Genomic DNA, 72,089 nt, shown 5'->3' on the forward strand with positions numbered 1-72,089 from the left:
CACGACTGTCTTGGTGTGTTTGGACCATGATAGTTTGTTGTTGATGTGGACACCAAGGAACTTGAAACTATCGACMCACTCCACTACAGCCCCATTGATGTTAATGGGGACCTGTTYGRCCCGCCTTTTCCTGTAGTCCACGATCAGCTCTTTTGTCTTGCTCACGTTGAGGGAGAGATTGTTGTCCTGGTACCACACTGCCAGTTCTCTGACCTCATCCCTATAGGCTGTCTCATCGTTGTCGGTGATCAGGCCTACCACTGTTGTGTCGTCAGCAAACATAATGATGGTGTTGGAGTCGTGTTTGGCCATGCAGTCGTGTGTGAACAGGGAGTACAGGAGGGGATCAAGTACACACCCCTGAGGGGCCCCAGTGTTGAGGATCAGCGTGGCAGACGTGTTGTTGCCTACCCTTACCACCTTGGGGTGGCCCGTCAGGAAGCCCAGCATCCAGTTGCAGAGGGAGGTGTTTAGTCCCAGGGTCCTTAGCTTAGTGATGAGCTTTGTGGGCACTATGGTGTTGAATGCTGAGCTGTAGTCAATAAACAGCATTCTCACATAAGTGTTCCTTTTGTCCAGGTGGGAAATGGCAGTGTGGAGTGCGATTGAGATTGTGTCATCTGTGGATCTGTTGGGGCAGTATGCAAATTGGAGTGGGTCTAGGGTGTCCGGGAGGATGCTGTTGATGTGAGCAATGACCAGCCTTTCAAAGCACTTCATGGCTACCGATGTGAGTGCTACCGGGCGGTAATAATTTAGGCAGGTACCTTCGCTTCCTTGGGCATGGTGGTCTKCTTGAAACATGTAGGTATTACAGACTCAATCAGGGAGAGGTTGAAAATATCAGTGAAGACACGTGCCAGTTAGTCCACGCATGCTTTGAGTACACGTCCTGGTAATCCGTCTGGCCCTGTGGCTTTGTGAATGTTGACCTGTTTAAAGGTCTTGCTCACATCGGCTACCGAGAGCGTTATCACACAGTCATCCAGAACAGCTGGTGCTCTCGTGCATGCTTCTGTGTTGCTTGCCTAGAAGCAAGCATAAAAGGCATTTCGCTCGTCTGGTAGGCTCGCGTCACTGGGCAGCTCGTGTCTGGGTTTCCCCTTTGTAGTCCGTAATAGTTTTCAAGCCCTGCCACATCCGACAAGCGTCAGAGCCGGTGTAGAAGGACTTAATCATAATCCTATATTGACACTTTGCTTGTTTGATGGTTTGTCTGAGGGCATAGCAGGATTTCTTATAAGCGTCCGGATCAGTGTCCCACCCTTTGAAAGCRGCAGCTCTAGCCTTTAGCTCAATGCAGATGAAATCCATGGCTTCTGGTTGGGATATGTACGTACGGTCGCTGTTGAGACAACGTCGTCGGTGCACTTATTGATGAAGCCGATGACTGAGGTGGTGTACTCCTCAATGCCATTGGATGAATCCCGGAACATATTCCAGTCTGTGCTAGCAAAACAGTCCTGTAGTGTAGCCTCCGCGTCATCTGACCACTTCCGTATTGAGTAAGTCACTGGTACTTCCTCCTTTAGTTTTTGCTTGTAAACAGGAATCAGGAGGATAGAATTATGGTCAGATTTGCCAAATGGAGGGCGGGGGAGAGCTTGTATGCATCTCTGTGTGTGGAGTAAAGGTGGTCTATAATTGTTTTTCCTCTGGTTGTACATGTAACATGCTGGTAAAAATTTGGTAAAACTAATTTAAGTTTGCCTGCATTAAAGTCCCCGGCAACTAGGAGCGCCACTTCTGGATGAGCATTTTCTTGTTTGCTTATGGCCTTATAGAGTTGGTTGAGTGCGGTCTTAGTGCCAGCATCGGTCTGTGGTGATAAATAGACGGCTACGAATATTATATATGAGAACTCTCTTGGTAGATAGCGTGGTCTATAGCTTATCATAAGGGACTCTACCTCAGGAGAGCAATACCTCGAGACTTGTTGAATATTAGACATCGCGCACAAGCTGTTACTGACAAAAAGACCCCCCCCCCCTGTCTTACCAGACGTAGCATCTCTGTTCTGCCGGTGCATGGAAAATCCCGACAGCTCTATATTATCCATGTCGTCGTTCAGCCACAACTCAGTGAAATAAGATATTACAGTTGTAAATGTCCCGTTGGTAGGATAATTGTATTTTCCGTCCTCTTTTCCTCCGTCTTTTCTTCACGCAAATGACGGGGATTTGGGCCTGTTAGAGTAGTATATCCTTCTCGCCGGACTCGTTAAAGGGAAAAGCTTCTTCCAGTTCATGGTGAGTAATCGCTGTTCGGATGTCCAGAAGCTATTTTTATGTCATAAGAGACGGTAGGTACTCTTTTCTATTTTTACTAATGATCTGCCACTGGCATTTTAAGCAAAGCCTGTTTGTCCATGTATGCTAATTATTAAACCCTATATGTGTCAGCAACCACAGCTAATGAAGTCATTGAAATCCTTAACAAAGAGTTGAGGTCAGTTTTGGAATGGGTGGCCAGTAATAAACTGGTCCTGGACATCTCTAAAACAAAAAGCATTGWATTTGGTGCAAAGTATTCCCTAAATTCTAGAACTCAGCTGAATCTGGTAATTAATGGCGTGGCTGTTGAACAAGTTGAGGCGACCAAATGACTTGTTGTTACCTTAGATTGTAAAATGTCATGGTCAAAACACATAGGTTGTGACGATGGGGAGAGATCTACACGTGATAAAGAGATGCTCTGCTTTCTTGGCACAACACTCCATTATCTTTATTATTGTCCAGTCATATGGTCAAGTGCTGCAAAGAAGGACCTGCAGCTGGCAGAGAACAGAGCGGCACAGCTCTTCATTGTAATCAGTGGGCTAATATCAATACTCTGCATTGGGTAAGAGTTGAGGCAAGACTGAGTGCATCACTTCTTGTTTTTATAAGCAACATTAATGTGTTAGAACACAGCTCTGACACACACACTTACCCCACCAGACATGCCACAAGGGTTCTTTACACAGTCCCCAGGTCTCGAACAAATTCAATGAAACGTACAGTATTATACAGAGCCATGACTGCCCTTCCATCTCATATAGCACAAGTGAACAGCAAACCTGGTTTCAAAAAACAATTAAAAGCAACACCTCACAGCAAAACGCCTCTCCCCCTTGCGACCTATTTGTTGTGTGTATGTACTGACATGTATGTGCAAACTGGTAAATCCACACACGCACACTAAATGTTCATGTTTTTAAATGTATTTAAATTGTAACGTCTTTTGTCTTTCATGTCTTTTTTGTTATGTATCGGATCCCAGTAAGACTAGCGGTTGCCATTGGCGTCGGCTAATCAAATCAAATCACATTGGTCACATACAGGTATTTAGCAGATGTTGTTGCAGGTGTAGGGAAATGCTTGTGTTCCTACCTCCAACAGTGCAGTAATATCGAACATTTCACAACAATACACATTGACAGTAGAATAGAATAAAGTATATACATATGAAATGAGAGAAGCAGTTTGTAAACATTATTAAAGTGACCAGTGATTCCATGTCTATGTATGTCCTCCCTCCTGGGGAGAACGGGCTCATGGTAATGGTTAGAGCGAAATAAGTGAAGTGGTATCAAATACATTAAAAACGTGGTTTCCGTGTGTTCGATGCTATTCCATTTGCTCCGTTCAAGCAATTATTATGAGCCGTCCTCCCCTCAGCAGCCTCCACTGGTCAAATAGTGTGTCTAGTGGTCAGAATGGGAGTCCAAATAGTCCTGCATTATAGGAGTAATATAATCTTGGTTTCTGCAAAGCGTGGCAGGAAGTGGGTCCCTCAGTCCATTTTAAATCAACTTACTTAAATGTCCATGAGTCAATCCATCGTATTGCTTCTGAAGGAAATCCAGCTTGAAGCTGTTCTCTTGTCCAGCCCTCCTCCATGGATTTCATATCCAGCAGATCTAGAAGGAAAAGCTTGTGTTGGTTTGATAGTGATTTCTATGTGCAGGTTTTCAACTGTGTAATCCACCCTGTAATGATTGCATTTTCTTAGGCCTCTCTTTATGTAGTGGTTGTGTGTCTCTCTGTCGTGATGTGTGTTTTCCTATTATTTTTTCATTATTATTATTATGATATATATTTTTTACCAAGTGCGGAACATCAAAGATGATGGTTCTGTGGTCTTCACTGGTGTGCAGTCGGGTCTTCAACTGTGATGCAGTGTGGCTCTCAGCATTTAGACTTGCTCAGGAGTTTCATGGACTTCATATACAGGGTGACTGGTCACGCACAAATTGATGACTCATCACATTTAAAGTAATACTGTAAATTCCAAAATATATAGTAGTGATGAAACTGGACTATTGTACAGTGGCAGAAAAAGTATGTAAACCTTTGGAATTAAATCAAATCAAGTGTATTTGTCACGTGCGCCGAATACAACGGGCTTTAACCAATAGTGCAAAAAAGGTATTAGGTGAACAATGGGTAAATAAAGAATAAAAACAACAGTAAAAGACAGGAAAAATAACAGTAGCGAGGCTATATACAGTAGCGAGGGCTATAAGTAGCGAGGCTACTACAGACACGGTTAGTCGGGCTGATTGAGGTTGTATGTACATGTTGATATGGTTAAAGTGACTATGCATATATGATGAACAGAGAGTGGCAGTAGCGTAAAAGAGGGGTTGGCGGGTGGCGGGACACAATGCAGATAGCCTGGTTAGCCAATGTGTGGGAGCACTGGTTGGTCGGGCCAATTGAGGTAGTATGTACATGAATGTACCTGGAATTACCTGGATTTCTGCATAAATTGGCCATACATTTTGATCTGATTTTCATCTAAGTCACAACAATAGACATAGACAGTGTTCTTAAACACACAAATTACTGTATTTTTCTTGTCTATACTGAATACATAATTTAAACATTCACAGTGTAGGTTGGAAAAAGTATGTGAACTCCTAAGCTTATGACTTCTCCAAAAGCTAATTGGACTCAGGAGTCAGCTAACCTGGAGTCCAATCAATGAGATGAGATTGGAGATGTTGGTTAGAGCTGCCCTATAGAAAACTATAACTATAATGCTATTGACAAGAGGCATTGCCTGATGTGAACCATGCCTCAAACAAAAGAGATCTCAGAAGACCTAAGATTAAGAATTGTTGACTTGCATAAAGCTACAAAGGATTACAAAAGTATCTCTAAAAGCCTTGATGTTCATCAGTCCACGGTAAGATGAATTGTATATAAATGGAGAAAGTTCAGCACTGTTGTTACTCTCCCTAGGATTGGCCGTTCTGCAAAGATGACTGCAAGAGCACAGCGCAGAATGCTCAGTGAGGTTAAGAAGAGTTCTAGAGTGTCAGCTTAAGACATACGGAAATACCTGGTACATGCTAACATCTCTGTTGACGAGTCTGCAATACGTAAAACACTAAACAAGAATGGTGTTCATGGAAGGACACCACGGAAGAAGCCACTGCTGTCCATATAAAAACATAGCTGCATGTCTGAAGTTCGCAAAAGAGCACCTGGATGTTCCACAGCACTACTGGCAAAATATTTTGTGGATAGATTAAACTAAAGTTGAGTTGTTTGGAAGGAATGCACCACACTATGTGTGGAGGGAAAAAAGGCACAGCACACCAACATCAAAACCTCATCCCAACTATAAAGTATGGTAGAGGGAGCATCATGGTTTGGCGCTGCTTTGCTGCCTCAGGGCCTGGACAGCTTGCTATCATCGACGGAAAAATTAATTCCCAAATTTATCAAGACATTTTGCAGGAGAATCAAGCTCAACAGGACAACGACCCAAAACACAGAAGTAAATCAACGCCTTCTGGAGTGGCCCAGTCTTATGGAGAGTCCTGACCTCAACCCAATTGAGATGCTGTAGCATGACCTCAAGAAAGCAGTTCACACCAGACATCCCAAGAATATTTCTGAACTGAAGTTGTTTTGTAAAGCGAAATGGTCCAAAATGCCTCCTAACCGTTGTGCAGGTCTGATCCGCAACTACAGAAAACATTTGGTTTAGGTTATTGCTGCCAAAGGAGGGTCAACCAGTTATTAAATCCAATGATTCACATACTTTTCCCACCCTGCACTGTGAATGTTTACACAGTGTGCTCAATAAAGACAAACATATACTTGTTTGTGTGCTATTAGTTTAAGCAGACTGTTTGTCTATTGTGACTTGGATGAAGATCAGATCAAATTTGATGACCAATTTGTGCAGAAATCCAGGTAATTCCAAAGGGTTCACATACTTTTTCTTGCCACTTGTATAGACATTGTTACTTACAGTCAGTTCTATGCTTTTTAGTCTTTCTTGCCTCAGCCACAATATCAGCAGTCTCTTGGGCTGGCGTTGCAGATTTAGCCAGGGAATAGCCAAGTGCCTGCGTGGGAGATGTAAACAAGGCAGGGTTAAGTAAATTTAAGTGTCTTATTAGGGAGTGGACTTTTAGGAAAGTTAAACAGTAGTCATGTAGATGTCTGAGCTCAGTCACATAATTACCTGTTTCCATTTCGATGTGACACACCTCACCATAACAACCATTGCCTGATTGGCAACAACGCCCTTGACGGTGGCGTCCCTTACGCGATTGAAATATATATATTTTTTTTTTTCATTGCCATTTCGTCAAACATTAGGGACATATTTCTTTCTGTTATAATTCTGACCAGGAGTTCCATCTTCGCGATGATAGTCGAGGAATCCGGGCTTCAAAATAAAAKAATAATACCATCTTTTAGATMATTTMWAAAAAAAATGCAGTCCAACAAATGAATCATTTTGTAAGAGAAAAATGCTATATTTATTCTTACAGAAAATAAACCAATGGTGCAGGCAAGGTACAATTATTTAGCAGAAATCTGTAAGTGGAAGGAYTGTGGTGGTACAGCTGTATTCCAAGTTGTTTTTGTCTCGACAGAGAATCTCCACCCTCTATTTATTTATCTGCACTGTAGTTTGAAGAAGTCCATTAGAGGTGGAGGTAGAGACTCCATGGCCTCCAACATTGGATCTTGTTTTGTTCTACAAATTACAAAATGGATATATGCATGATGATGAAATCCCCATATAATTGTATAATCAATCCTAATGTTGTCTATTAGAAGTCAACATATGTGTTATTCCAATCTATAAGATGACTACGTACTTGGTTTTGATGTGTTTTAGTCTTGCGGCATGCCTGCTTTGTATTTGTCAGTTTTTTTGTGTGATTTTCGCTTCTTTTCCAGGCACTGTATTCCCTTAAAGTAACATCTTTATGAGATTAGCTTTGTGATATTTTTCTTTAATTGTATGTGCAATTAATCCCTGTAGGCTTATTATTGTTTTACTATAGACCACCTTCAAATTGGATGATGGCCTCCTACTGCATGACATCTCTGCTACATGCTGCTTCCTTTGACACCTGAGCTTCCTGTATACTCGTGAGGGAGCTTCCTGTATGCTTGTGAGAAAGCCTCCTTCCGCTACCTCTGTCAACTGAGCCTCCTCCTGTATGCTTGTGAGGAAGCCTACTGCCACCTCTGTCACCTGACAAACCACCTCCTGCAGGCCACCTGAACTAAAGTCAGCATCTGCTGCTTCCTCTGCACCGAGCTGTGTCTACGCTCTCCTTCACTCTCGTTCTCTCTGTCTTTCTCATCTAAAACCCCTACATCTGCTTCCCTGTCCTCTCCTTCAAAAATAGACAATTCAAGACTTTAAACCTGTTGTATTGATTTAAAACAATGATGCATCTATAATTGCTACACACTTTGTAGTTGGCTTACTTCTCTTTCTACTATGCTGTACATCTGTTGCAGATTGAGGGGGTGGATTCATGCAATTTATTCTGGTAGGTACTGCCTCGGAGGAGAGTGTCTTCCGTGAACCCTGTTGAAAAATGCATTTTGACSAGAAAAGTATTAYATGACTGAAWTKTWTTTTTATTGACAAAGATTAKCTGTACCTTATTCAGAATAAAACACTCTTCAAAGTCCTCCTCGCACAYATCATAACCCCCTTTATTCAGGTCCTTAAAGGACTTCTGCAGACATGTCCCTACACTGGCTGTYTCTCAGCCATATCTTCCTCCTGAGTAATTGCAACAGTGCGTAAGGTCTGATCTCACATTTGATTGAATTCACAAAAAAATTTAAAAAACTCAGACTTTGTTTTCCATTTTATGGAAATATGACTGACTCTCTTCTCTCTCGAGCCCTGCGAGGGCAGCTTCTACCCTTCCCAGGAGCGGAAGAGACCTCAGGTTTCTGGGAATCTACAACACCAGTTATTTTTTTTTTTTTACTTCTTCTCTGGGACCCCCAGCCATTGTGTGTGTGTGTATAAAGTTTATGATTGTGTTCTCAATCCTTGTTCTCTTATACCTCKACACACTACACTGAAGTTTTAAATAGTCCTTTAGATGTTCCTGAGTCTGAGGACACCTGTCACCTGAACCCCCTGCAGACCACCTGAACTGCATTAGGCATCTGCTGGAGTTTGGTCTATGCTCATRGTCTCCTGTTCTCTTTCTCACCTCTGCTGGATGTTGGCCTAYGCTTAAGGTCTTCAGTTTTATAGTTAATTTAGTAGTGTCGTGGTTGTTATAACATCTGTGGTAGTATAGTTTGTAGATAAACAAACTATTATGTCCTCTATCCCTGTTATTCACCCTGATTGTTTTTAATAGTGCTCTACAGTTAATTTAAACAGCAGCCATGTCGTTTCTCTCTCTATGTGTAAGAGGAGTATGACGTAGACTTCAGAAGTCATAAGAAAGGCAGCCTTTCTTGCTACTCCTGTGACCAGTACCCAAAGGAGGACCTTACATTCTTACCGATTTGTGTCCTGCTATAGTTATTAGTGTATATGGACTCCATCCCTGTAGTCAGCAGACTTTTACCCCTTTTTCTCACCAATTTAGCAGTATCCAATTGGTAGTTACAGTCTTGTGTCATCGCTGCAACTACCGTACGGACTCGGGAGAGGCGAAGGTTGATCGCGTGCATCCTCCGAAACACAACCCAACCAAGCCGCACTGCTTCGTGACACAATGCCCACTTAACCAGGAAGCCAGCCGCACCAATGTGTCAGAGGGAACACTGTGCACCTGGCTCACCACAGGAGCCGCTGGTGCGCAATGGGACAAGGACATCCCTAACGGCCAAACCTTCCCCTAACCTGGACGACGCTGGGCCAATTGTGCGCCACCCCATGGGTCTCCTGGTCACGGCCGGCTGCAACAGAGCCTGGACTCGATCYCAGAATCTCTAGTGGCACAGCTAGCACTGCGATGCAGTGCCTTAGACCACTGCGCCACTCGGGGGACCCCCAGTCTGCAGACCTCTGGAGTCTGTCACACTCCTTCACTTCAATCAAAACGGACACATTCCTCTCCTAGACACCACCATAACAACCATTGCTTGATTAGCAATACCTCCAATAACAGAGAACATAGTATAGAATAAAGACCCACACTTTATCCTGTCCTATTAAACGTTAGAATAAAGACCTACACTTTATCCTATGAAACATTTTCAGTTGCTGCTCTCTTTAAACCTGATTGATCTAGTGAAGCGATGCTCTAATTCTACACATGGTGTCTTTCTTTTTTGTACCATTTTCTTACTGAGGGGATGCATGCACAATGTGTTCTTCCAGGTTGTGATCAAATGCTCTACTTTCATGGTTTCGATGTGTTCTATATTTTTCACAATGTTAACAGGCATTTAATAAATCAACCTTTTGAGTTTTGTCCATTTTCTGAAGATGCATATAATTATAGTAGACTWTATTTGATGGTATTCAGACTTAATCGGATCATAGAGCAACAGAACATAAGTAGTTACCTATACGATATTTTACAGACATCTATCATAACTTGAGGTACTTAATGGTGTTCTACTTATAGGGATAATGCCTGAGAAGCCGGCGTTTTGAAGGACATATTGGCACAGTGTTAGGCCATAGAGACGACGTAAAGTGCCCGCAAACCGTGTCAATATCTCCTCCAAACATTGTCTGCGAGGGCATTATCACTTTTATACAACGGGTTACCAACATATTCAAATAATGATTGACATATTTTCATAAAAACGTTATTTTGATTAATTTATTAATACTATTTCATCCTTCCACAAAATATAGYCCCGACACAAATCTAGGGTTGCTACCCAAGYCGGCTGGTCGTCCATTCTATCGGTTTGGTAGCCAGAGACGCGACCCAGTCGTTCAGTCWTTTTGTTCTGTATCCAGTCGTTCATTCTAAATGTTCCATTGCCATACTRGCAGGCAACGATCTTATCCCTTGCTTGCTAGTTAGCCAACTATGGCTAACTTAGTCATGTCAAAAAGTGAAACCAGAATAACAGTAAAGTAACATCATTTGCATTTGTTTAAGATCATTTCTAGTGACATTTATTTGGATACATCATAACAATGAGCTAATAAGGCGCGATTTAGCCTGGCATAGAAAATGTGCTCACTCGTCAGGACACTGTTGTTCAGAGGAGCCAGCCAACAACACAGCAACAAACTGAAGCTGGAAAGACTGCAAACTAGCTGCACTTTGTTTTGTTATACCTTTTTTCTATATATCCATAAAAATGATACCAGCTGATTCATGATTTCGTCTGGCTATCTTGTCTCGACACGTTCATTACTATGGGACAGCAGGAGCTTGAATTTGAATATTGAAACAATGTTGCAAATGTCAGAGACAGATAGCAAGGTTTATACAAATCTCCGCTGTTGAAAACCAAATGTTAGTCTAAAAGAAATGTGAGATAATGTCCTGATGCTTTTTATAGTGGAGATCAAGTTTATGAATTGCCTGGCTGGGCTGGTGAGGCAGTGGATTGCACATTGATGGAACAGAGTAAATACGCATTTTAACGTCATAGATTTAGCTGGTGTTAACTTGTGGAATAGACACTGGCTAAATGCAGCTTTAACCAATCAGCATTCAGGATTAGACCCACCCGTTGTATAACGCTTGATAAATTACTTTGTGTTACGCACGCCTCTAAGAAGAGAGAACGCAACACCYTGCTACAACTCAATGTGAAGTGAAAGAGGTATGGGACTGTAGGTGCGATTAWGGATGACAAAAGCAGAGAATTTACCAGTTACTAGGAATTTATTCCTTCACACAATAATATGTGGAAAAGGTGCTGGACGGAACCAAAGCAAAGAAAGTAAATATCAAAGCCCCCTCTCMTACCTTACCTGCCTACCCACTACTTACCACCACCTGGTGCGCTAACCAAAACACAGGGGGTGGTCCGCCCAGGTCTTACCTAGTGTGCYTAGACAGTGAATATACWACGGGTATATGTATGCCCGCAGGCCTCTTGCCTAAGCACTCCCTAGGTRCCTTCTTCCCCCCTGGGAACAAATGAAACAGAATATTAAACAATTTCACAAACAAACTGAGAAACACAGGACATSAAATAAGCTCTATCTGACTGAGCAACAAACTAACACMGCAMATACCAAAGCTGCTCCCAGCAACGACTAACACAGTAAATATCCCACAGCCATCAGCCTCCTCTCTCAGCAATCATCTCAGGAGAGACAATCAATCTCTCTCTGCCCAACAGAACACTGGCTTATATAGCTTCAGAAGGAATCTAATTGAAGACAGCTGCGTCCTGACGAGGGGGCGGGGTCAGCTCTGCAATCATCAATTCGGGGTCGACCAATCAGCTGCTTGGGGAGAATTTCAGGAAGCCATCTCCTGAAACACACACACTCAAATACAAACTACAACACAGAAACTGGGGAACGTAACACTTTGCAATGACCCAGTGTCACAAATAATGGCTTCTATTGATTGTGGAGCATACCCTGGGATAGCCTTTGATGTAATATAGCTGGACACATTGGTAAAGTACCGTTAGCTAGCCATGCTGCTTCATGCTAGTTGTGTTAAAACTAGCTATAGTTTTGTTTCATTACTGGTAGCTAGCATGTTTTTTCTGTCAGTGATCATTGCTTTGGTGATTGATTCGATGGGTAGTCATAGATACAGCACACTACTGATTACACAGCCAATGACGTGTGCCTCACCATGCAATAATTACTCCAAATGCATCTTCTCATTATTTATTGCATACCTTTCAACATCTGTTGGAAACTGGGGAAATGATTTTCCTCCCTTCCTCTGGACAGTATTGCAGCCGATTGCTGCACATAGCCTCAACTTTGCATTGTCATAATAATTGAATTAGTTATCAGTATTTTTGACAACAATCACATGAGATTCCAGCTCAACAACTTCATAATCAAGTGGGAAATAAGCTTTGCATAATGATTCCTTTTTTGCTTCCCCTCCCYCTAAACAAAATCACAGACAACATTTTACAATAAAAAAAWKTATTTATTGATGACATATGTTTCTGATCATGAAAAAAAGTTATTTCACAGGAGGAGAACTAGTAGTCGCAAAACTTGTAAAGACATCGATTTCTAGCAATTTAAGCCAAGTATGTTTTTTTMTTTTTTTGTGAGTTGTGAATTAGCTAGCCAGCTAGATATCTACTTGGGACAGGCTAGCTATCTAGCTACCGCCAACAAGAGGATGAAGACCATTTGTGCCTTACTTAAGATGCATGACGTTCATTAGAAAAAAATGCCCACTATCTAGTGCACTCATCCTAAACAAAGTAATCTCTATAAACAATTAAGTAAGTCAATTCTACCAAATTTTGTGCACTCTGATACAGATTCTAGTTTTGGAAACAGAAAAGTTTATGGAGATTAAATGTTTCATTRATGAGAAAATGAGCAGAATGTCGATCAAAATCTTCTCCCACTGCCGGCCACTGGGCTGCTTCACATTTACACATCCAGGGAAATATCTGTCTCATTGTCCTGTGGCGTCATCGCTGATTTTGTCCAACTGGTGGCCGCCAACCAGCTCCATGGGGCCATATTGGTGTCACATGTCCAGGTGTCACATGTCCATAACTAATTGGTACATAAAACCTAATGTTGGCTTAAAAATGCTTGAAGGGGTCTAGAGAAAAAGAAAAAAAACATCCAAAACATGGCACTTAAATATCCTTATATTTTTGGGGATGGAAAAGCACCCCAAAATAGTTGTTTTCATGCCAAGTTTGAATATTTTACATGTAAACAGTCTAAATAGGTTATTTAAGTGTTCCCTGAAGTCAGCTGATTACAATGATATAGAATAGGATATTACATACGGTGTTMATTTTAAGAAATGTGACCAGAAATCTGCTCTGTATCACGGCTCAGGCTAAGACCCAGATGCAGACMYAGGAGGCGGATAGTACGAGTCTCACAGTTTATTATAGTACAAGGGGCAGGCAAAAGTTAAGTCAATGCAGGCAAAGAGTCATAATCCGAATCAGAGTCAGGCAGGTACAGGATGGCAGGAAATCAAACAGGACGGCAGGATCAGGACGGTCAGAAATGGGAAGACTAGGGAAACCAAAAACTAGCACACGGGAACACGCTGGTAGGACTTGACGGGACAAGACAAACTGGCAATAGACAAACAGAAAACGCAGGTATAAATACACAGGACACAATGGGGACAAATGAGAGACTCCTSGTGGAGACAAGCACAAGACAGGTGAAACAGATCAGGATGTGACGCCCTGTACACATCACTCTAGGTAAAACCCAATAGGAATGCATTATGTCCAGCTGTGAGATGTGTAACCCATTTGAACCAAATGCCTTTGTGATGAGACCATTCGACCTTTACAAAAAAGCAAGTAAAAGGTCGAAATAAAGATGTCTAGCTAAAGTGCCATTGCAGATTTAACTTATTCAATMATTTAGGGCACCACTTTTCAAAAATGGGCGGCAACCAGCTCCATGCTTGAGGCAGTGTGGAAAACACAATAAAATGGCTCAACTATTCCAGATATACGTATGCTTTAAAATGTATGCAGAATAGTGGTCTAAAGGTACCCTCAAATTACTATTTTGTCATTTCCAATTGAACATAACTTCATTAATAAGTGTTATATTAAGCCTAATGATGGCATACAATGTTTGGGGGGGGGGGGGGGGGGGGGGGGGTTAATACAATCATGTATGTTATTCTTTTGGAAAATATGAACACAAAATGTCTTGTCGAAGAAGCATTGAATTTAATATTTTGATCCCTCGATTCAGGAGATAACATTTCAGCACACTCCTAATGATCTCAAAATATTGTGTCATCTGTGGATTAGAATGATATTTGGTGCCTTCAGAAAAGTATTCACACCACTTGACTATCTTCCACATTTTGGTGGTGTTTACAGCCTGAATTTAAAATGGACTACATTTAGATATGTCACGGCCCACACAAAATACCCGCATAATCTCAAGTGGAATTACAGTTGAAGTCTGAAGTTAACATACACTTAGGTTGGAGTCATTAAAAACTAGTTTTTCAACAGTTTTTCAACCACTTCCACAAATTTCTTGTTAACAAATTATAGTTTTGGCAAGTCGGTAAGGACATCTAACTTTGTGCATGAACACAAGTAATCTTTTCCAAACAATTGATAACAGACAGATTATTTCACTTATAACTCAACTGCATCACAATTCCAGTTGGTCAGAAGTTTACATACACATCAAATTGACTGTGCCTTTAAACAGCTTGGAAAATTTAGCAAAATTATGTCATGTCTTTAGAAGTTTCTGATAGGTCTAAATTTGACATCATTTGAGTCAATTGGAGGTGTACCTGTGGATGTATTTCAAGGACTACCTTCAAACTCAGTGCCTCTTTGCTTGACATCATGGGAAATCAAAAAGAAATCAGTCAAGACCTCAGAAAAAAAATTGTAGACCTCCACAAAGTCTGCTTCATCCTTGGGAGCAATTTCCAAACGCCTGATGGTACGACGTTCCTATGCTGTAAAACAGTAGTGCAACAAAGTATAAAACACCATGGGACCATGCAGTCATCATACCGCTCAGGAAGGGAGATGCGTTCTGTCTCCTAGAGATTAACGTACTTTGGTGTCGAAAAGTGCAAATCAATCCCAGAACAACACGACAAAGGACCTTGTTGGAAGATGCTGGAGAAAACAGGCAAAAAGTAATCTATATCCAGCAGTAAAACGGGTCCTATTATCGACATGCCCTGAAAGGCTGCTTCAGCAAGGAAGAAACTGGCTCCAAAACTGCCATAAAAAGGCCAGACTAACGGTTTTGCGAACTGCACATGGGGAACAAAGATCATAAACTTTTTGTCGGAGAAATATCCTCTGGTCTGACTTAACAAAAATAGGAACTGTTTGGCCATTTGTTATGTTTGGGAGGAAAAAGGGGGGACGCTTATGCAAGCCGAAGAACACCACGCCCACCACCGTGAAGCACAGGGGTGGCAGCATCAAAGTTGTGGGGGTGCCTTTGCTGCATGGAGGGACTGGTGCACTTCACAAAATAGATGGATCAATGAGGGAGGAAAATTATGTGGATATATTGAAGCAACATCTCAAGACATCAGTCAGGGAGTTGAAACTTAACTCGTAAATGGGTCTTCTAAATGGACAATGACCCCAAGTATACTTCAAAGTTGTGGCAAAATGGCTTAAGGACAACAAAGTCAAGGTATTAGAGTGGCCATCACAAAAGCCCTGACCTTAATCCTATAGAAAATTTGTGGGCCAGAACTGAAAAAAGCATGTGCGAGCAAGGAGCCTACAAACCTGACTTAGTTACACCAAGCTCTGTCATGGAAGGAATGGGCCAAAATTCACCCAACTTATTGTGGGAAGCTTGTGGAAGGCTACCTGAAACATTTGACCTAAATTAATCTATTTAAAGGCAATGCTACTAAATACTAATTGAGTGTATGTAAACTTCTGACCCACTGGGAATGTGATGAAAGAAATAAAAGCTGAAATAAATCATTCTCTCTACTATTATTCTGACATTTCACATTCTTAAAATAAAGTGGTGATCCTAACTGACCTAAGACAGGGAATTTTACCAGGATTAAATGTCAGGAATTGTGAAAAACATTTTTTAATGTTTACTTTTTTAAAAATTTTTATGAAAAGCTGAAATACCTTGAGTCAATAAGTGTTCAGCCCCTCTGTTATGGCAAGCCTAAATACTGTACGTTCAGGAGTAAAAATGTGTAAACAAGTCACACAATAAGTTGCATGGACCCACTCTGTGTGCAATACTAGTGTTTAACATGATTTTTTTATTGACTGCCTCATCTCTGTACCCCACACATTCAATTATCTGTAAGATCTGTCAATCGAGCAGTGAATTTCAAACACAGATTCAACCACAAAGACATGGGAGGTTTTCCAATGCCTCGCAAAGAAGGGTACCTGTTGGTAGATGGGTAAAAATAAAGAAGCAGACATTGAATATGCCTTTGAGCATGGTGAAGTTATTAATTACACTTTGGATGGTGTATCAATACACCAGTCACTACAAAGACACAGGTGTCCTTCCTAACTCAGCTGCCAGAGAGGAAGGAAACTGCTCAGGGATTTCACCACGAGGCCAATGGTGACAGTCACAAGGTTTAATGGCTGTGATTGGAGAAAACTGAGGATGAAACAATAACATTGTAGGTACTCCACAATAGTAACCTAATTGACCGAGTGAAAAGGAAGCCTGTACAAAATAAAAATATTCCAAAACATGCATCCTATTTGCAACAAAGCACTAAAGTAATACAGCAAAAACATTTAGTAAAGCAATTCACTTTTTGTCCTGAATACAAATTGTTATGTCTGGGGCAAATCCAATACAACACACAAGCATAGTGGTGGCTGCATCATGTCATGGGTATCCTTGTAATCATTAAGGACTGGGGAGTTTTCTTTAGGAAAGCAAAGAAACGTAATAGAGCTAAGCACAGACAAAATCCGAGGGGAAAACCTGGTTCAGTCTGCTTTCCACCAGATCCTGGGAGATGAATTCACCTTTCAGTAGGACAATAACCTAAAATACAAGGCTTACCACGAAGACAGCGAATGTTACAGAATGTTACAGTTTTGACTTCAATCTGCTTGAAAATCTATTGCAAGACCTGAAAATGGCTGTCTAGCCATGAAGAATTTTTAGCAAATGTTGCACAATCCAGGTATGCAAAGCTCTTAGAGACTTACCAAGAAAAACTGTAATAGCTGCCAAAGGTGCTTCTACAAAGTAATCAGGGGAGTGAATACTTATGTAAATTTGATATTTCTGTATTTCATGTTCAATAAATTAGCAAACGTTCCTAAAAACATGTTTTCACATTGTCGTTATGGGTCATTATGGGGTATAAATCTATTTATTCAATTTTGAATTCAGGGTGTAAGACAACAAAATGTGGAATAAGCCTAGGGGTATGAATACTTTCTGAAGGCACTGTATAAAATGTCCCAAAACGGTGTTTGCAATTTTAAGTAATGGTAGCCTACGTATCTGACCGATACATCCCATTCAAAAATGTAGAGTTCTATTGGAACGGCTTCATGTCCATGGTTCCATGATCAACATTTTAAGTAAGTACAGGAAAGGTTTCCAGTCACATTTCTGGAAATATCATTGCAATCAGTAGACTTTATGGAACCCCCATATGACAGTTTATAGTGTTGAAATGTAAAATGTTGAAAATGAGGATGAAAATATATTCAGGAATCAGTAATCATTTTCACCGCATTTCTGCATCCATTTTAAAGGATACATCCAGTGCATTCGTAAAGTATTCAGACACCTTGACTTTTTACACATTTTGTTATGTTACAGCCTTATTCTAAAATTGATTGAATCATTTATTTTCCTTGTCAATCAAAACACAATACCCCATATGGACGAGGCAAAAAATGATTTTTGGATTTTTTTGCAAATAGAAAACTGAAATATTATACATTTACATAAGTATTCAGACCCGTTACTTAGTACTTTGTTGAAGCACCTTTGGCAGGGATTACAGCTTCAAGTCTTCTTGGGTATGACGCTACAAGCTTGGCACACCTGTATTTGGGGAGTTTCTCCCATTCCTCTCTGCAGATTCACTCAAGCTCTGTCAAGTTGGATGGGGAACGTCGCTGCATAGCAATTTTTTTAGGTCTCGCTAGAGATGTTAGATCGGGTTCAAGTCCGGGCCACTGAAGGACATTCAGAGACTTGTCCTGAAGCCACTCCTGTGTTGTCTTGGCTGTGTGCTTAGCTGTGTAGTTGTTGTTCTGTTGGAAGGTGAACCTTCGCCTCAGTCTGAGGTCCTGAGTGCTCTGGAGGTTTTCATTAAGGATTTCTCTGTACTTTGCTCCGTTCGTCTTTCCCTCGATCCTGACTAGTCTCCCAGTCGCTGCCGCTGAAAAACATCCCCCCCACCATGCTTCACCATAGGGATGGTGCCAGGTTTCCTCACGACATGACGCCTGTCTTACAGGCCAAAGAGTGCAATCTTCGTTTCATCAGACCAGAGAATCTTGTTTCTAATGGTCTGAGAGTCCTTTAGGTTTCTTTTGGCAAACTCCAAGCGGGCTGTCATGTGCCTTTTACTGAGGAGTGGCTTCCGTCTGGCCACTCTACCATAAATGTTTGATTGGTGGAGTGCTGGAGAGATGGTTGTCCTTCCGGAATGTTCTACCATCTTCACAGAGGAACTCTGGAGCTCTGTCAGAGTGACCATCAGGTACTTGGTCACCTCAATGACCAAGGCCCTTCTCCCCTGATTGCTCAGTTTGGCTGGGCGGCCAGCTCTAGGAAGTCTTGGTGGTTCCAAACTTCTTCCATTTAAGAATGATGGAGGCCAATGTGTTCTTGGCGACCTTCAATGACGAATTTCTTTTTGGGGCATCCTTCCCCTGTGCCTCTCCACAACCTGTCTCAGAGCTATATGGACAATTATTTTCGACCTCATGGCTTGGTGTCTGCTCTGACATGCACTGTTAACTGTGGGACCTTATATAGACAGGTGTTTGCCTTTCCAAATCATGTCCAATCAATTGACTTTACCACAGTTGGACTCCAATAAAGTTTTAGAAACATATCAAGTATGATCAATGGAAACAGGATTAACCTGAGCTAAATTTCAAGTCTCATAGCAAAGGGTCTGAATACTTATATAAATAGGGTATTTCTGTTTTTTTCTAACATTTCTAAAAAACTTTTTTTTTCTTTTCGCTTTGTCATTATGGGGTATTGTGTGTAGATTGATGAGGGGAAAAAATAATTTAATCTATTGTAGAATAAGGCTGTAACGTAACAAAATGAAAGTCAGGGAGTTTGAATACTTTCCGTATGCACTGTATAGCTGGCATACTTTGGTCCTTTATTGTGTTCTCCACAAAACCTCAAACATTTTAAGCCATCATAGGGCTTCATGGATGATTCTTGGATGATTCATCCAAGATGGCGTAGCAGTCAGATGTCTTTGTCTTTGTCCTGTCGTGTCCCTTTTATTTATCTTTTTCTTCGCATATCTTTAAAAAATATTTTCTTAAACCTCAACTTCTAAATACTCTCCTGCAACCTGCCTCACCCAATGTGGCGTGGATCTGGATTTTTTCTAAAGTATTTCTATTTACTTCGGATCTGGAATCCCTCAACTGAAGCTAGCCAGCTAACTACCTACCAGCTATCAGTCAGCAAACCACTGCTAGCGGTCATCAGCTAACCTTTAGCTYGGAAAGCTCTCGCTAGTTTGTACAACGTGACTCAAACCAGAGCATAACGGACCTAATTATTTTTCTCTCCATATCTCTGGATTCCTACCGCAAACTCTGAACATTTTCATCTGKATCTTCGAAACTAGCTAACCCTCAATCCCGGGTGACTACTCCTGCCTAGCGTTTCCATCCCGGAGCAAGCACCAATTAGCCTGAAGCTAGCCCGGCTAGGGCTCCTGGGCTACCACCGAAGCCCACTCCTGGGCTACAATATCCGGACCCCTTCTACTGCCGGTATTTGGCACGGAACCCCGCCGATCCTCTACGACTGGAATACCGACATAATCTGCCCGAGGATTCCAACAGGCCCCTCAGGCGCAACATCCGCTGAAGGCCCATTCTGCTAACCGTGGCCTGCTAGCTATCTAGAGCTACTTGGAACCCTACTAATCCACGACTGGTCTATCAACGTCACCACACGAAGAGGCAAGAACAGACTTACCTCCATCACGAAGTCCCCCAAATGTCCTTCTGCAAACTTGCTAGCCCCGGTCTACTAACTGCTAGCTTGCTTGTCCCGGTCTTCTAACTGCTAGCTTGTTAGCCCCGGTCTGCAAACTGCTAGCTTGTTAGCCCCGGCCTACTAACTGCTAGCTTGTTAGCCCCGGTCTGCTAACTGTCTGAATCGCCATGCCCCCAGCCAGCCCAACCACTCACTGGACCCATATGATCACTTGGCTACGCATGCTTCTCTCTAATATCAATATGCCTTGTCCATTACTGTCCTGGTTAGTGATTACTGTCTTATTTCACTGTAGAGACTATAGCCCTGCTCAATATGCCTTAACCAACCATGTTGTTCCACCTCCTACATATGCGATGACATCACCTGGTTTAAACGTCTCTGGAGACTATATCTCTCTCATCATTACTCAATGCCTAGGTTTACCTCCAATGTACTCACATCCTACCTTACCTTTGTCTGTACACTATGCCTTGAATCTATGCTATCGGTCCCAGTAACCTGCACCTTTTACTCTCTGTTTCGAACGTGCTAGACGGCCAGTTCGTATAGCCTTTAGCCGTACCCTTATCCTACTTCTCCTCTGTTCCTCTGGTGATGTAAAGGTCCGGCAGGTCCGGCAGTGCCTAGCTCCACTCCCACTCCCCAGGTGCTCTCATTTGTTGACTTCTGTAACCGTAAAAGCCTTGGTTTCATGCATGTTAACATTAGAACCCTGCTCCCTAAGTTTGTTTTACTCACTGCTTTAGCACACTCTGCCAACCCGGATGTCTTAGCCGTGTCTGAATCCTGGCTTAGGAAAACCACCAAAAACCCTGAAATCTCCATCCCTAACTATAACATTTTCCTCTAAGATAGAACTGCCAAAGTGGGCGGTGTTGCAATCTACTGCAAAGATGGCCTGCAGAGTTCTTGTCTTACTATCCAGGTCTGTACCCCCAAAAWTTGAGCTTCTACTTCTAAAAATGTACCTTTCCAGAAACAAGTCTCTCACTGTTGCTGCTTGCTATAGACCACTCTCTGCCCCCAGCTGTGCTCTCGACACCATATGTGAATTAATTGCCCCCCATCTATCTTCTGAGCTCGTGCTACTAGGTGACCTAAACTGGGACATGCTTAACACCCCGGCCATCCTACAATCTAAGCTTGATGCCCTCAATCTCACACAAATTATCAATGAACCTACCAGGTACAACCCCAAATCTGTAAACACRGGCACTCTCATAGATATCATCCTAACTAACTCGCCCTCCAAATACACCTCTGCTGTTTTCAATCAAGATCTCAGCGATCACTGCCTCATTGCCTGCATCCGTAATGGGTCTGCAACCAAACGACCACCCCTCATCACTGTCAAACGCTCCCTAAAACACCTCTGCGAGCAGGCCTTTCTAATCGACCTGGTCGGGGTATCCTGGAATGACATTGACCTCATCYCGTCAGTAGAGGATGCCTGGTTATTCTTTAAAAGTGCCTTCCTCACCATCTTAAATAAGCATGCTCCATTCAAAAAATTTAGAACTAGGAATAGATATAGTCCTTGGTTCACTCCAGACCTGTCTGCCCTTGACCAGCACAAAAACATCCTGTGGAATCTGGTTTCAGAGCTTGTCATGGGTGCACCACAGCCACGCTCAAGGTCCTAAACGAAATCATAACCGCCATCGATAAGAGACATTACTGTGCAGCCGTATTCATCGACCTGGCCAAGGCTTTCGACTCTGTCAATCACCACATTCTTATTGGCAGACTCGACAGCCTTGGTTTCTCAAATGATTGCCTCGCCTGGTTTAACAACTACTTCTCTGATAGAGTTCAGTGTGTCAAATCGGAGGGCCTGTTGTCCGGACCTCTGGCAGTCTCTATGGGGGTGCCACAGGGTTCAATTCTCAGGGCCGACTCTCTTCTCTGTATACATCAATGAGGTCGCTCTTGCTGCTGGTGATTCTCTGATCCACCTCTACGCGGACGACACCATTCTGTATACTTCTGGCCCCTCTTTGGACACTGTGTTAACTAACCTTCAGACGAGCTTCAATGCCATACAACTCTCCTTTCGTAGCCTCCAACTACTCTTAAATGGAACTAAAATGCATGCTATTCAGCCGATCGCTGCCCGCACCTGCCCGCCCGTCCAGCATCACTACTCTGGACGGCTCTAACTTAGAATATGTGGACTACTACAAATACCTAGGCGTCTGGATAGACTGTAAATCTCCTTCCAGACTCACATTAAGCATCTCCAATCCAAAATGAAATCTAGAATTGGCTTCCTATATCGCAACAAAGCATCCTTCACTCATGCTGCCAAACATACCCTCGTAAAACTGACCATCCTACCGATCCTCGACTTCGGCGATGYCATTTATAAAWTAGGCTCCAACACTCTACTCAACAAATTGGATGCAGTCTATCACAGTGCCATCCGTTTTGCCACCAAAGGCCCATACACTACCCACCACTGCGACCTGTTCGCTCTCGTTGGTTGGCCCTCGCTTCATACTCGTCGCCAAACCCACTGGCTACAGGTTATCTACAAGTCTCTTCTAGGTAAAGCCCCGTCTTATCTCAGCTCACTGGTCACCATAGCAGCACCCACTCGTAGCACGCGCTCCAGCAGGTATATTTCACTGGTCATCCCCAAAGCCAACACATCTTGGGCCGCCTTTCCTTCCAGTTCTCTACTGCCAATGACTGGAACGAATTGCAAAAATCACTGAAGTTGGAGACTTATATCTCCCTCACTAACTTCAAGCATCGGCTGTCACAGCAGCTGACCGATCGCTGTACACAGCCCATCTGTAAATAGCCCATCCAACCAACTTCCTTCCTCCTCCCCATATTATTTTTTTTTCTGCTCTTTTGCACACCAGTATTCATACTTGCATATCCTCATCTGCACATCTATCACTCCAGTGTTAATTGCTAAATTGTAATTACTTTGCCACTATGGCCTATTTATTGCYTTACCTCTATACTTAATTTGTACTCACTGTATATAGACTTTTTGTTTTTCTTTTTTTCTACTGTATTATTGACTGTATGTTTTGTTTATTCCATGTGTAACTCTGCGTTGTTGTATGTGTCGAATTGCTATGCTTTATCTTGGCCAGGTCGCAGTTGCAAATGAGAACTTGYTCTCAACTAGCCTACCTGGTTAAATAAAGGTTAAATAAATTTTTAAAAAGTAAAAAATGTACCAATTATTTATGTAGATATGGCCATGTGAATCCTGTCCTATTGGAACCGACGGAGCTGATTGGCGGCCATTTTGGAAAACTAGTCCTTTATAATAGAGTACCACAGCATGAGACATAATATACATAAAACCTAGCAGTCAAGCAAGTAAATGGTTCCAATTGTTTTTTCACCATTCATTTTCCCCGTAAGGGATATTAAAATAAGGGCTTTGTTTTGTTTAGGCTTACCCTAGCGTGATGTTTTGATAACCATGTCAATCTTTCCAGAGCAAGTTGAATTGCAAGAAAAGAATGCAGTTACACAGGTCAAACAAAGACACAAGGTAAGCATTAAAGAATGGAATTCTTTGCAAGTGTAGACTGATAGTGACTATGTAGTTGGCAGTACGCTCTGATGGACGCATCACATTTTAACACCGTAGGCATGCTATGGCATTGGAATAAAAMAAATGAGCTACTTTCCACCTGAACTGGGTGGAAATGTGAAGTATTAAAAAGTGAGAGCAAAACCCTAAGGTGACAAGTTAAAAGAAGTTTAGAAGCTCAGTGCCTCTATAGTTGGTTCTTCTATCCCATTCCCTTGACAATGAACATCACTCTCGCTGTTTTCTGTATGAACACACTAAGTCCTTTTGATAGACACTATAGGATTTTGTAATGTCTGCTAAATCTGTGCCTCAACTGTTTGTATTTTTTTTATCCTGTAATGATATCACCCACACCTACACCGTAATCATTCACTTCCTTGTCTTCCTTCCAGCAATGTATTTTTTGACAGATGAACAAAAAAAAAGCTGATTTGATGGAAAAAATAAGCCAAACAGGGTTGGGGTTCATTCCATTTAAATTACAATCAATTCAGAGAGTATACTGAAATTCAAATTCATGTTTTTCCCCTATAATTTCAATTAGGAGAAAATTTGAATTTGGTTTACTTATGAAGTGCCTAGAATTTAAATGGAATTGACCCTAACCCAGAAGCCAAAACATATATATTGTGTCCACTGACCATAATATCTTCCTGTATAGCTCTTCTACCATRCTATTACACAAGCTTGTATCTTTATCTGACAGGCAACTGATTTTAAAGGATTTAGAACCTCCATCTCATGCAATCACATGAAATACTGGTAGCATTTAATCAGGGAGAATAACTAACTTGCCTCTCGCTCAATCTGTTGTTTTACTGTCAGATTTTCATGCTTTTGATGTGATCCTTATTATTGCAGATATCATTATCCACAATCTAACTTTAATTGTTTTCTGGAAGGGTGTGGATTGGCTCTGCTGTAATTTAAAACCACCTAATCACAGGCTAAATGTACTGGAGAAGRTCACTCTTTTCTCAAACTTTAACCAACTCTGAAAAAGTACCTCACCCCAAACAGATCCATAAGTAACCTTGTTAATCAGTGAAATTCTGAGTAAAGTCTGAGAAAGTCGAGAGGGAGGAGAGAAGCCCTAATATTATGACTTTTCTATCCGCATCTAACAGAAGAATCCCTGGAAGATCAGGCTAAGAGTGGGCCTAGAGATGAGCAAATGTAAAAGTAAATATTGTACCACAGTCAGTCTTGGAGATATTTGGGCGTTTGTATCGTGCTCTACTAGCATGCATGCTGCTGTAGGACGATATGACAGAGAACCCAGAGATTCTCCTCCACACACACACAGAGAGCGAGAGGTGTGGTGCAGTAGGCTCAATACTCCCACACAGGCATCGTTGTACCTTACCAAAATGCCAGCGGTAAAACAAAATGATKCATCACATACTACCCTTGAGATTTGGAATGATAAATTAACCAGACATTCAGATTTTGCTGAGCATGTATCAGACTTTATGTAAAAGGTGTCTGGGCATATGGGCTTGGGAATTGACAGACCTTGTAATTAACAACATCATCAGGTTACAATTAAAAATGCAGAATATAAAAATTTGTTCAGAATTAATGTTTTTGGCTTGATGGATATTGCACAGCGCTGTCAGTTCTACCATCTGCGGTTCTCTGCTGCTCCCCACTGGGGCCCGAAAATATTGCAATTATCGTGAGAATAGGACTTTACAGTTGCTATTGCACTGATTTGGTATACAGTAACCTAGCTACATTTATTTAGCATTACTTTGAGTTTGTCGCAAGTTTTATGCAAAGGGGATTGAAATGTACTACAGATTAAATTATGTATTAGGCTTTACGATTTTTGAAAACTTAATTTGAAGACTCAGAACCTGTAAACTGTTACACTGTATCGGATGTCCACGAGTTGAATGAAATCATTTAATTCATTTGATCCATGTTCACAACCCATTTTGATGGGAACAACAACCGTTTTGTATGTACCACTACCAGCGTAAACTGTTCGGAAGCAATTACGACGTTGTTATCACAGACCACAAATCTAACGGACGCCATGATTCTTGTTTTCGTTCAGTGGGTAACAGCTGACACGAAGTGAATTAGAAACAAAGGAAACGCGCACTCGCCATAGCTGACTGGTATGCTCATACAGGTAAACCATCAAAATCTAATTTAAAGATACACATTTGTTTAAGCGTACGAAAACAACGTCGTGTGTTTTGTGAGATGTATTAGCTAGCATAGACACCCCACCAGTCAGTTAAATTAACCGAGTTAGCTAGCTAACCAAGCTAGCTAGCKAACAATGGGTACCTAGCGCGCTAGCTGTCAAACTAGCTATCTAAGCTCAACTAGCGTTTTAGTTAAAGCAAATTAGCAAAACGTGCAAACTCACGAGGTCACYTTTCCTCGTTGTTAATTATTGATATATGTTGCGCTAACTAGACTTTGAAGTCAACTAACGTTAGCTAGCTAGAAGTCGCTGTACTTACGGGGATTGACGCTTTAGCTAAATACATTGTCATCTAGCTATCAATTTATCGTCTGCCTGTGTTCTGTGTGGTTTAGTAAATTAAACGTCGAATATCTTAAAATAAACTAATTTAGCTAACGTTAGATCATAGTTAACGTTTCCGGACGTTAGTTAGATAATTAAACGAGATCAGACTATAATTTGAACGTTACTGTCTGTACCCAGTATGAAAATCAAGTAGAATGGAATAGCCAAAGAGAGCTAGTTAGCTATCATATTTGCTAACGTTTAGTTATTACACAATTTTCGTTTGGATGTTATGTGGTTAATGTTAGGTATACAATGCACATACTTAGTTAGCTTACCACTAAGTTACCAACTAACGTTAGTGCAGTTAGCTAGCTAACGTTACAGATATCAAAACTCAAAATGTTCAAAACAATAACCACTGCTGAAAAGGGATTTATGCTAACGTTAGCTAGCTACAGCTTGTTTGTAGCTAGCTAGCAAGATCAGCTAGTTTGACTTCAATGATTTATTGAAACAAATGTTTGAACGTGCTAACCACAGTATCAACACGAGGACAAGTTGTTTGAGAAAGGTACAGCGATTTTCAGGAACATCCTATTTTTGTCATTACTCGATAGCGCTACTTATCAAGTCTGCTTTTGTTGTGCTTTTGTGGTCGCTCCTAATTTAGCACATGTAGAGCTTGCTGTGTTAGTACAGCCTTCATGTCCCTGCCTGTGTCAATCTGTTCATGTCCCAGTGTTAATCTGAATGTGGCAAATGTGCAAAACAAAAAGTAATGAGTGGCGAATTGTAATAACTTTAGGCTAAACACAGATTTTTTTTTTTTACTGGTTTGTACATATTTGGTTAGGAAATAGGAAAACGTATTAGGAAATGTGTTAGACAAGTGGTTCCCAAAATGTTTATAGTCCTGTATCCCTTCAAACATTCAACCTCCAGCTGTGTACCCCTTCAAACATTCAACCTCCAGCTGTGTAGCCATGGTCAGCGCACTCTGAAATGTTGTTTTTTGGCATCATTGTAAGCCTGCCTCACACACACTATACAATACATTTATTAAACATAAGAATGTGTGAGTTTTGTCACAACCTGGCTCATGGGAAGTGACAAGGAGCTCTTATATATGACGAGGTCACAAATAATAATCATTTTGCTCTTTATTTAGTCATCTTACATATAAAACCTTATTTGTTCATTGAACATGGCGAATAACTCACCACAGGTTAATGAGAAGGGTGAGCTTGGAAGGATGCACAACTCTGCAATGTTGTATTGGAGAGAGTCTCAGTTTTAAATTATTTCCCACACATAGTCTGTGCCTGTATTTAGTTTTCATGCTGGTGAGGGCCGAGAATCCACTCTCACATAGGTACATGTTTGCAAAGGGCATCAATGTCATAACAGTGTTATTTGCCAAGGCAGGATACTCTGAGCGCAGCCCTATCCAGAAATCTGGCAGTGGCTTCTGATTTAAGTTAAAGTTTTACAGAATGCAGACAGAGAAGAGCTCCAACTTCTTAATCATAGCCTCAGTTTTTCCCGCACATTGAATATAGTTGCGGAGAGTCCCTGTATTCCTAGAATCAGATCATTCAGGGAAGAAATAACATCACCCAGATAGGCCAGTCGTGTGAGAAACTCGTCATCATGCAAGCGGTCAGACAAGTGAAAATTATGGTCAGTAAAAGAGAACTTTAAGCTTGTCTGCTCAGATCATTGCATAGTGCAGAAAATACACGAGAGTTCAGGGGCCTTGCTTTAACAAAGTTAACCATTTTCAGTGTAGTGTCCAAAACGTCCTTCAAGCTGTCAGGCATTCCCTTGGCAGCAAGAGCCTCACGGTGGATGCTGCAGTGTTCCCAGTGGTGTCGGGAGCAACTGCTTCCACGCGCGTTACCACTCCACTATGTCTCCCTGTCATGGCTTTTGTGCCATCAGTACACATACCAACACATCTTGACCATCAAAGTCTATTTGATGTCACAAAGCTGTCCAGTACTTAAAAAATACCCTATCCTCTTGTCCTGGTTTCCAGTGGTTTGCAGAAGAGGATGTCCTCCTTAATTGACCCCCCCCATAAACGTAACGGACATATACCAGGAGCTTTGCCAGGGCCGCCGCGTCTGACTCATCCAGCTGTAACGCATAGCTTGTATGCGCACTTGCTTGTACGCGAAGCAGTAATTGTTTCAAAACATCTCCTGCCATGTCACTGATGTGTCATGAAACAGTGTTTGATGAAGGAATTGTCTGTGTAGTTTTTTTTTGGCCTTTCCCCCAGCATTGTCCCAGCCATATCCACAGCAGCAGGAATAATTAAGTCCTCCACAATAGTATGGGGCTTGCCTCCTAGCCACTCGSTAGCTCACCATATAAGACGCTTCTAGCCCCTTCTTATTAATGTTATCTGTTGCTTTTATATATGTCTTACTACTCAAATCCTCTTAATTCTCGCTCAAACTCCTGTGGCTTATTTTTCAAGTTGGCATGTTTTATTTCTAAATGTCTGCGCAAGAGTGAAGGGTTTCATCGAGTTGTGAGATAGCCACAGTGTGTTATGTGCAAAAKTACTGAGGAAAGGCACTACTCCCAATATAAGTGAACCCCAAACCAATGTAGTTCTCATCATATTTGCGCCTCTTCGATGGTCCAATGTCCCTGTCTGTTGTCCTGTGCTTTCCCGGGCAAGGGGGCAGTAGCTCTTCGGCTGCATCAAATTCACAACTGTCCGTGTCCATGCTAGCTGGCCTTACAACAAATGTAGAATTACTGATGCTATCATTGGATATGCTCGTGGAAGCAGAACAACTTGCGTCGTCGACAGGTGCAGGTTTAGTATTGCTGGTAGTAGCAGTACTACCAGTAGAGCTGGTATGGGTCTCTATGGACGCGGCCTTACTTTTTTTTAAAGCATTTATCCATTTTTCGAGCAAACGGAATGAGCAGCAGCTACGGTTGGCTTTATAACGGACCGTTAGTGGAATTCCTGCGAGAGAGTAACAGTTAATGTGATTGGATGTTAATTGACTAAGCTACCTGTGTTTGATATTGTGTTGTTATTTCGCTGAACACTAGATGGTTCGGGGCTACTCAGGTGAGGGGGGGGGAAAACTCACCCAAATGTATAGCCCCGTTGGAAAATATAAATGGACTGTTTTTGAAAATGTGAAGGTAAATATATATTTTATTTGGCGTACCCCTGACGGCATTGCGCGTTCCCCAGTTTGGGAAACAATTAGTCTTACACAGGTTATGTCAGTCAATCTCTAGGATGTATCTAAGAGGGTATGGTTTCAAATCGACCATGCAATGTTTCTGGTTCAACATTTTGTTTCAAATTGATCATGCAATCTGTTTTTGTGTTTTTCAGTATTAYAGGGATGCCCAAGGAAAAATATGATCCGCCAGACCCAAGGCGGATGTACACAATAATGTCCACTGAGGAGGCAGCCAATGGGAAGAAGTCATACTGGGCTGAGCTCGAAATTAGTGGTGAGTGCTGGTGGGGGGGGGGGGTGGCTTCCACATGTTGGCCTAATAAGTGTATTCTTTATTTCCATTTAAATTGAGTAAGGCTATTTCTGTACTCCTGTTTTCACTGAGTCACTCTCTTGTCCCCTGGTTTCCCCACTTGTTTCGGCAGGTAAAGTGAGGAGTCTGAGCACCTCATTATGGACGTTGACTCACCTCACTGCTCTTCACATCGGCGATAACTCCCTCTCTCGTATCCCGCCCGATATTGCCAAACTTCAAAACCTGGTGTACCTGGACCTCTCATCCAACAAGATCAGGAGCCTGCCCGCCGAGCTTGGCAACATGGTGTCTCTCAGGTCAGTCATAGTGCAAGTTGAATTGTGTCCATTGTAGGCTAAGTGTTGTTTACTCTGCTAGTTTGGAGAACCGACATTGCTGTGTCTTCCACRTGAGAAATTATTTGCACTAAAAGCTGATGATTGGGCCTGTTAAAGACAGGAGTTTGCTGTTCTTCAATAGCGTAGTAATTTAACCAGGTTTCTATTTAATTTAAACCCTTTCACAGTTCATGCTTCAAACCTTTTTGTTTTGAGCTATTTACGCTATAATTGGAAGTGTTAAGTGTGTTGTTCATCTAATCAACAATGCCATTTCAGCATCCCTAGGGGATTTGGGCTGAGAGCACATTCTATAAAGTAGACGGATGAAGAGCCATTTCAGCCTCCCATGCGTGGTATTAGACCTCTGTTCCCCACTGTGATTGAAATTGGTAATAGCTAGTTACTCTGTTTCAAGGAAATGTATGTTTTTGTTTGTATCGTTCTTGTGTATGCCCTCTCCTGCACCTGTCCCTCAATGACAAATTGCTCATTAACTGGCTGAGTAGACATGGAAATGGCCTGAACAGATACTTATTGATTGACATGCTGACTAGACCGGGTGCGTGCACCATCGCGCCCATGTTGATTTTGTCCATCCACACCAGACGCAATCAGGACACGCAGGTTAAAATATCAATACGAACTCTGAACCAACTATATTAATTTGGGGACAGGTTGAAACGCATTAAACATTCATGGACATTTAGCTAGCTAGCTTGCTGTTGGTAACTAATTTGTCCTGTGATGTCAACATTGGATTGTTATTTTACCTGAAATGCACAAGGTCAATTTTTTTCCTGTATCATTGTAGAATTTTGAGTCACACAAAATCCTGTGTTCTCTACTCCGACAATTMATCCACAGATAAAAGGGGGAACCTAGTTAGTTTCTAGTAATCTCTCCTCCTTCAGTCTTCTGTGGACTTTATATGGCGGTTGGCAACCAACTTTAAGGTGTGTTTCCGCTACCGACTGGTGTGTGSACCTCAGTTCATCTTTCAATCACCCACGTGGGTATATGTTCCTAAAAACCAAGTTCTATTTTAGCGCCTTGCTACGCAGAYGCTTGTTGATGCGCGCAGCAGTTTGGGTGAAATGGAGGAAGCGGTCACTTGTGTGAATACTTGAATGTTGTCTTCTGAATCTTGACCTATTGYGCTCTACTGTCTCTAGCCTTCTAAAACATGTCTGTCTTACCTCTTCCACAGGGAACTTCTTTTAAACAATAACCAGTTGCGGGTTCTACCTTTTGAGCTTGGAAAGCTGTTTAAGTTACAAACACTGGGGTTAAAAGGTAAGCTTTCCCTGATAGTCATTACGTTTTGGCATCGAAGTTGATTATTTGAAGCTGGTCTTTCTGTTCATGGAGTCTTAAACTTGCATGCAGATTCCATTGACCCTGCGTTTTCAGTTTTTATAATAATCTGTTTATGCTGATTTGGTTGCACATCCAATTGWTTTCTAGAGTAGAAGTCATAGAATGATAGATGTCATTGTTTTCATTCTGTATCATTGAATCTGTGTAATATCTAATTTCTTTACACTGTGTCCTCCTCCTGCAGGAAATCCACTTGCACAAGAAATATTGAACCTCTACCAGGAGCATGATGGCACGAGGAAACTGCTCAACTACCTTCTGGACAATCTGGCAGGGACCAAACGAGGTAAGTTCAAATACAGGAAAAGCATATTGTTGTTTTGAATTGAGTGAGGTAGATAAGTTATTATTTTCTTTGAAATTTGGTGAATGGAATGACTTGGGTCTGTCAGTTGATCTTGATGATCATATTCAAGTGGTCACTATGAAGTTGTATTTACTCTCCTTTGAATCACTCATAATGGTATTTTGGGGAGCAGTGTAACGATTACTCATTTTCCCCCTCTCTGTCGCAGTCAACTCCGAGCAACCCCCACCCAGATCATGGATTGTCTTGGCCGAGCCTGACCGGGCACGAACAGCAGGTAACTAACTCATCCACTGTTACAAATCACTTGCAACACCTATTCAAAGTCGCACACATCAACACAAAGAACATTGTGTGTGTGTTATTGATCATGTTCGGAGCCCTAATGAGAGACTGTAGCATAATCTCATGTCTGCGTCCCTCTGTCCTTTTCTAGCCTTGTTTTCTGTGATGTGCTACAACGTGCTGTGTGATAAGTATGCCACGCGCCAGCTCTACGGCTACTGCCCCTCCTGGGCCCTTAACTGGGAGTACAGGAAGAAGTCCATCATGCAGGAGATCATGAATTGCAACGCTGACATCATTAGCCTACAGGTGGGCAGACAGATGCTGATGCGATTTGATACTGAAAGTTACAATGAATTATAGGACACATGCGTGGGACAATCGGTCTAGTATTTAAGGCGTTGTCTTACGTCAGAGAGCACGTGTTGCGGTTGCGATGTCGTCTCCATAGTTACAGGTCATACACTTTGAATAATGCACCTTCAAGATTAAGATGAACCTGAATCGTCCTGGTTTTTGCTGAACAGGAAGTGGAAACAGAGCAGTACTACAACTACTTCCTACCGGAGCTGAAGGACCAGGGTTACGAGGGCTTTTTCAGCCCCAAGTCCCGCGCCAGGACCATGTCCGAGTGTGACCGCAAGCATGTGGACGGCTGCGCCATATTTTACAGAACCGAAAAGTGAGTTCACGCCACACTGCCACCTGTCAGTCTTGATTAGATCATGAGTTCAAGTATGTTTAAGACATTTGCTCTGAATATAGTGTTTCAGAGGTGTAATGATTCTAAATTCAGCCATTACAGAAAAGCCTTTTAAGCTGTCCCAGAGGCAGCACAGTGCACTCACCTKTCTCTTCTGCCTCTCCTCTCTGCTGTCTAGGTTCAGCCTGGTGCAGAAACACACGGTGGAGTTCAACCAGCTGGCTATGGCGAACTCTGAGGGCTCAGAGGCCATGCTCAACAGAGTCATGACCAAGGACAACATTGGTGTGGCCGCTCTTCTAGAGGTGCGCAAGGAGATGATGGAGCAGTCTGGTGAGTCTTTCTCAGACTACACATACGCCAGCGAAAAAGTATTAATTCCATATGGCTTAAATGTTTCCATGTCAAAACGCTGGTGTTGTCCAATGTGTGTTTGTCTAGTGGGGAAGTCTCTGCACGGCATGGAGAAACAGCTCCTCCTGGTGGCCAACGCCCACATGCACTGGGACCCGGCGTACTCCGACGTCAAGGTGGTCCAGACCGTCATGTTCCTGTCTGAGGTGAAAAACATAGTGGAGAAGGCCACGCGCAGCCTCAAGCTCTCCTCAGTCTCCGGGGAGACAAATGCCGTCCCACTCGTCCTGTGTGCTGACCTCAACTCACTGCCCGACTCTGGTGTGTACTGGGTCAGCTGAAAATCGAGTGCGTGTACTCTACTGTAGTGCCTTTTCTGTAATTCCTGGTGATCTGTGTGTGTCTGCGTGCAGGTGTGGTGGAGTACCTGAGCTCGGGCGGAGTGGACAGCACCCACAAGGACTTCAAGGAGCTTCGCTACATCGACAGCCTGACCAACTTCAACTGCAACGGCAAGAATGGCACGTCCAACGGCAGGATCACCCACAGCTTCAAGCTGAAGAGTGCCTACGAAAACGGCCTGATGCCTTACACCAACTACACCTTCGACTTCAAGGTGAGACTGTCACATTCATGTCTTCCCTCTTCTGTATATYGCTCTTTTTGCGTCGGTGTAAAATTTGTGCTCCTCAGTTGTTTTGAGCTGTTCTAAAAGACTTGGGTTATTATGAAAGCTTGGGTCACACCGGTGAATAATTTTCTCCCAGCCAGGGATGTGAATGTATCGCCATCTAACGTGCTTTTCCTCTCTGTGCAGGGCATCATTGACTACATCTTCTACTCTCAGCCTACGCTCAATGTGTTGGGGGTTCTGGGTCCTCTGGATCCTCACTGGCTCCATGAGAACAATATCAGCGGCTGTCCCCACCCCCACATCCCCTCCGATCACTTCTCCCTGTTTGCACAACTGGAGCTGCTCCTCTCCTACCCGTCATCAGTCAATGGAATCCACCTGCCAGGGCGCAGGTAGTTCTCCGAGCCACAAGAGGGAGCTGTTGCTCCAACCTCGTTCTATTTTTCCTGCAAAGTCGACAAACACATTCTGTATCAATCAAAATACAATAATAGGAGTGGGATATGGCCAGCATTTTTCCCCCATGGATTTTAACTGAAGCAAAAGTTCACGACGATCTCAACAATACGTCTTTATAACATTTTCTGGGCACAATTTAATGTTGTATATTTCTTTCACACCGTATCCCACGTAGCAGTCCTGGGTGTTTCGTTTTTACGTAACCTGCAGATAAATTGTGTGGCAATACCATCAGGCCCACAGGGAGTGCATGCATCTGTAGAGTATTTTCCCACCTCTTATCACCAGTGAGAGATTTTGTTACGGGGGGATTCTTCATGTCAAAAGCAAGAGCTGGTGACTAACGGCGAGTAAACTGTAGGCTATAAAAAATAGTTGCACACTATATTAAGGGTAATTGATTGTGTAAACCAACGTTTCGGTGTTAGTACCACAGTGCCGAAATGTTGGTGGTTTACCCAATAAATTACTGGGAGTGTGTGTGCGTATGTGTATATACACACACACACATATGTATGTGTGGCTCTCTTTATATCCTATAGGGATTGTTCATGTCACCACAGTCCAGTCAGAGCAAGCGGCAAAATCTCAAGACGCCACCAATCAACTAGATAAACCCACAAGGCCGATATACCAGCTTTAACCAGAATCAGTCTCAGCCGCTCCAAATCCATTCCCTAGCATTGCCGTATCTTGCCATAAAGAGTGTAGTAGGTTTGGAGGTGCTGGAGAGAGCAGGCCAAACGGTGCACTTTTGCACTCGCTGCTTCTGAGACCACCTCTCCGGGTGCTAAAAGCCTGTCCTCTAGCTCAGCGGCTCCATTTTATACTGAGTGGCGCAATCGCTCTGTGCAGCTAAAGCACAAAGGCATTTTCAAACCTCCTCTTTGAAAGACTACTGTAAAATGTCTATTTCAGTGTATGATGCTAGGGTGATAATACGTGTAACTTATCTAGACTCATAGCATTAACACCTCGGACTGGTTCTGTTTTTTATGGCCTAATCACAAATCTGAACATCATCGCAAAATTAAGCGACTGCCTTTTTAATATTGCAATGCAATTTTACCTTAGTCACGTGCCATAGAGCCATTTTGAATCTAGCATCAGATATAAAAATGTTACAAAAACCAYCAGTCATTCACTGGGAATGACCTTTAGTGATCCTTAGCAATGGGGCTTAGGGATTTGGAAAGGGAAAATGGTCACAGTCAGTCTGACTTGGCAGCTTCCAAACAGGTTGTCTTATGCCAGAGACCCCATCTCTGACCCCATAGCTGTGTAGCCAAATGGAATTGAGCAGGGGCCAACTTGCTTTAAATAACCCCCCCCCCCCCACAAAAAAAAATAATGCTCCAACAGACAGATCTGTGGTGCTGTCTTTTAGGCCAGTAGCAAACCTTCCATTACAAAGACATCCACTCTTCAATCCAGGGTTATTCCTCTCCATTACTAATAGCTATTTGTTTGATACAGGAACTTGGGCTAAAATTGATTGTATATGAACTGCAGAAGTCCTAATACACTGCATTATTTTGTACCTGTAAGTATGGTCAGATTTGGAGAAAAATGATTGTATTGTAAATTAAGGCTAAATTTGTATCCATTTTAATTGTTTAAAGTTAAGAAAATGTAAAAGACCAGCTTGTACAAAAAACGAAACAATAGAGGTTTTTTCAGGTTTCCGCCGTTGCAAGTTGCACTTGACCAGGTTACATTTTCCCGGTTTAACCACTTTTTTTAAATTGAATGCATTTCAGAGGCAGGTTTCTGGCTATTTTCTCACATCTGTCTTTGGAATTTGCAGTAAAACATAAAACGTGCCTCCCTGATTCTGTTCTCTAATGCACTGCCAGTGCTATCAGTGAACACCTGAACAGCTTCCTATTTTTCTCAAATTGAAAACACCGTTAGAATATATATTTTTTTTGTATTAGCTATCAAACATATTTTCTCCTTGTCTCACTTAGTTGATATTTTAGAGTAATCGGGTAAAGTGGCTGTTTTTGCTGGGCTTTAAAAAAATGTTCAGCTTAAACTATAAGCCGCTCTTGTCTCTTAACGTGTTTTTAGATCGGTTTTTATCATGTCCTTTGTTTTGTCTTTTCGAGGAACCCGATCATGCAGAGGTCCATACTTGGAAGCCTCCCCCTCTTCCTCAGTCTAGTGTAAAATAGTTGTATCTAGGGCCACTGACTCCAACTCAGGCAATTCTCTTAAAATGTTGTTTCATTTTTGAGGTGTTTTCGTATGTCTACTGCTAGACCACAGTGATATATTCTATTGTCTCTAGTGCCATTTGATGCATTCTACTTCAAGGCCAATTGTTAAGTCCACTTATATACTGTACAGGAAAATATCAAGGTAAAAAATGAACTAAAGGGGGCATAAAATGTTATTCATAAATATTGCTCTGAGCTTGTTGTGAGCCAGCGCTATGGCGTGGCCCAGCTTGTTTCCTAACCACAGTAAGATCAGCTACATGAAAAAATATGATCAGTTTTAAATTATTGATATTTTCTCTTAAGGCCAATTTGTGTGTTTTGTTGTGCTCTCCTGAATTCAGTTTTTTTTTTATTCAATGGATTGACAAGCACTTATTGTAGATCACTAGTGCAGCTACTCATGTGGCTTTTTTTTAAATGATACTTTTGCTGTTTTGTAAACTCGAATTTTTTTATGAATTTTACCAAGCAGGAGAAAACGGAAAGGGTTCCGTCTTGGTCCTTTTTGTTGTCCCTTTCAATTTTCCACCATCCTCTTTTGTTTTACATCAAAATCAATGTATCTGGTTAATTATATTAGATTGCTGATGGTGTTGTAGCTAAAAATAGATTTTTTTTTTGTAAATTGTGAATAAATTGTATCATGTTTCCTTTCATGAATTGTTTGTATCATGACAAATGTATGATTGGTTTGTCTCTTTTCGCATAGTTTTTCTTTTGTAATTCTCAAACCAAATTTATTTTTGTGATAATGTTGGCACACTGAATTATAGATTTATATGGTTGCTAACTTTTGATTTAAGAGAACATGATTTGAACAGTATTTTAAACAATTGACAAACATCCTAGAGAAAACAGTCACAGATAAAAGATTTGTCATTGTCACCAAATGATATTCTCCAACTTTTAGCTTTATAGAACCTTGTTATCGGATGTGGGTTTTGGTTAGGTAGAGTATGTCGGGTAGTAGCCAATGTTGACGAGATGGCTGGTGTAAAAGACTCTTTGCTTGTAGATGTGCAGCATTTTGAGGTTCCACTGATTTTAGCCAACATTTATGACCATTTGACCCAYACATTATTCCCCTGCTGTTTGATCTGTTGGCAGACCCTAGACTAGAGGGTGGGAATGGAGATGTTTGGCAGGCACTAGTCACGGCCTAGTTTACTAACATCATTTAGGCCCAACTAATCCCTGGCAATGTAGGTATCTTGCCTTCACCTCTGTTACGTTTGATAACTGGTGCATCTATGTCCACCACAGTCCTAGTTCATAGGCAAAATATGAATTTGATGTGACTTTCAGATAATTGGCACTCAGTCTTTATGTATAGTTTACCCAAACTTGGCAATAATTAAAACATTCAACTTTTTTGACTTTCTTGTTTTGTAATGCTTTGGCAGAATTTACAATTACCTGTCTTTTCCATTTGAATCTGTCTCCTTTTCATGGACCTTTCTCAATCTGTTTACCGTTCTCTCTTAAGTAGAAGTAGTAATGCAATGGTTAGGTTTGTGGCCAGCTGAAAGTTAAGTGTATAGAGGTAATGTGTCACTATGTAATGCACTGGACCAACTCTTGTTTACCAGTTATGGAATACCAGCAACACACTTGCACAATGTTTTAAAGAGTTATGTATTTGAAAAAAAATATAGATATATAAAACATGGCAGCTGTTTTTAATGTAATATTAGGACATGTACAGCAACCTAATGGTAAACCATGGTCTTCATTATTTCACTGTTATCCTCTAGTCTTGGTTYTCTTGAGTAGTTGTGTTTATACCAGGGTCAGCTTGTTTCCTTTACACCTCTGTATTTTTTTTCCTACTTCTGGTTGACTATAAAATTCTATATCTGTTTGTCTTTGTGTACTGTATTTATTGTGTGCGTGTCCTACACCCGAGTGAGTGAATCAATGACTGTGTGGTAATCTCTCATGGACAGATAAAACTGTTGCCACAAAGTCATAAACCCAACCCCTTTTCTTCAATTTGTCTTCTTAAAATTTGATTTTAAACCTAACCTTAACCACGTCACACTGCTAACCTTATGCCTAAACCTAACCTTAAATCAAGAACAAAAAGCACATTTTTGTTTTCATGAATTTTAAAAATCTAGCCATTTTTTGAGTTTGGCTGTTGTAACTAGTGACAACTAGATGAAATGTCGATTCTGTCAAGGTTTAGAATTTTGTGATTACGAGCAGCAGTAGTTCCTGGTTTTGGGTATTCGTTGATTATTTGGATGAATCAGGATTGGGCATTGGCGGTGCTTAAGCATCAAGGATGTTAAGCAGTTTCCACTAGATTCCACAGCCACAAAGTCAGAATTGTCTATCATGAAAACAAACAAAAATTTGCTTCACGGCCATGATAAACATGGGTGAAATTAGCGGAAGGGAGTTTTGCCAAGATATTCTGTTTGCGAAGGATTAGATTTCGCTTCCTTCCTTCGTACAAAGGTAATCGCAATTGTTATCGGCATAGAGCACCCACAGTGGAGGTGTCATAATACCCATAAAACCTAGTGSTTAATCAGGGAAGTGATTCAAATAGTTTTTCCACCATTCATTTTTCCCATAGAGGATTTTAGAAATACTTCAAATATGGTCTGTCTTATGTAGGCTTACCCTGGCGTGATGTTTTGATAACCATGTAAATCTCTCTTGGACAAGGTGATTTATCAATATACTCGGCTCTATTTACTCTCAGATTAGAAAATGCTAATTAGCATCAAAGTAGACATCATGCAAGACTAGAAATCCCTGAAAGCTCCTGCATGTAATTTCTAGCTGACACCTTTGCTAACAGGTATTATGTCAATTTAAAACTTGCAGAAGACAGTTCACAGAATTGTCCATTTAAAGACATGTAGCCCATTCATTCATTACTACAATTAGCTAACATTGGATAAATKAATCCAGAGATTCTTACTTCTGCCTCGATTCATCAATCTCGTCCAGTTCATCATGGCATTTGTAGTTATTTATGATAGACATCTTAGCAGCTAATAATAATTTAGTTTTTGGAGGTACATACAGGTGGATATATTGTTAAAGGTCACCTTGTCCTAGAGAGATTAACATGGTTATCAAAACGTCACGCCAGGGTAAGCCTACACAGAACACAGCTCTTATGTTAAGTGTTTCTAATAAAAACTATGGGGAAAATGAATGGTGGGAAAATTATTGGAACCATTTCCTTTTTTGACCTCTAGGTTTTATGGGTATTATGACTCATACTGTAGTACTCTATTTCCAGAAGTAAAACAGGACATGACAAACTTTCGCAATAGAATTTTACTTCTGGGTAACTGAGATTATCTCTGTGGTAATGGGATTTGTCTTGTTCTAGTTGCAGACGCCTATACGGACAGGAGTGACATTGGGAGACAGATTCCATTTCAAGGTAAATCTCAATTTAGTTTATTCCTRGTTTTACAAAATTGCCTTTTGGAACATACAGTACAATAGGTTGGATAAATATGCAACATTTCTTCCATCAGAAAGTCTGTAACTAACTGACGGGCAGCCAGCAGATGGTGTCCATTTGCAATTAGTTAGAAATCTACAATTAATTTGAGGTTCCCTTACAAAAAAATATAGCATTTTTGAAACTGCAGTAAAAGTGCAGTAACTGCAGTCAACTTGTATTTTGGATACAGTAATTGCAGAATAACTGTAATTGCAGTTACACTGTTAAATCCTGCAGTAATTCTTTTTTATTTTGGACACAGTATTAGCAGCATACTGCAGTTATATGGCAATCTTTTTTTGTAAGGGTTATTATGAATGGTATGATTTCCAATAACTCTTGTCTTTGGCCACAGTTGAATACATAGATAGAGGTTCTGTCTTGTGGATGCAATATTAAACTGGATCCCAGACTAAACTCTATACTGACTGTGTTGTCTCTTCTCACAGATAGCCACTGTATCTCCCTGAGTCTGGCGARAGAGACTACTGACTGTGTAGCTGCTCCACCAGTATTGTCTTGTCTGAGCAGCACCTGTTGCCATGGGTGAGGAGGCAAGCTGGGAGGGGCCAGGAAATGTAGAGACATTTCCATTTCCTGGGAGGGGCATGTATGAACTTGCTGTCACAATAGAGTTAAATAATAATCAGCTCTAGAGCCAGACCCTTCTCTATGCTAGGAAGAGAGGGAGTTATTTMATGTATGGTGGGGAACATTCACAGATCATTCTGAGGAGATGTTACTGATGGCTTTGCTGTAAACAGCATGATATCCATCCATTAGCAGGTCTTCACAATAAGCACGCTCACTCCTTCTCTCTGGCATGTCATACTGTCACCGGGACAGGTATTGTTGATGTACTCAAGCTGGGAAACTGACTCTCTGATCTACTTGCCACATTGGTATGAGGAGAGGCTCGACGAGAGGCAGAGAGAGAGTTTCGAACTTCAGTACAGAGCAACAGTTTGATTCCAGCTCTGTGTAGTTAATCAACGCTCCCATTAGTCTTGAGAAGGCCAGATACAGCTCAGAAAACCCAGGAACGTTCTCACTGGAGCATGGCATTGGCCCGCAGAAACACAGATTGCCTCTGGCTGAGCTGCACATGGCTGGTGAAGAAACACTTCGCTAAGGTTTCTTTTTTTGCTAATATTCCCAGAAGATACAATGTTGTTATTAGAAAACCTTTAGAAAAACCTTTGTAAATCTATGAAGTAGAAAATAAAGTTTGCATTTCAAGGACAATAGTAGCATGACATGGTTTGATACGAATGTTGATGTTGCTCAGTGCTCTGCGAGAGCTGTCAGTGGAAGCACTGAGACCCATCTGTTAGTTTCTCCCTCAGCCTCCCTGGCCTGTACTTTACTGGAGGTTCAGAGTCATTCAGCTGGAAAYATCAACACCTTGAGCGAAGGTTGATTAAAAGAGGATTAGCTAGGAACACAGTGGATTGCACATTCATATTTTTCCCAGAAAGCACTCTCCCCGGCCTCCGGAGTGGCACAGTTCTAAGGCACTGCATCGCAGTGTTTCGCCATCACTACAGCCTGGGGTTCGATCCCAGGCTGTGTCACAACCGGCCGTGACCGGGAGTCCCATAGGGTGGCGCACAAGGGGGGGTTTGGCCGGGGGGGCTTTACTTGGCTCATTGCACTCTAGTGACTCCTTGTGGCGGGCCGGGTGCCTGCAGGCTGACTTCGGTTGTCAGTTGAACCGTGTTTCCTCTGACACGTTTGTGCAGCTGGCTTCCGGGTTAAGCCAGGGGGTGTTAAGAAGCGTGGCTTGGCGAGTCATGTTTCGTAGGACGCATGACTCGACCTCCGCCTCTCCCAAGCCCGTTGGGGAGTTGCAGCGATGAGGCAAGATCGTAATCATGAAATTGTGGAGAAAAAGGATGTGAAAAAATGTAAATAAAGCACTCTCCCTACAGCAGTAATGCCACAGTTGTTCAGCTTCCCTTCAAATGACATGGCTTCATTTAGTATATTGGGAGATTATGGTTCACAGTTAGTTTGGCTTAGAGGCCAACACATACTGCAAACATTTGAGACCTCTTATATTTATAAAGGACTCTTCAGACTCCTTATCTCTCTTATACCATCAGTGGACAGAAGCTTTGCACCTGGGATTTGAATTTGCACTAGCCCTGGCAGATAATACAAAGCAGGAGGTAGTCGTACAACGAGGTAGGCTTCCAGACAGCCACTACATTACTGCACAGTGCATTGGGAATTTCTAACCAATTCTGTCAGCAAGCTATCTCTGAACTTATACATATTTTGCCATAGATCATGTTTGGTATTTGGTTAGAACTACCCGCCAATTGGCAGGTATCACCTACCCCTCCCCATAGTCCTGTTTGCCATGTATCACTCTCCTTAGGCAGGGACAAACAGTAGCTTGGAGAGACACAGGGCCTGCGTTGCCAGGCAACGGCACAAAGCCTTGATGAAGAGTAAGGACTTCAGAGTGCTTTGTGGAGGTGCGATCAAGTCTGATATTAGTGCCTGAGGACGACGCAATCTCAGACCCTGACAGACAGACCCCTTTCTCTCCTCCTCGGGGCTGTGCCCCCCCCCAGCATAGGCGGTGGATTGACATGTTTTCCATCTCCGCTAAGGAGAGGCCATGTCAGCCTGATGAATGGCTACGGATTGTTGGTTTTCCTTTGAGCTAATGAGTGCGAGCTGTAAATTACTCCGTTAAAGGCTAACTGTTGTCACGATGCTTCCCTGATAGTAAATCATTTGTCCTGTTTTCCGTTTAGTCCATCAGTATCAGGTGTGTCCTCGCTTGTCTAGGCTTGATACAGTTGCTCTGTTTGGCCCAGTAACTCTCACTCTGCCTGGGCAGATACCATAGATACCAGAGAAGGGCAGCTTAGTTTAAATGCCATGGTAACGTTTGTGTTGCTGTATATATTTGGGTAGCTACGATTGATAGTGCAAGTGCATACTTCAAATCTGTGTTTCGTCTTATAAAAGAAATAGAGCCYGCACAMTAATAAGMTCCACCACCTACCTTTATTTACAAACAAACAATGTTTCAAATCTGCAAGGATCTTCGTCCGATTATTTCGCTGGAAGTCTGCCACATGCATATTTATAGACATAGGACAACCACCAATTTGGGCAGTCTGTTGAAGTTGAAAAGGGTGACACACAAAATATATAGGGGAGAGTGGGGTAAGCTGAGCCAWAAAGTTAGTTGAGCCACCCCTTGGTGTATCATCGTGTATCAAATTAATTTAATGCAGAAATGTGGGCTCGTAAATTTTCCAACTTGAGACTTGACTTGGCAAAAAAGAAAAAAMACTTGCCACTTGACTTCTACTTGAGCATCTATGACTYGTGACTTMACTTGGCCTTGAGCTGTGTGACTTGACTTGTCATCTCGCGCACTATGTAAGCCTATCTGTGCTTTCTATTGGAGTGCTGCAGCTTCTGTGCGTTCTGCTCTGTCTTGACCAATAAGATTCACAGAAATCACAGGTTGCGCAGGCAGGGCACAAATCACATCATCTAGAAAAGCACAACGTGCCCACAGGACCACTGTCCTTTATTTAGCAAATGTGATAACGCATCAGTCCCGACATACACAAGCAAGAACACTTCACTGAAATGTTGCRGCAGCCTACACCTAAACTGTATGGGAAGCTAACAAGACGATTTCTCAGTCTGATCAACTAGGCTACTGTTAACAACCACAGCCAGCAGCTATGTAGGCTATAGCCAATGTGCCCTGTCCCCTCTGGCCGGGGTAAAGGAAGTGGTAATGTTATGTAGTGTAATTATAGCCCATTTATTTGTGKTAGGAGAAAATGTGAATGTGATAACATTTGTTTCAGCTATATTCAAACATGGGCTGGCTGGCTAGGCCAGCCTTKACCTTTTCAATCCAAAATGATKAACTTAAAYTAATCAWACAACACAATACTGATKAAATAAATWGACCSTGTGTTACTTTTTATTTGCAGTTGCATAGGCCTATATGRCGCAAACYTGCATAAAGCATCTCGGCCCTTTGAGTTCTATTGTCCAATTGCAGTGGTTGTGTCAGTGTAAAGGGAAGTCTARTTTTAAAATATATTTCATATTAACAAGTACAAGATTGCTACAGTTTGACAAGGTTGTCATCCTCCCTAGGTCCAGGGGTTTTTCCAGAATTTCATTAAAAGCGTGTGACCTGTTAACAAAATATCTGTATACCTAGGTGGTAGGTATAGCCTAGCAGTTAAGAGTGTTGGGCCAGTGACCAAAATATCAACGATTCAAATCCCTGAGCTGACGAGGTGAAACATCTATTGATGTCCCCTTGAGCACGGGGATCAGCTTTAATATTGCATGTAGATTATGGCTTCTAACAATGTAATTGTCTGCATCATTTCCAATCCCTCTATATATAATATTTTTTTATGAATATATTATTTTAATATATAAAACTCAGCAAAAGAAGAAACGTCCTCTCCACTGTCAACTGCTTATTTTCAGCAAACTTACATGTGAATATTTGTATGAACACAAACAAGATTCAACAACTGAGACATAAACTGAACAAGTTCCACAGAAATGTGACTACACGAAATGGAATAATGTGTCCTGAACAAAGGGGGGGTCAAAATCCAAAGTAACACTCAGTATCTGGTGGGCCACCAGCTGCTTAAGAACTGCCAGTGCATCCCTCCTCGTGACTGCACCAGAATTGCCAGTTCTTGCTGTGAGATGTTCCCCACTCTTCCACCAAGGCACCTGCAAGTTCCCAGACATTTCTGGGGGAATGGCCCTAGCCCCTCACCCTCCGAACCAACAGTTCCAGACGTGCTCAATGGGCTCTTGCGTGGTCATGGCAGAACACTGACATTCCTGTCTTGCAGGAAATCACGCACAGACCGAGCAGTATGGCTAGTGGCATTGTGAAGCTAGAGGCATGTAAGGATGAGCCTGCAGGAAGGGTACCACATGAGGGAGGAGGATGTCTTCCCTGTATCGCACAGCGTTGAAATTGCCTGCAATAACAACAAGTTCAGTCCGATGATGCTGTGACACACCGCCCCAGACCCATGACGAACCCTCCACCTTCAAATTATCCCGCTCCAGAGTACAGGCCTCAGTGTAACGCTCATTCCTTCGATTATAACCGCGAATCCGACCATCACCCTGGTGAGACAACCGCGACTCGTCATGGAGAGCACTTTTTGCCAGTCCTGTCTGGTCAAGCGATGGTGGTTTGTCCCATAGGCGGACGTAGTTGCCCGTGATGTCGGTGAGGACCTGCCTTACAAACCGGCTACAAGCCTTCAGTCCAGCCTCTCCTCAGCCTATTGCGGACAGTCTGAGCACTGATGAGGGATGAGTGTTCCGTGGTTAATTCTGGCAGTTGTTGTTGCCATCCTGTTACCTGTTCCGCAGTGTGATGTCGGATGGACCGATCCTGTGAGGTGTTACACGTGTCTGCCACCTGCGAGGATGATCAGTGTCCGTCCTGTCTCCCTGTAGCGCTGTCTTAGGCGTCTCACAGTACGGACATTGCAATTTATTGCCCTGGCCACATCTGCAGTCTCATGCCTCCTTGACAGCATGCCTGAGGCATGTTCACGCAGATAAGCAGGGACCCTGGGCATCTGTCTTTTGGTGTTTTTCAGAGTCAGTAGAATGGCCTCTTTAGTGTCCTAAGTTTTCATAACTGTGACCTTAATTGCCTACCATCTGTAAGCTGTTAGTGTCTTAACGACCGTTCCACAGGTGCATGTTCATTAATTGTTTATGGTTCATTGAACAAGCATGGGAAACAGTGTTTAAACCCTTTACAATGAAGATCTGTGTAACGCGTATTTGGATTTTTACGAATTATCTTTGAAAGAGGGTCCTGAAAAAGGGCCGTTTACATAGTTTACACATTTTACAAACACAGTATATTTTACATTCGTTATCTTTTATTTTGTTTTTAGTCTCATCCTTCAACTACTCTCAACCCCTCCCATCTATCTCTCAACACCATCCAGTTTTGATTTCTATTTGCAATATATTTTTCAACTGTGCTGTGATGTTTCACAAAAGTTCTGAACCTTTCTATTCTCATAGTGTCTATAGATTGTAAATTAAAGATACATATTTTTGCTAAGACYATTATTAAACTATTGATCAATTGACTATGACTTTTCAATCACCCAGCAGTGCTATTTGCAGAGTTAACTCTAGGTAAATGTTGCAATTTTTCAGCCATTCCTGAACCTGCGACCAAAAACAAGCTACATATGGACAGTACCAAAACTAAATGATCTAATGATTCTGTCTCTTTGTAGCAAAATCTTAAGAGCTGGGATGRTTGTACCCCTCATATATATAACATTATATTGGTTGCATTAATTTTGCATAATGTTTTGAATCCTGTGTCATTTTGTGTATCAATGCATAAACCGTGTGCCATGGAWTCGGTACATCGAAAATCTCTTCCCAACTATTTTGCAATCTGTATGGCACAGCTGTCAATTTTTTGGTCCTTATATGAAACTGATATTCAATTTTCTTTAACCAATTATGGTCTTTAATGCAGGGCCGACAGACAAGTTCCTTACTTTCTCCCCCTTCCATTTGACTCTTCCATTTTTGCGCAAAACATTTCCATATATTGTTGTTAGCTGTATGTGTGACATAACTCCACCAGTCCTATTTATGATATCATTCACAAAGATTATACAATTTTTTAAATATTTATTTTTAAATATAAATGAGTATCTTTGAGTTTAACCATGTTTGTTGTAATATTTGTTCGGTCTTTTCTGGTGGATTAAACTGAAATTTCAACCAAATTTATATGGCTTGTTTTTAAAAAAATTGTCTGGCATGCCATTAACCAATCCAAATAAAATGTAATMTTTTTTGCTGATATAATTTAAAGAGAAAAGTTCTTTGGTGTAGGCAGGGCCATAAGCAAATAGGTAAATTGGGATATGACTAAAGAGTTAATCAGGGTGATTATTCCACAAATAGACAGGTATTTTCCTTTCCATGGTAGCAAGATCTAATCTATTTTTGCTAACTTTCTATAAAAATGTATTGTTGTGAGAATTTATTTATTTCGGGATTTGAATGCGGWGTAAACTACACAGTAATGTAAAAGTTAGATTTTTTTGTGATCYAATACGTAATACAGTACACATAAAGAAAGGTTAGAACATTTTTCCAGATCCTCTATGAGGCTATGGAGGGATGCAAATTGTGTATTTAAAAGAAAACATAAATCATCAGCATACAATGACACTTTTGTTTTTAAGACCTGGATTTCTAGCCCTTTGGTGTTATTGTTGGATCTGATTTTAATAGCTAAAATTTCGATGGCAGTAAGAAATAGATATGCCGATAGTGGACAACCTTGTTTTACTCCTCTTGACAGTTTAATACTTTCTGAGAAGTTTACATTATTTTCTATTTCACACCTAGGGTTACTATGCATAACTTTAACCCAAGAGATTCTCCAACATTGAAATAATCCATGCATACATAATTCCATTTGTGCTTTATCAAAAACCTTTTCAAAGTCAGTTGTGAATACCAGGCCTGGTTTCCCAAATTTTTCATAGTGTTCTATTGTTTCCAGTACTTGTCTTATATTATCTCCAATGCATCGTCCATGTAAAAAACCTGTCTGATTATGATGAATAATATCTGACAATACCGTTTTAATTCTATGCGCAATGTATTTTGCTAGAATTATTGCATCACAACACTGAAGTTTAAGGGGCCTGGTCACGCCCTGACCATAGATTGGTTCTCTATGGTGTAGTAGGTCAGGGCGTGACTAGGGGATGTTCTAGCTCAATATTTCTATGTTGGTGTTTTGTATGGTTAATTGGGGATCATACTTCAATCACGTTGTGCCTTGGTCCACTCATTACGACGATCGTGACAGAATATCCCACCAAGCAAGGACCAAGCAGCACCTCCGTCACGGAGGTAAAGGAGTTTTGGACCTGGGAAGAAATTATGGGAGGTTGTGAGACCCTTCCTTGGAAGGAGACACCAAGGAAGGTGGGAGGACAGCGACGACGCCAGGGACCGCGGCCACAGAAACCCCAAGATTTATTTTGGGGGGGGCACGAGGGGTGGTCGGCGGAGCAGCGGAGAGTGGAAGAGCGGGTCATCAGTCCGGTGCCATCTGTGCCAGCTCCCCGTACTCACCCTGAAGACAACTTCTCCATCACCAGGGAGGTGATGGAGAAGTTGGGAGAGAGAAAGATGAGAGAAATGTTATGTAGGTGTGTTCTGAACGGCATCCGACCTGAAGAGCCTATCAGCAGTCTGGTGAGTCCTGTGCCAGCTCTCCGCACCCTTCCTGAAGTGTGTGTCACCAGTCCACGCACCTGGCCTGCAGTGCGCCTCCCCAGTCCGGTACGTCCTGTGCCAACTCCCCGCACTAGCCCTGATGTGCGTGTCACCAGTCCGGTGCCACCTGTGCCGGCTCCACGCACCAGGCCTCCAGTGCGCCTCCCCAGTCCGATACGTCCTGTGCCAGCTCCCCGTACTCGCCCTGAAGTGCGTGTCACCAGTCCGGTGCCACCTGTGCCGGCTCCACGCACCAGGCCTCCAGTGTGCCTCCCCAGTCCGGTACGTCCTGTGCCAGCTCCCCGCACTCTCCCTGAAGTGCGTGTCACCAGTTCGGTGCCACCTGTGCCGGCTCCACGCATCAGGCCTCCAGTGCGTYTCCCCAGCCCGGTACTTCCGGTGCCAGCTCCAAGTCCGGAGTCTTCCTCTGCGCCGGTGCCCAGTCCATGCGCGGCGTCCAACCCAGCTCCTAGGCCGGAGCCTTCCTCTGCGCCGATGCCCAGTCCAGGCACGGTGTCCAACCCAGCTCCAAGGCCGGAGCCTTCCTCTGCGCCGATGCCCAGTCCAGGCACGGCGTCCAACCCAGCTCCAGGGCCGGAGCCCTCCTCTGCGCCGGTGTGCAGTCCAGGCACGGCGTTCAGCCCGGAGCCATGGTCGGATTCGGGGTCTGGGGGGGGACTACAACCCGCACCGGAGCCGCCACCGACACTAGTCGGAGAGCGCTTGGTTCTCTATGGTGTAGTAGGTCAGGGCGTGACTAGGGGATGTTCTAGCTCAATATTTCTATGTTGGTGTTTTGTATGGTTCCCAATTAGAGGCAGCTGGTAATCGTTGCCTCTAATTGGGGATCATATTTAGGTAGCCATTTTTCCCACCTGTGTTTGTGGGATAGGTAAACATTTATTGTTTTTGTTTAGAGTTTCACCGTAATAAACATGTGGAACTTCAATCACACTGCGCTTTGGTCCGCTCATTACGACGATCGTGACAGGCCTAGGAGCTGGGTGGACTGGATCTTTAATGGACTGGATCTTTATATTTACCACCTGGGTCCTGTTTCAGTAATAGTGAAATAAGACCTTCTTGTTGAGTATCTGATAATAGATTTGTTTAATAGGAGTGGTTAAAACATGCTAATAAAGGTACGATGAGTACATCAAAAAACGTTTGATATACCTCAACTGGTATGCCATCCAGCCCTGGAGTTTTCCCAGACTTAAAGGCTTTAATTGAATCAATAAGTAATGTGGCCCTCACATGAGTCTTTCTGTACAGCTGTGAATTTTACATTATTAATATAACTTTTTTTTTTACAATTAACTTCGGTTAGTGGAGATGGAGGAAACTGAAATGAAAACTTATGCTTAAATTTTTTTATGAATTTTGTCTTGCTGCTTTTTGTTCTATGTTGCTCTGTCTGTATGCTACATCTTGCTTGTCCTATGTTGCGCTGTCTGTATGCTATTTCTTGCTTGTCCTATGTTTCTCTGCGTGTGCTCACTGCTCAATGATTTTCTATATTGTAATTGTTTTTAATAACCTGCCCAGGGACTGCGGTTGAAAATTAGCCGGCTGGCTAAAACCGACACTTTTACTGAAACGTTGATTAATGTGCACTGTCCCTGTAAAAATTAAATAAACTCAAACAAACTCAAACTCAAAGTACTTTGCTTCCTCTTTCAAAATATAATTTGATCTTCAGTTTCTTAGCAATTTCTCGCACGGAATAGCCTTAATTTCTCAGAACAAGAATAGACTGGCGAGTTTCAGGAGAAAGTTCTTTGTTTCTGGCCATTTTGTGCCTGTAATCGAACCCACAAATGCTGATGCTCCAGATACTCAACTAGTCTAAAGAAGGACAGTTTTATACAGCACAACAATTTTCAGCTGTGCTAACATAATTGCAAAAAGGTTTTCTAATGATCAATTAGTATTTTAAAATGATAAACTTGGATTAGCTAATACAACGTGCCATTGGAACACAGGAGTGATGGTTGCTGATAATGGGCCTCTGTACGCCTATGTAGAGATTCCATAAAACATCACCCATTTCCAATTTCCAGCTACAATAGTCATTTACAACATTAACAATGTCTACACTGTGCTTCTGATCAATTTGATGTTATTTAAATGGACCMAAAAAATTGCTTATCTTTAAAAAAAAGAAGGACATTTCTAAGTGACCCGAAACTTTTGAACGGTAGTGTATATATACAGTACCAGTCAAAAGTTAGGACACACCTACTCATTCCAGGGTTTTTCTATATTTTTACTATTTTCTACATTATTGAATAATAGTTAAGACATCAAAACTATGAAATAATACATATGGAATCRTGTTGTAACCAAAAAGCGTTAAACAAAYCAAAATATATTTTATATTTGAGATTCTTCAAAGTAGCCACCCTTTGGTTGATGACAGCTTTGCACACTCTTGGCATTCTCTCAACCAGCTTCATGAGGTAGTCACCTGGAATGAATTTCAATTAACAGGTGTGCCTTCTTAAAAGTTAATTTGTGGAATTTCTTTCCTTCTTAATGCATTTGAGCCAATCAGTTGTGTTGTGACAGGGTAGGGGTGGTATACATAAGATAGCCCTATTTGGAAAAGACCAAGTCCATATTATGGCAAGAACAGCTCAAATGAGCAAAGAGAAACAACAGTCCATCATTACTTTAAGACAGGAAGGTCAGTCAAAGAGGAACATTTCAAGAACGTTGAAAGTTTCTTCAAGTGCAGTCGCAAAACCATCAAGCGCTATGATGAAACTGGCTCTCATGAGGACCGCCACAGGAAAATAATATCCAGAGTTCCCTCTGCTGCAGAGGATAAGTTCATTAGAATTACCAGCCTCAGAAATTGCAGCCCAAATAAATGCTTCACAAAGTTCAAGTAACAGACACATCTCCACATAAACTGTTCAGAGGAGACTGTGTGAATCAGGCCTTCATGGTCGAAATGCTGCAAAGAAACCACTAATAAATGACACTAACAAGAAGAGACTATCTTGGGCCAAGAAACACGACCAAATTTGAGATTTTTGGTTCCAACCACCGTGTCTTTGTGAGACGCAGAGTAGGTGAACAGATGATCTCAGCATGTGTGATGGTGTGGGGGTGCTTTGCTGGTGACACTGTTGGTGATTTATTTAGAATTCAAGGCACACCTAACCAGCATGGCTACCACAATATTCTGCAGCAATGCACCATCCCATCTGGTTTGCACTTAGTGGGACTATCATTTGTTTTTCAACAGGACTATGACCCAACACATCTCCAGGCTGTGTAAGGGCTATTTGACMAAGAAGGAGAGTGGTGGAGTGCTGCATCAGAAGACCTGGCCTCCACAATCACCCAACCTCAACCCAATTGAGATGGTTTGGGATGAGTTGGACCGCAGGGTGAAGACAAAGCAGCCAACAAATGCTCAGCATATGTGGGAACTCCTTCAAGACTGTTGGAAAAGCATTCCAGGTGAAGCTGGTTGAGAGAATGTCAAGAGTGTACAAAGCTGTCATCAAGGCAAAGGGTGGCTACTTTGAAGAATCTCAAATCTCAAATATATTTTGGTTTGTTTAACACTTATGGTTACTACATGATTCCATGTGTTATTTCATAGTTGTGATGTCTTCACTATTATTCTACAATGTAGAAAATAGGAAAAATAAGGAAAAACCMTTGAATGAGTAGATGTGTCCAAACTTTTGACTGGTACTGTATATATATATACACTGTATATATTGTGTGTTGACCTTTTCTACTTAAAGATGTATAGACCGCTCTAATTTGCGCTTGTCCTTATGTCTATAAATATGGGTGTGTAGTACACTTCTGATTTGAATAACCTGTTGAAGATCATGCAGGATCGAAACGTTGTATGTTTGTGAATAAAGGTATGTGGTGGAGCTTATGAGTGAGTGGGCTCTATTTCTTTATATTTACTTTTTTCACCCCTGCACCCCACTAAGGGATGTTTGTTTGATCACACTTGACTTTGTCGTCTAGTCTAATGCCTCATGGTTGTCTGTTGTTGTTGTTGTCTCTAAAAGTAGGAAATAACGGGGGCATCTGACTTATTAAAAGTAAACCGTAAACCCCTGACGAATCAAACCCACCAGCAGTAGCAGATGTGTTCTTTGGAATTAGTGAACTGTATGGAAAACCTCAACCCATCTCGCTCTGTCCTCCCTCTATCCTGCCTCCAGCTGAAAACAAGAGCCAATAAGAAGAACTCACCGTCTTCATTACAACTGGAGTTGCAGAATTCTGGTAACCTTCTCAAAATGCCCAGGTTTTCCATAAATCCTGGTTGGAGGATTCCGGATCTTCTATTTATTCCCCCCTGATTCCGGGAATCTTCCAACCTGGATTTATGTAAAACCTGGGAATAGCTATAGGATCGCTAGATCCATTTCACGGAGTAGCCAGGTGAATTTGATGGGATATCATCTGTGATCAATACAGCGTCATCTCTGTTGCCCTGCACTAGATTAGCCAAGGAGAGCGCTTGTAGGAAACTAACCACTGGACTGGAAATTGGACCATCTGGTCCGTCTTTTGTGCGCAAGAACCAAACATCAGTTAGCTAAAGTTGCAAGCTCCTCACCATGCAAGCTGACCTTAATGGGAAGCATGTGGAGCTGCAGCATGCARTATGGATGAAAAAAGTCTAAACTCTAATGCTTTAATAAAACKGTCTCMAATTGTTAGATTGTCTATACATCTCAAATTATTCAGATGCATGGGTCAAATGGTTGGCCATCTGGTAACAGAGGTAGGGGTAAGATGCTGCCCATTACACGCCTTGTACAGGTCTTGTGCAGGAGCTATGTACAGTGGTGTCGAAATTTTTGACACCCTTGATAAAGATGAGCAAAAATGACTGTATAAAAAAATAATTCATTCTGAGCTACATTTTATGCTTAATTTTGTTGTTGAAATTATATTATTTCATACTAATACAATTGCTCAGAGAAATACATTTTGTAAAAAAAAGAAACATCTCAAAAAGGTAGGGGGCAAAATGATTGACACCCCTGTTTTCAATACCTCACCTTGCAAGGATAATGGCACTGAGACATWTTCTAAAATGTTTTTGAGCTGGAGAACACATTGAGAGGGATCTTGACCCTTCCTCCATACATAATCCTTGCAGATCCTTGATATCCCTCGTCTGCATTTATGGACTGCCACTATCAATTCAAACCACAGGTTTTCAATGGGTTTGAAATCCGGAGACGGAGATGGCCATTGCAAAATGTTGATTTTGTGACCAATTAACCATTTATTTGTGGATTTTGATGTGTGCTTGGGGTTATTGTCTTGCTGGAAGATCCATTTGATCCACTCGTGGCCAAACAGCTCTATTTTCCTGTTATCTGACCAGTTCACCAGTTCCAATCCAAGTGCCAATGCCATTTAGAAAACTCTAGGAGTTTACATTTGTTGGATGACATGAAAATAGAGCTCTTTGGCCATTCACACCAGTGGTAGGTTTGGCCAGTACACACACGYATACAATGTAGCTGAGTATTTGAATTATTTATTTTTGTCACACCTTGATCTGTTTCACCTTTCTTTGTGATTGTCTACACCTCCCTCCAGGTGTCGCAAATCTTCCCCATTATCCCCTGTGCAKTTATACCTGTGTTCTCTGTTTGTCTGTTGCCAGTTTGTCTTGTTTGTCAAGTCAACCAGCATTTTTGTCTCAGCTCCTGCTTTTGCCAGTCTCTCTTTTTCTCACCCTCCTGGTTTTGACCCTTGCCTGTCCTGCCTCTGAGCCAGCCTGCCTGACCACTCTGCCTGCCCCTGAGCCTGCCGTCCGGTACCGTTGTTCCACCTCTGGTTTACTGACCCCTGCCTTGACCTGTCTATTGCCTGCCCCTGTTGGATTATTAAACCATTGTTAATTCGACGTTGTCTGCATCTGGGTCTTACCTTCATGCCTGATAATTTTATACAGCAATTTTTGCTMATCTTTATCAAGAGTGTCAATCATTTCGGACCCCACTGTATGTGTTTGTCCAGGTCTTGGATCCCTGTGCCTTTTCATGTTTGACTGTTGTTCCGAGGACAGCCTAAATTGGAGGCAACAGTGTCTCTGTCTCTCTCGCTCTCTACTCACTCACTCACTCTCACACACACACAGAGTCACAGATGGATCCTGGCGAGGGTCGCTGCAGACGGGATACGTTTTGATGTAAATGACCATGGACAGCTCCACCTGCTTCTCCKTGCCTCCACTATACTGTAATCAGTCTTACGCCTCTCTCAATGTCACCCAAAACTCATTTTAGAAAGCTCCCTTTTAGGTAGCACATTGATTAGGTTACGCCCGCCTCTATATTGCTCCTGTTTTTGTCACCACTGATTCGCTTCTACATTCATCTCTACCACTGCAGGAGAAGCTATACAATTTGTGTTAGACAGTTTGAGTTASTGAAGTTTCTGTTTGTGTCACTTCAGTTGAATTCTTCCATTTAAACAGACTTATCAAAGCAGAGCCAGAGAGAAGGCATCAGTCATCGTAGAACCCTCCAGCACATTGGTGTCAGTGGAGATGGCAGGCTACGTCAGGCCAGGCTGGGACACCTGGAGGGAGAGGCTGTAGTGTAGAATGTAGTGTGACAGTGGGCCCATGTACCTGCAGACAGTAAAGAACAGCTTCAACACAGACTGCAGAGAACGTGGAGCAAAAACACAGCAACTATCGCAAAATCTAACCTCCACTTRAATAAAATGTTCACTTAGTTGTGCAGTGATGTCAATTTCAGTGGAAGGATTCACCCCTTACATTTTGCGATACAAATGTTCACCATGTCATATATTGATGTCAATTTCAGTGAAAGCAAGGATTCACCGGTAAATTAACTTCCAACGGAATGAGAAAATAATTTTCATGAATTTTCACAGAAAGTGACATGGTTATTTACCAGGGGAAGTGGTTTGCATCTAGATAGGCTGCTATGTGTTGCTTATGGATAACAATAATGATAGCAGTATGGTGAACTACAGTGCATTTGGAAATKATTCAGACCACTTGACTTTTTCCACATTTTGTTACGTTACAGCCTTATTCTCATCAATCTACACACAATACCCCAAAATGACGAAGCAAAAACAGGTGTGTASATTTTTTTCTCAAATGTATTCAAAATAAAAAACAGATACCTCATTTACATAAGTATTCAGGCKCTTTGCTATGAGACTCGAAATTGAGCTCAGGTGCATCCTGTTTCCATTGATCATCCTTGAGATGTTTCTACAACTTGATTGGAGTCCACCTGTGGTAAAATCAATTGATTGGACATGATTTGGAAAGGCACATACCTATCTATATAAGGTCTCACAGTTGACACTGCATGTCAGAGCAAAAACCAAGCCATGAGGTCAAACTAATTGCCCGTAGAGCTCCGAGACAGGATTGTGTCGCGGCACAAATCTGGGGAAGGGTACTAAAACATTTCTGCAGCATTGAAGGTCCCCAAGAACACATTGGCCTCCATCATTCTAAAATGTAAGAAGTTTGGAACCACCAAGACTTTTCCTGAAGCATGGTGGTGGCAGCATCATGCTGTGGGGATGTTTTTCAGTGGCAGGGATTGGGAGACTAGTCAGGATCGAGGGAAAGATGGACAAAGTACAGAGAGATCCTTGATGAAAACCTGCTCTTGAGCGCTGAGGACCACAGACTGGGCAGAAGGTTCACCTTCCAACAGGACAACAACCCTAAGCACACAGCCAAGACAACGCATGAGTGGCTTCGGGACAAGTCTCTGAATGTCCTTGAGTGGCCCAGCCAGAGCCCRGACTTGAACCCGATCAAACATCTCTGGAGAGACCTGAATATAGCTGTGCATCCAACCTGACAGAGCTTGAGAGGATCTGCAGAGAAGAATGGGAGAAACTCCCCAAATACAGGTGTTCCAAGCTTGTAGCGGCTGTAATCGCTGCCAAAGGTGCTTCAACAAAGTACTGAGTAAAGGGTCTGAATACTTATGTAAATGTGATATTTCGTTTTATTTTATAAAATAGCAAAAATGTCTAAAAACCTGTTTTTGCTTTGTTATTATGGGGTATTGTGTGTAGATTCTATACATTTTAGAATAAGGCTGTATCATAACAAAATGTGGAAAAAGTCAAGCGTCTRAATACTTTCCGAATGCACTGTATATCATCTCTAGTTGCAGGTCTTGTCTTTCAGTGGCCAAAACTATTGAGGGAGGGGATTTTGGATCAGAGAAGGTGTTTATCGTTATGTTAGAAGTGATAAGACGTTATTCAGTGTTTTTTCTTTTTTTTYCTTCAATTTGGCCTCACAGATCTGCTCTGGTGTTAAAACTAGCTGTGAGAACAAACTGTTTTGGTATATCCTGGTGGTTGTTCAACTCTTTATTGGAACATTCCCTTTCCATTCCACTTTATTTCTGTCCAACATTTCAACTGCCTTTGATCATGGAGTTGGAGACAGCAGACGTGGCACACTTTTTCAGCAAGGATCACAGGCTGTTTCTGCTTAGCTCTCAGTCTATCACAAGACCAATCTTTCTTACTCCAATTCATTACATCTTCACATACCATAAGGAGAAGAGAGGGGGAGAGGAGGCTGCAGCAGGCTGGAAAAGCCTTGTGTTTCACAGATTAAAGTACTTAAATTCTCTGATTAGAAAGGAATGATCATTACATGAGTGTGCCAGGATGGAACCAGAATAAATCACTCTGTGGTCTATCAACTCTGTTGTCACAGCTTGTTTAACTAGACCAGGGTTCCCCCAAACTCGGTCCTGGGTGGGCCCTGGACTGAGTTTGGGAAACCCTGAACTTGAAAACTAGAGTAAGTCTTGTTTTCTTCTCTTTATATGGCTGTTGTGGGATGTGTGTGACATCTGCAGCATACCACCCTGCATTCCACTGCTGGCTTGCCTCTGAAGCTAAGCAGGCTCGGTCCTGGTCGGTCCCTGGATAGGAGACCAGATGCTGCTGTAAGTGGTGTTGGAGGGCCAGTAGGGGGCACTCTTCTCTCTGGTCTTAAGATCAAATCCCAATGCCCCAGGGGCAGTAAAGGGGACTTTGCTCTGCGTAGGGTGCCATCTCTCGGATGGGACGTTAAACGGGCGTCCTGACTATGTGGTCATAAAAAAATCCCATTGCACTTATCACAGAGTAGGGATGTTAACTCTGGTGTCCTGGCTAAATGCCCAATTGGCATATATCACTCCTCACTGCTTTGAGTACCTCAGTTGGTAGAAAGGTGGTATATAAATCCAATCCATTATCCGAGGGCCTTGCCTCAACGGTTATAGACTCGTAGTATTACTGAGTTCATCCATCCTGCAGTTGAGTTTTGAGGTCACCGACATCTCTTTGACTCTATCTGCAGCTCCACTTCCTGGTCCTTGATCAGGGAGGACAACCTTTGACCACACCACTTGTCACTGTTGTCACCCACTTCATCTCATGTCCTCCACTACTTGGGCAGTTGTTACGCTCTGCAATGTTATTTTCTACCTTTACTGTATATTGGCACAAATAATAATTAGCCAAGCATGGAGGCACAACAGATACCAGGGGAACCTTGTGGGCCTTCTGGACCKACAGTGAGAACCAATCACACACTGCAGYAGACAGCCTAGTGAGCTGACAGAAGAATGGAGGATAACCTCTGTCTGAACTTGGTCTTGATTACATTATCGAGGTGTCACTATGAGGTAATGGCAGCGCGGCTTGTGCCATGCGTTTACTGTGGTATGCATGCCCCGTAAATTCTGCTCAGACCTGCAGTAGTCTGCCTTCACGTGAAGAGCTTTTCTCTATGTCAACATACAGTGCCTCGTTTTCCCTGATTCTGTATTGGCTTCTGAATTCAATTTAGGGAGAAGATAAAGAATATAGCACTGTCCTCAACAATCTAGACACCACACACGTGTTGCATCTTGGGCAGGTTAATTTCCTTTACATTGGGAATCAGATGTGCCTTTCAACGTGATTCTGTGCTCTATGATGTAGATATTATTTGTGAGTGAGGGGCTTTATGAATCAGACAGTAAGAAGGGTGAGCCACACATCTCATAAGGATAGCAGTGTGATCTCTTTGCTGGCCCCTGGCATCCCTCTGGYCCTGTAAATGTCACTAAAGGACCCATCATCTCCCACCTCTTGGAAGAGCTCCACTGATGACCCAGGTCTTCAAATGTCAGTTCCTAGTGAGCTGTACAATTTTATTAACTTTAAAAGGGCTGATCTCACACACGCAAAATAGGAGAGCAAGACGTGCCACTGAAAACATTCTTGTGTTTAAATAACGKCTTACTGAAATCTATCAAATGTTGACGTTGCCTTATCTGTTCATTTTATTTAGACAATGTATGAAAAAATGTTGCCTCGTGATTCCAACAGAATAAAACCCCATTTAAACATCATAGTAAGTGCACGTGTGTCCATTTGCACGCATATGTATGTATCTGTGGGCGTGTGCTCTCCAGTGTTTGTGCACGTGTATGTGTCTGTCAGTTAGTCCGCCTGCCCGCCCACGCATGTGAACCAGCCACAGCTGCTGCAGGGATGTGATATGTAGGGCCGTGACAGCCTAGCGCTGAGCTCCTCTGATGGAACAGGGATGGAGAGATGGAGGGGAGTAAATGGGAAACACAGCCTGGCAGGGCAATCAGACTAGGCCACGCTCCAGTTGTTGGCCAGGAGTGACGCCACTGCAGCCCCTCTCCTTAATAAAGAGCACACAGCAAGTCCCAAACTAAGGCATCCATCCCCCAGTTGGGACCAAGTACAGTGCATGCTGGTAAATCAAAGCAGAACATTGATGGGATGGATGCTCCTGATTTTTCCATCAATCCATTCTGAGGACAATAATTTGTTTTGTGATGTTTGGTATTCAAGTACAGAGCTTAGGCTACTCAAAATACACTATTGGGAAACACATACAGTTGAAGTCGGAAGTTTACATACACTTAGGTTGGAGTCATTAATACTTTGTTTTTCAACCACTCCACAAATGTCTTGTTAATAAACTATAGTTTTGGCAAGTCGGTTAGGATATCTACTTTGTGCATCGACACAAGTCATTTTTCCAACAATTGATTAACAGACAGGAATTATTTCACTTATAATTCCCTGTATCACAATTTCCAGTGGGTCAGAAGTTTACATACACTAAGTTGACTGTGCCTTTAAACAGCTTTGAAAATTCCAGAAAATGTCATGGCTTTAAGAAGCTTTTTGATTTGAGTCAATTTGGAGGGTGTACCTGTGGGATGTATTTCAAGGCTACCTTAAACTCAGTGTCTCTTAATTGACATCATGGGAAACTCTAAGAAATCAGCCAAGACCTCAGAAAAACTCCAACAAATTCTGGGTTCATCCTTGGAGCAATTTCCAAACACCTGAAGGTACTATATCTATATTCCACAGTAAAAACGAGTCCTATATCGACATAATCTGAAAGGCTGCTCAGCAAGAAGAAGCATGCCCTGCAAAACCACAATAAAAAGCCAGACTATTAAAGACACGCGTTTGCAAACTGCACATGGGGACAAAGATCGTACTTTTTAAAAAATGTCCTCTGTCTGATGAAACAAAAATAGAACTGTTTGGCCATAATGACCATCGATATGTTTTGGAGGAAAAGGGGGAGGCTTGCAAGACCGAAGAACACCATCCCAACCGTGAAGCACGGGGGTGGCAGCATCATGTTGTGGGGGTGTTTTGCTGCAGGAGGACTGGTGCACTTCACAAACTACATGGCATCATGAGGAGTGAACAATGACATGGATATATTGAAGCAACATCTCAAGACATCAGTCAGGAAGTTAAAAACTTACTCGCAGATGGGTCTTCCAAATGGACAATGATCCCAAGCATACTTACAAACTTGAGCAAATTGGCTTAAGGACAACAAAGTTAAGGTATTGGAGTGGCCATCACAAGCCCTGACCCTCAATCCCATAGAAAATTTGTGAGCAGAACTGAAAAAAGCCGTGTGCGAGCAAAGGAGGCCTACAAACCTGACTCAGTTACACCAGCTCTGTCAGGAGGAATGGGCCAAAAATTCACCCCAACTTATTGTGGAAGCTTGTGGAAGGCTGCCTGAACGTTTGACCCAAGTTAACCAATTTAAAGGCAATGCTACAAATAACTAATTGAGTGTATGTAAACTTCTGACCCACTGGGAATGTGATGAAAAGAAATAAAAACTCCGGCCTCCACCACAATCTGACGAGACGGGTCAGGATGAACCAATATGGGAGCTATGGTGAAGCAGTGCTTGAGGTCCCGGAACGCCCGGTCAGCAGCTGGGGACCACGTGAACGGAACCTTGGGAGAGGTGAGTGCAGACAGGGGGGAAGCCAGGGGGCTGTAACCCACTGATAAAGCTGCAATAAAATTTGGCAAATCCCAGGAAACGTTGCAGTTGCACTCTGGACGTATGCTTGGGCCAATCCACCACCACTCTCACCTTCCCGGCATCCTTCTGTACACTCCCTGCAGCGATGATGTAACCAAGGAAGGGGATGGTGGAGCGATGGAATTCGTGCTTCTCCGCTATCACAAAAAGCTTGTTCTCCATGAGGCGCTGGAAGACCTGTAGGATGTGGAGCACGTGTTCTTGGGCTGAGTGGGAGAAAACGAGGATGTCATTGAGGTAGACGAAGATGAACCGGTTCAACATGTCGTGGAGAACATCATTAACCAGGGCCTGGAACACAGCTGAAGCGTTGGTAATGACAAATGGCATGAAAAGATATTCACTCGTCCCCTTCCTGTATCTACACCAGGTGGTAGGCGTTCCACAGGTCCAGCTTGGAGAAAACAGTGGCCCCCTGGAGCGGCTTCGAAGGCCGAGGCGATGAGTGGTAACGGGTAGCGGATCTTCACCGTGATGTCATTGAGGCCCCGGTAGTCGATGCACGGGCACAGGGTTTTGTCCCTCTTCTCCACAAAGAAGAACCCAGCGCCGGCGGGGGAGGCAGAAGGACSGATACACCCTGCAGMTAGGGAGTCCTCGTTGTAGGTGTCCGGAACAGACAGAGAATACAATCATCCCCGGGGCGGTGTGGTGACAGAGAAGGTTGATCCCGAAATTATAGGGTCGGTGCAGAGGAAGCGAAGTGGTCCTTACTGAAAACCTCTTGGAGGTCCTGGTACTCCGCGGGAATGGCGGAGAGGTCCGGGGAAACTKYYGAGCYYCCAGGRGACGCCCTGGGGCAGGCTGCRCTGACTTTAGGCAATGGCCATGGCAGAACCGGCTCCAGCCCATGATGKCACCAGMAGTCCAGTCAATGAGGGGATTGTGTCGCTGKAGCCAAGAGAATCCCAAAACCAAAGGAACCTGAGGAGACTTTAWTAGCATGAATTTGATGGGGGTGGTATTAGGGGTGACCCGGCCTATGGAGCGCACGCCCAGYGCTCTAACATCCATGGAAATTGAGAGGGGCTGAGTGGGGATGCCCAGCTCGGACGCCAGGGTAGYGTCCATAAAACTCTCATCGGCCCCAGARTTGATGAGTACCCAGAGAGATTTCGACTGGTTCCCCCATAGCAGGATGGGATGGAAAGCGGTGTGAGTAAGGGTAGAGGAAAAGTTATCCGTATTGTCTACCAGAATTCTCACCCCAACTGGTGAGCCTGATCTTTTAGTGGACAGTAAATGACCAGTAGTCCCACAATACAGGCAACTCTTCGTGTGAAGCCTGTGTAGACATTCAGCTGGAGACAGCCTAGCTCTGCCTAGTTGCATCGGCTTGGGAAGAGGTGAATCGTCAGACTTTGTAGACTCTCGGGGGAACTCGGGTAGCCTCGGGTTCTTTCAGCAATGGAGACGTGGTGGAATGCTTGGGCGGGCGAGTGGAATCGGGCCTCCTCTCCTTCTTACCTTCCCGTAGCCGCCCATCAATCCGGATGGTCAAGGCGATGAGCGAGTCGAGATCCGTCTGTAGTTCCTGGGCTGCTTGCTCATCCTTAACTTCCTCCGATACTCCGTGCAGGAACATGTCGAACAGCGATTCCGGGTTCCAGGGACTCTCAGCTGCCAAAGTGTGGARATCCACCGCATAATCTGCCACACTGTGGGAGTCTGGCCGAAGCTGGTGTAACTTCAGGGCAGCCTCTCTCCCTTACAATGGATCATTGAAAACCTTCTTAACCTCTGCCACAAACTCCTCCAGACTGAAGCATACGGCTGACTGTTGTTCCCACACTGACGTAGCCCAGGCGAGAGCCTTCCCGGACATCAGCGTGATGAGATACGCTATCTTTGAGCAGTCCGAGGGGAAGGAGGAGGGCTGCAGCTCGATGATGAGATAACACTGAGAAAGAAAYGCCCGATAGGTTCCCGACTCTCCAACGAAGCATTCCGGGAAACCGGGGTGACCGGGGAGGCCGCGCTGCTAACAGCCAGGTAACTGAGGGGCTGCGAGGTTACCGGCATGGTAGGCCGCCTGACAGACAACCCGCATATTTGCTCCAGCAATATGTTCAACGCTAGGCCATGGCGTTCAGCCAAGGTCTGGAACCCWTCCATAAGACCACGAAGCAACTCCTCRTGCCTTCCAATGGTGGCTCCTTGGGAGGAGACGGCATTGCGGAGCTGGTCYGAGTCTGCTGGGTTCGTCATGGCCAGTTCRTACTATCAYGGCTCAGGAGAAGACCTAGATGCAGACAGTTTCGAAGTAACAAAAGTTTATTAYAAAAACAGGGGGGCAGGCAAACGACAGGTCAAGGGCAGACAGAGGTTAGTAATCCAGAACAGAGTCTAAAWGGTACAGAATGGCAGGCAGGCTCAGGGTCAGGKCAGGCAGAGGTCAGTAATCCAAGGCGGTGTCACAAGGTACAGAACGGCAGGCAGGGTCAGAGTCAGTGCAGGCTAGAAAACAGGAACTAGAAAACAGGAACTAGAAAAAAACAGGAGTACGGGAAAAACGCTGGAAAGCTTGAYGAGACAAGGTGAACTGGCAACAGACAAACAGAGAACACAGGTATAAATACCCTGAGGATAATGGGGAAGATGGGCGACACCTGGAGGGGGGTGGAGACAAGCACAAAGACAGGTGAAACAGATCAGGGTGTGACAGTATTTGTATTGCATAACTGTAATAAATCTGATTACTTTGAAATGGATACGAACCATAGTCCTCATATTTCTACGTAATATTACTTGTATTATTATTTGGTGAATGATCTAATGGTAAATGTTATTTACACTACACATAGCATACAGTGTATGTTTGGCCTCTAACTGTGCAGCTCTGAGCTACGGTGAAATCAATCATTTAATGCTAGGAATTTGATTGCAAGATATTAGCTTCTTGTCCCTCAGCCTCTTAAAAATAATTGCACAACAGTTACCTTGGACACATGCAACTTATAGTATTCCAAGTGGTGATGCAAGGCTCACTACCTTGGCTAGACCCATCGGATACGCTTATGGGCCCATAGTGTTCACATGATAATAGGGTCCAATTGAAGATTATATTATGGTCAAATTCCTCTTACACTAATTCTCTATCATCCTCAGTCTAAGTGGATTTTCACCAATCTACAGTAATTGATATATAACGCATGCTCAACTCTCAAGTTKAACTTGAACTTGTTGACTGATGMCAAGGCGGCGGCTGCTAACATGAAAGGGAGCAGCTGCAGACCAGAAAACTGCAGCCAAGGCAGCACTGGTCSTCACCTGTCCTGTCTGTCGGGTGAATAATATTGGTAGATACTGTATGTGCTTTAGGTTCCTCTCCATGTGTAGGCTATTGTACTGGCCTGTGTGGTACAGTCTTTCATATGTGTRGTAGTTTGTTGCATCGTATTGCTTAGTTTACCAGTCGTGTCAGCTTTGAATTCAATCTAAGCTCCTACACTTTCTGCACTTTCAGAGAAAGCATCCCAAGTCTCCAATGGTTACAGTACTGGTTGATGTGCAGGCCTAAGTGACCACACACACTCAAATGGACCTACAGCTGGGGTAAGATTCTTCTATCATTTACACACAGTAGACATAGTGTGAACCACCATGTTGTCAACAAAATGCTGTCCTCAATGCTTAAGTTGTACTGTGTATGGCTCAATTTGTGGAAACGCTGTAATCACTCATCGTCTTTAATGTTGTGATTCACAGACACACGATGACCACGATTTGAATGCTGCAACTAAGACGGAATGACGTCGAAGGGCACACCAGCGTGTTCTCAACAGAAATCGAGTATGACTGGACATGGGCCGGATATTTGTGACAATAACCTAAAAGGGGTGCAGAATCACACCAGCACCCCATTGTATGTTTATTCCACTGCCAACCATCACTCTAGCTACCCCATATTCCCAGTGGTGTAAAGTAAAACTACTTTAAAGTTCTACTTAAGTAGTTTTTTGGGGTATCTCTACTTTACTTTACTATTTACATTTTTGCCAACTTTTACTTTTATTTCACTACATTCCTAAAGAAAATAACCTCATTTTTACTCCATACATTTTCCCTGACACCCAAAAGTACTCGTTACATTTTGACAGGAAAATGGTCCAATTCACACACTTACCAAGAGAACATCCCTGGTCATCCCTACTGCCTCTGATCTGGCGGACTCATTAAACATAAATGCTTTGTTTGTAAATTATGTCTGAGTGTTGGAGAGTGCCCCTGGCTATCTGTAAATGAAAATAAAATAGTGCCATCTGGTTTGTTTAATAGTTTTGATACTTAAGAATATTTATAACCAAAGTATTTTACTGGGTGACTTTCACTTTTACTTGAGTCATTTTCTATTTAAGGTATCTCAACTTTTACTCAAGTATGACTATTGAATACTTTTTCCACAACTGCTTATTCCACACTATGCATTTTATACCTCATGGTCCCTCAACTTCAGACATCTTGGAACTCTCCATCTTATCTCTATAAACCCACCCTACCTTCACCCATTTTCCCTATGTTGCTTTTATGCTATTTATTTTCCCTATGTTGCTTTTATGCTATACTATTTATGCTACCGTCTTCCTGCTTATTCTGGGTTTCAGACTGAATGCAGTGGTCAATGTGCAGCTCACAATTGACAGCAGGTACATGGACCACCTCAAATACGGGTATGTTGCTAATAATCATCTAGCTTTATTTCAAAAACACTAGCCTATTGTTCATGACACATTGTATATATCCGACTGCTACTGGGATGGTATTCTGTACAAGCTGTACAATTGGGGCAGGTGGGCATCATTTAAAAGCTTATTATATTGCCAACATGGTTAGTCAAGTTATAAAATACAATCTTACAGTGTTTTCCTTTCAAAAGGCACTTCAGACGATCACATTGTAATTGTGGTGCGCATAGAACGGCATCATGAGTGCATTCAAGTRCATGTCYCGTGACAAATTTTCGTCACAATATGACAAACAGCCTCATTCTGTCCAGAACAACCCAGGGTATAACACATGTCATCCKTGTAACTGTGGATCAAAACATAGTGATTGTAAATGTTGATACTGTAAATGACAWGAGTTTTCAAATATGGAAACGTGAAGTGCACACTTGGACACRTGGGTGTGTGGTTTGCTTGTATGACATCAAAGTGGTATTTATTATAATCCTCAATGTCTCATCTATCTTTCAGAACRYGTCCGACTCCTCTTGATTTACAGCRTTTACCTCACTCAGACAACAACAAATGTGCAAAATAGCCAAGTTAGCGGGAGGGATGGGGGCATCTTCTTGTCGCGTGCAGTGTTCAAGTTTATAACTGCTGTCAGGCAAAAGCCATACTRCGCTGTGAAGCGGAGAACTGGAGCTCTCACATCATGTACAGCATGTTACCGTACAGCCACTGCGTTCCAATTTAGCCACTTGTCAATGACAAAATCTGCCATTTTCAACCTCTATATGGGATGACAGGGGCTGTGAGTAGAATGGCAACAGCAAAATATTCCTACATACGGGAATTTGCTATTGGGGGTTCAGTATCATGAAAATAATGAATATACATGACCATCTGTTTTTACAAACTCACTTTTCAGCAGTTCTGCTAACATACTGTTAGAGGCAGTCAGACAACTGGCCAAGGTGTAAAATATTCTTCATTAAAAAAACACTTTTGTTGAATTCTAAGAATTTTATTTCTTTATGTTGTTAAGCTGGCAAGTTGCTTAGCTGTACATTTAGATGACGTTGTGTGGTAATGTGTGTTTTTTGGCTTTAGTATATGATACCGCACACAGAGATCTGGGATATACTGTACACTAGACTAGACAGACACCAGGCCCTCTTGTGGCAGGATGAGACACATGAGGTCCTGCAAATCATATGGAGGCTTATGGGGTGGTGTTCTTGTTGGTTGTAGCTCTTCATTGTGTAATAAGGTGGTTTGATGAACCACGCTTGTATAATGTCTAACCGTTCCTGAGACCTGTAGACTTAAGTTAACTCCATGAGCAAATGCCAAGGCTTTAGCTCAGCAGGCTAACATAGCTGTGGCACCCAGACAACCTGGGGTTCCTAGAATTTTGTGAGGCTGGAAAGCCTGCCATTTTTGAATAAAGAGAAACAAAATCCATAAATGTTTTATTCTTRTGCAATTTATATCTATAGGCTACATTGAGGTTTAGTGCATAAGCCTAAGCTTTAGGGCTTAACTGTAYGCACGCCAAATAGCCTACACAGCCAATCGCCAAATTATGCTTTTGGGATCGGGCAGAAAAAGTTAACGTCATTCCATGGMGGCAAAAAGGACATTGTTGAAGTTTAATTCTGTCACACCCTGATCTGTTTCACCTGTCCTTGTGCTTGTCTCCACCCCCTCCAGGTATCACCCATCTTCCCCATTATCCCCTGGGTATTTATACCTGTGTTTTCTGTCTGTCTGTGCCAGTTCGTCTTGTTTTGTCAAGTCAACCAGCGTGTTACTCTGAGCGCCTGCTTTTTTCCCTTTTCTCTGTTTTTTACTAGTCCTCCCGGTTTTGACCCTTGCCTGCCTTGACTCTGAACCCGCCTGCCTGACCATACTGCCTGCCCTGACCTCGAGCCTGCCTGCCACTCTGTACCTCCTGGACTCTGACCTTGTTATGATCTTTTGCCTGTCCACGACCATTCTCTTGCCTGCCCCTTGGAAAGTAATAAATATCAGAGACTCGAACCATCTGCCTCCCGTATCTGCATCTTGGTCTCGCCCTGTGCCCTTATAAATTCAAAAAGACAAAAGCTGCAAAAGGAGAGTTGAAAATAAAGAGAACGAAGGGCCAGAAAAGTAAAGTTTGGAAAATATTTGGTGAAGTTGTAAAGGAGGATGATAATTATTTGTGGTGATTGTCAGTTGCTCTAGAAATTTGACAGTCACAAGATGGGACTTGAGATAGGCATATGGCGTGTCAAGGGATGTTTAGATGAGTTAAATGGAAACTGAAATGTGGACACTGACTGTATGTCTATAACCTCTCTCATAGACTTAATATTAACTCCTGCAGAATTAAGCATTTTTTTTGCAGYAAAATTATACACCAAATGTAGGCAAAATTTGRTCTTGGGAACAGGAGTTGAGAAATGTATTTCTGCATCTTGAGAGAATGCAATGCTCAGTTCTATTTTGATATTTTATTAGGATCCCCATTAGCTGTTGCAAAAGCAGCAGCTACTCATCCTGGGACCACACAAAACATGACATAATACAGAACATTAATAGTCAAGGACAGAACTACATCAATTTCAAAAAGGCACATGTAGCCTACATATTAGTGTATATACACACAAACTATCTAGGTCAARTAGGGGAGAGGCGTTGTGCMTTGAGGTGTTGCTTCATCTGTTTTTTGAAACCAGGTTTGATGTTCACTTGTGCTATATGAGATGGAAGGGAGTTCCGTGCAATAATGGCTCTATATAACACTGTATGCTTTCTTGAATTTGTACTGTATTTGGGGACTGTTGTATAGACCCCTAGTGGCAGGTCTGGTGGGGTAAGTGTGTGCGTGTAAGAGCTGTGTGTAAATTGACTATGCAAACAATTTGGGATTTTCAACACATTAATGTTTCTTMAAAAAATAAGAACTGATGCAATCAGCTCCTCAATTCTTACCCAAGGTAGACTGGCATGCATAGTATATATATCAGCCGTCTGATTACAATGAAGAGCAAGACATGCCACTCTGGTCTAGGCCAGCTGCAGCTTAACTAGGTATTTTCTTGCAGCATCCGACCACACAACTGGACAATAMTCGAGATAAGACTAAACYASAGCCTGCAGGACTTGCTTTTCGAGTGTGGTGTCAAAAAAAGCAGAGCATTTCTTTATCACGGAAAGWCCTCTCCCCATCTTTACAACAATTCAATCTATATAGTTTGACCATGACAGTTTACAATCTAAGGTAACACCAAGTAATTTTGTTTCCTCAACTTGTTCAGCTTTGATTTGTACCAAATACAACGCTCTCAGTTTTAGAGATGTTCAGGACCAGTTTATTACTGGCCACCCATTCCAAAACAGACTGCAACTCTTAAGGGTTACAGTGACTTTATTAGCTGTGGTTGCTGATGCGTATATGATTGAATCATCAGCATACATGGAGATTCATGCTTTGTTTAATGCCAGTGGCAGGACATTGGTAAAAATAGAAAAGAGTAGAGTGCCTAGAGAGCTGCCCTGCTGTACACCACACTTTACATGTTAGACATTAACAAAGCTTCCATAAAAAAAACCTTTGAGTTCTATTATATAGATAGCGCTGAATCCACGATGTGTCAGAGGTTGAAAAGATATAACACATACGTTTTCTCAACAACAGGTTATGTTAAATAATATCAAAGGTCGCACTGAAATCTAACAGTACAGCTCCCACAATCTTCTTATCAATTTCTTTCAACCGATCATCAGTCATTTGTGACAGTGCAGTACATGTTGAGTGCCCTCTTCTCTATAAGCATGATGAAAGTCTGTTGTTAATTTGTTTACAGAGAAATAGCATTGTATTTGGTCAAACACCATTTTTTCCAACAGTTTGCTAAGAGTTGGCAGCAAGCTGATATGTCTGCTATTAGAACCGGGAAAGGACACTATTGGTTAGTGGAATTACTTTGGCTTCCCTCAGACCCAACCCATCTGGACAAGAGGAATACCAATGTAAGAATGCTGTTCATTGACTATAGCTCAGCATTCAACACCAAAATACCCTCCAAGCTCATCATTAAGCTTGAGGCCCTGGATCTGAACCCCACCCTGTGCAATTGGGTCCTGGTCTTCCTGATGGGCCACCCCTAGGTGGAGAAGGTAGGAAACAACATCTCCACTTCGCTGATCCTCAACACTGGGGCCCCACAAGGGTGCGTGCTCAGCCCCCTTCTGTACTCCCTGTTCACCCATGACTGCGTGGCCATGCACACCTCCAACAATCACCAAGTTTGCAGATGACACAACAGTAGTAGGCTTGATTACCAACAACGATGAGACAGCCTACAGGGAGAAAGTGAGGGCTCTGGGAGTGTGGTGTCAGGAAAATAACCTCTCGTTCAACGTCAACAAAACAAAGGAGATGGGCCTCCCGAGTGGTGCAGTGGTCTAATGCACTCTCTCACAGTGCTAGCTGTGCCACTAGAGATCCTGGTTCGAGTCCAGGCTCTGTCGCAGCTGGCCGAGATCGGGAGACCCATGGCGCGGTGCACAATCGGCCCAGCGTCGTCCGAGTTAGGGGAGGGTTTTGMCGCTGTAGCGACTCCTGTGGTGGGTGGACGCATGCACTCTGACATGGTTGCCAGGTGCTTCCTCTGACACATTGGTGTGGCTGGCTTCCGGGTTAAGCGGGCATTGTGTCAAGTAGCAGTGCAGCTTGGTTGGGTCGTGTCTCGGAGGTYGCATGGCTCTCGACCTTTGCCTCTCCCGAGTCCGTACGGGAGTTGCATCGATGAGACAAGACTAACTACCAATTGGATACCATGACATTAAGGAGAAAAATGGGTAAAAAAATCAAAGGAGATTATCGTGGACTTCAGGAAACAGCAGAGGGACCCCCCTACCCACATCGACGGGACAGCAGAGAAGGTGGAAAGTTCCTCGGCATACAAACTGAAATGGTCCACCCACACAGACAACCTCAGGAGGCTGAAGAAATGTAGCTTGTCACCTAAAACCCTCACAAACTTTTACAAATGCACAATATAGAGCATCCTGTCGGGCTGTATCACCGCCTGGTATGGCAACTGCATTGCCCACAACCGCAGGGCTCTCCAGAGGGTGGTGCGGTCTGCCCAACACATCAGCGGGGCAAACTACCTGCCCTCCAGGACACCTACAGCACCCGATGTCACAGGAAGGCCAAAAAGATAATCAWGGACAACAACCACCCGAGCCGCTACTTGTTTACCCCGCTATCAATCAGAAGGTGAGGTCAGTACAGGTGCATCAAAGCTGGAACCGAGAGACTGAAAAACAGATTCTATCTCAAGGCCATCAGACTGTTAAATAGCCATCACTAGCCCAGAGAGGCTACTGCCTACATACACAGACTTGAAATCACTGGCCACTTTAATAAATGGACACTAGTCACTTTAATAATGTCACTATAATGTTTACATATCTTGAATTACTCATCTCATATGTATATACTGTATTCTATACTATCTACTGTATCTTAGTCTATGCCGCTCTGACATTGCTCATCCATATATTTATATATTCTTAATTCCATTCCTTTACTTAGATTTGTGTGTATTAGGTATTTGTTGTGAAATTGTTATATATTACTTAGATATTGCTGCACTGTCAGAACTAGAAGCACAAGCATTTCGCTACACCCACAATAACATATGTTAAACACGTGTATTTGACCAATACAACTAGATTTGATTTGACCTGAGGACAAACACCTTAATCTAGGCTCAGATTAAAGATATGACAGATAGGAGTGGCTATAGAGTCAGCTACCATCCTCAGTAGCTTTCCATCTAAGTTGCCAATGCCAGGACGTTTGTCATTATTGAYCGATAGCAATAATTTCCCCACCTCTCCCACACTAACTGTACAAATTTCAAATGGCAATGCTTTTCTTTCATTATTAGTTTTTTTAATGCATGAGTACGATGGCTCACTAGTCGTTGTTCTAATTTCCTGCCTAAGTTTGCCCACTTTGCCAATGAAGTAATCATGAAAGGAATTGGCAACATCAAATGGTTTTTGTGATGAATAAGCCATCTGATTCGATGAAAGATGTAGTTGAATTTGTCTTTCTGCCCATCATTTCATTTAAAGTACTCCAAAGTTTTTTTCCCCCATCATTCTTTATGTCATTGATCTTGGCTTCATAATACAATTTCTTCTTCTTTTTGTTGAGTTTAGTCACGTAATTTCTCAATTTGACATAAGTCAGCCAGTCAGATCTGCAGCCAGACTTATTAGCCACTCCTTTTGCCCCATCTCTTTCAGCCATACAGTTTTTCAATTCCTCATCAATCCATGGAGCCTTAACAGTTCTAACAGTCCGTTTCTTAACAGGTTCATTTTTATCAATAATTAGAAGAAGCAATTTTATAAATTCATCAAGTGCAGCGTCTGGATGCTCCTTATTAATCACATCATACCAACAAATATTTTTAACATCAKCCACATAAGAGTCACACCAAAATCTTTTGTATGATCTCTTATACAYTATTTTAGGCCCAGCTTTTGGAACTTTGKYTTTCCTGGATATAGYCACTATATTGWGATCACTGCATCCAATGGGTACGGATATAGCTTTAGAACAAAGTTCTACAGAGTTAGTATAAATGTGATCGATACATGTGTATGATCTTGTTCCTGTAGTGTTTGTAAACACCCTGGTAGGTTGGTTAATAACCTGAACCAGATTACAGGCACTGGTTACAGTGAGAAGCTTCCTCTTGAGCAGATAGCTTGATGAAAACCAGTCAATATTCAGGGCACCAAGAAAGTAGACCTCTCTTTTTACRTCACAATCACTATCAAGCATTTCACACATATTATT

At 42.5% G+C, this 72,089-nt stretch overlaps 1 protein-coding gene across 1 annotated transcript; it reads left to right on the forward strand.

Annotated features, from left to right (window-relative positions):
* The first annotated feature begins 25,357 nt into the window (after window positions 1-25,357).
* On the forward strand, window positions 25,358-38,194 carry cnot6a (CCR4-NOT transcription complex, subunit 6a). The gene is made up of 12 exons (XM_023967676.2): window positions 25,358-25,781; window positions 29,506-29,627; window positions 29,779-29,965; window positions 31,197-31,282; window positions 31,551-31,652; window positions 31,882-31,950; window positions 32,110-32,267; window positions 32,486-32,640; window positions 32,840-32,994; window positions 33,103-33,336; window positions 33,429-33,631; window positions 33,833-38,194. Exons 2-12 carry the CDS (start codon window positions 29,516-29,518, stop codon window positions 34,043-34,045), a joined length of 1,674 nt encoding a protein of 557 aa, XP_023823444.1. The 5' UTR covers window positions 25,358-25,781; window positions 29,506-29,515; the 3' UTR covers window positions 34,046-38,194.
* The last annotated feature ends 33,895 nt before the right edge of the window (window positions 38,195-72,089 follow it).

The sequence above is a fragment of the Salvelinus sp. IW2-2015 genome, linkage group LG23 (genome assembly GCF_002910315.2).
Source record: "Salvelinus sp. IW2-2015 linkage group LG23, ASM291031v2, whole genome shotgun sequence".
Taxonomy (NCBI): Eukaryota; Metazoa; Chordata; class Actinopteri; order Salmoniformes; family Salmonidae; genus Salvelinus; species Salvelinus sp. IW2-2015.

Coding starts and splice junctions, on each gene's coding strand:
- cnot6a (XM_023967676.2), top strand. CDS start 29,516: ATGCCCAAGGAAAAATATGATCCGCCAGACCCAAGGCGGATGTACACA. Junction 29,628..29,778: donor GGCTGAGCTCGAAATTAGTG/GTGAGTGCTGGT, acceptor TTGTTTCGGCAG/GTAAAGTGAGGAGTCTGAGC. Junction 31,653..31,881: donor TCTGGCAGGGACCAAACGAG/GTAAGTTCAAAT, acceptor TCTCTGTCGCAG/TCAACTCCGAGCAACCCCCA.